Source organism: Sarcophilus harrisii, chromosome 3 (genome assembly GCF_902635505.1).
Source record: "Sarcophilus harrisii chromosome 3, mSarHar1.11, whole genome shotgun sequence".
Taxonomy (NCBI): domain Eukaryota; kingdom Metazoa; phylum Chordata; class Mammalia; order Dasyuromorphia; family Dasyuridae; genus Sarcophilus; species Sarcophilus harrisii.
The window spans coordinates 23265763-23337851 of NC_045428.1; the positions used below are offsets into that span (position 1 = coordinate 23265763).

General features: G+C 33.5%; 1 long non-coding RNA gene across 1 annotated transcript; it reads left to right on the forward strand.

The window, feature by feature from the left end:
- Positions 1 to 17665: 17665 nt before the first annotated feature.
- Positions 17666 to 57088, forward strand: LOC116422197. Its single transcript, XR_004232750.1, has 6 exons — positions 17666 to 18294; positions 22171 to 22389; positions 22920 to 23064; positions 38048 to 38167; positions 46681 to 46780; positions 57021 to 57088. It is a non-coding gene; the product is annotated as an uncharacterized LOC116422197 (long non-coding RNA).
- The last annotated feature ends 15001 nt before the right edge of the window (positions 57089 to 72089 follow it).

Sequence of the window (72089 nt, forward strand, 5' to 3'; positions counted from 1 at the left end):
CTCTTTCCTTCCTTATTTCCACATCCTGAATTCCCTTATAATTAGTAAATTAGTACATAGTTGTTTGCAAGTTGTCTCTCCTATTATAATCTTAGCTCTTGGAGGACAAAAGCTGAATTTATATCTTTCTTTTTATCACTAGGATTTAACACTGTATCTGGCACATAGTATGTGCATAAGAAATGCTTATAAAGTACTTACTATGTGTCAAAATAATTATCATCTCAACTGATCTTCATAACAATCCTGTTGATGAGGTCCTAAGTAACAAGACAGAGACTAGAGAAATAACTATTGATGGAATGCCTCCCTAAGGTAGGTGGAGAAAAACACTGATGAGTATCAGTTTAACCTCATGATCTGATCCTCTCTGGAGGTTGTGGGTAGCCCCACCATGCTATGTCTAGTCAGAAACCTGAGTTATGGAGTTATGTCAAACTCTTCAGGTTAAATTTCCCTTATAAATCTATTCATTGTTCATGCCATCTTTTCTGAACCTCTTTGGTTCCACCCACCATGATATTCTGCCTTGTGGTGTCTTTTCCCTCACTATTTTCCAGTGCTATGTGGCATCTGTCCTCTCACCCCAACATGCTTCAAGGTGTCTCTCTTCTCATCCTCACCCTCCCCCCTGGCCATGCCTCATGGTGTCTTTCTTCTATAGATTTAGTCTGCCACATAAAGGCATACTCCCAATCTCATTGGGGTATTTCCTTTTAGTGGGCTAATTGTGAGTTTCACTAGGAAAGTTGTCTTTCACATCAATAAATGTTAAAACCGCTTTTCTTTACTAACTATATGCCCTCCCAAGTCTATTTCCTATTTCCCACTCCTGGTACTATTTTAGCTTTTCATTTTGTCTATAACCTCTTCTCCTAAATAAGCTTATGTTTTGTCAAAGAGAATGGCCATTGTGAGTTCTTCACATGACTGAACCCTAACATTTGCAGTGCCTACATCAATTGGCGCTTAACCACAAATACTTCATTTGAAATTAGCAATTTTGCTCCTAAATCACATCATTATGAGATACATGTTATTAGTACCCTAATTTTAAAGTTGAGGAAATAGAAACAAGTTACAAGTCCAATGTCAAATTATTGTGTCTGAGGTCAAGTTTGAACTAAGATATTTCAGATTCTAGTTCTAACTCTTACTCAACTGCAATATCAGTTACTTCTGGGGAAAGAAAATATTAATTAACTCTCAACCTCTTTCAGTTTTCGCTTAAGAACAACAGTCCCTAAAGAGAAGATTATGGCTCAAGGTTATAAAGACTGTAGGTAGGCCTTCTGATTCCAAATCCTACCTACTTCTAACCTGAGCAGAATGGCAATTTGTAAAAATGATTTGCATATTTACAACCTCCTCAAGTAAATGTCTCTTGCAGGGAAATGTTTCTCTGATTCATTCATTTTTTTTCCCCTGGGGAATACAAACATAAGCTGAGACAGCTGTGTATGATCTCATTTCCCATAAAGCCTTGGTTGTACACAAATTTCCCTACTTAACACTTTCCTTCCACTTTATTTTAAAAACCAGATTCTTATCAAGGTTTATAACTTAATTCAAATTTCAGAAGATTTTTTTTTAATGCTATGTGTCTAATTTGGTTTGAGCCTTACATATTTTAATTACACCTTGTATGCATTTTCATCTAGAATATCATTAGAAGACGTTAGCTGTACTTGTGAAACAAGTAACTTGCTCAAGAATTTGATTCCTAATATCTAATCTTTTTGTAGTTGTTGTTGTTTTATTTTTTTCTTTGCTGAGGCAATTGAGGTTAAGTGGCTTGCCCAGGGTTACACAGCAAGGAAGTGTTAAGTGTCTGAGTCTAGATTTGAATTCAGGTCCTTGACTTCAGGGATGGTGCTCTATCCACTGCACCATCTAGCTGCCCCTCTAATATGTGGTCTTTAATGAAGGTTTCTGCAGCATATTTTTCAGTTGATTTGAACTTAATCAAAATATATTCAAAAGAACAAAATATATGCACTCTTAACCCTTAGCCCTTCACAAATACCACCAATTTCCTTAGCTATCATAATGTGCTAAGATTCACCTGCATTATAAATGACATTGATGACAAATTGAAATCACAAATACAGAATTTCTGCCAAAAAAAGAGAAAATATCAGCTACTTTTTTATTTGTTTGTTCTTAGTTGACTAACAGAATGTATCTGAGTAATGGAGCACTATGGCAACTAAAGAATTTAAATTTTTTATCAACCCAAGGACAAAGGAAAATTACATGGTAGGTATAAATAGTCTGTAATATGTTACCAATGAAAGGAGATGACATTAAGATTCATATTAGAGAGAGTTATGGATGAGAAAGGAGGTTGTCTGCTTGGCTAGCAGGAATGAGAGATAATAGATGGACAGATCATGTCTTATGTTATGACATCAAGAGAGCTAAGGGGAAGACGGGCAGTTTGCTGGGCTCTTATTAGGAGAAGCTGGTGGCTGGACTGAAGTCAGAAATATTTCATATCAAACCCAACCTTAGACATTCACTAGTTGTGTGACCCTGACAAATCACTTAATTTGTCTCACTCACTTTCTTCAATTATAAAATAGGGCGTGAAATAAAGCATCCAACTCCCAGGATTCTTGTGAGGATCAAAGGAAATGATTTTGTTAAGTGATTAGCATAGTATCTGATACATAGTAGGTGCTTAAATAATTCTTGTTCCTTTCCCCACCATCTTGTATGTAGCATTTTTACCCAACAGCCAAAGAGGATAAAAGGCATGGGGCAGGAAAAATTTGTATATCATACAGAACAGATCCCATTATTAACTCCCATTATTAACATAATTCAACTATGTAAACTTGATATTTGAATGTATTTCTTTAGAAATGACTATAGTGATTATATTAATATTATTAATTACCATAAAGCCACCTATGCTGCTGTATTTTGGAATTTTTTTTTTGGGGGGGGGGGCTGAGGCAATTTGGGTTATGTGACTTGCCCAGGGTCACACAGCTAGGAAGTGTTAAATGTCTGAGACCAGATTTGAACTCAGATCCTCCTGACTTCAGGGCTGATGTTCTATCCACTGCACCATCTAGCTGCCCTGGAATATTTTCTTTATATTTGTTGCAAGCATATAGTTTGTCTCCTGAACTCATGAACCATTTCTTGAATGCTTGTGTTTATTATCCCTAGCTCAGTTCTTTTCTTTTCTTTCTTTTTTTCTTTTTTTTTTTGCTGAGGCAATTGGGGTTAAGTGACTTGCCCAGGGTCATACAGCTAGATAGCTCAGTTCTTGGTAAAATAAATGTTTTGTTTTGTTTTTACTTGACTAGTTGAAAACATGTAATTACATCAAACTCATGATAAATTTTATATGCTTTCTCTTCTATTATATATATATGATGAATATATATATATATATATATATATACATCTAACATATATATTTAAATTATTTTGTTATACTTTCTTTCAAGTTTGAATTTAATAATTAATCCAATTCAATAAAAAAGAATAAAATCAATTGACATAATTTTCTCCAAAAGGCTTAAAAAATATCTCCAGCTTTGAGTAGAGTCAAGATATTAGGGAAGGGAAGTATATATAAACCCAAAACAAAGAAGGACATTCAGATTGGGAAGCAATGTTAAAAAGCCTAAGGGAAACTGGAAAAGTAGTTAAGAGCAGCAGTGTGTACTGATATTTTAGCTATAATAGGCTATTCATGGTTTCTGACCTCAAGTAACTCACTTTTTGGCTTCGAAGTAAATGGAGAAATAAGTACATCATTGAGAATGAATGGCAAGATAGTTTCTACTCAGTTTTGTAGTAATGGAAAACAATGGATGAATTATATGGCCATAGAAATATGCAGTTCTAAAAATAAATAAATAAATCAAACTCATTTGATTTAAACTCTAATTAAAATAGGATGAGGAACAACTTATTAATTGCATTTCTTCTGTAAACGCAATTGTAATAGATCATTTTATCTGTCATGGAGACTCACATGGAAATATCAATAGACATCAGATAAACTTTTGAAGATTGTATCTTAATGTACTCCAAAATGTTGCTGAAGAAAAATCGAGCCTACAACATCAACAATAAATGCTCATCTAGCTTTGATCTGAAGACTTCTTTCAAGGAAAAAATGCATTCCTTTCTTGGATAACTTCTTCTATTCTAGGATTATATAATTATCAGCATTTATTTTCCTGATAGCATTTTACCTCTTTGTAATGCTTATCCATTGTCTGAAGTTCTGTCCTTTGAAAATTCTAAACTTCAGAAACTTCAGAAAATGAGATTTAAATTGATATGTGTTACATTATGGAAAATGGCTTGCAAATGCACTTCAGGAAACTCATAATCGATTTATTCCTCAATTTACAAAGCTAAATTTCTTATACAAGACAGTGATTCTGAATTGGATTGTTGTGACCATCCAAGGGAAGTTAATTGACATAGACTATGAGATAGAGAAGACATGTATTATGGTAATCTCTGTTCAAAATGTCTGAATTATTGTTATGATGTATTTACTATCTACCACAAAGCCTTAAAATTAATTTTTGTACTCTACTAGGGAGTTGCTGCTCTGAAGGAGTCAATTTGTTCTCTCTGTCCATGAAAGTGATTCATAACCAATTCAATACATTTTTTTGGTATAAGAAGAAATCAGTCAGTTGTACAACATGTCATAGATCATAAATGTGATCAGCCTTGGCCCTGTAGATATTTAGATATTATGAAATTGATTTGTTATAGAGAGTAGGAGTGATGTGAGTGAGAGTAGAGAGTCGAGTATAATTCTCAGAAGACAAGAACGATAGAGGTGCCATTGACAGTACAGGGAAATTGGGAAGACAAATGACTTTAGGGGAAAATAGAATGAGTTTCTTATTGGACATGTTTAGTTTGAAGTGCCTGATAGTTGTGATCAATAGTTGGTGATATGAGACTAAATTCAGGAAAGAGAAGAGGGTAAGATACAGAGACAGGAAGTGATGGAAGGACATAGAGATAATAATGGAAATCCCAAGAATAGATGAGATTGCTTAGACAAATGTTAGAGAATTCAAGACTACAGCCCTGAGGTGCTCTCATGCAACATGGGAAGGACATGGATACTTTTATGCCAAAGGAGACTAAGAAGGAATAATTGAACAGATAGGTAAATCAAAGAAGAGTGTCAATGAAATCCTGTACTAGTTACTGAGGGTAGTAACAAATTTTGATAAAAATAGTACTCTTCCCTCATGGAATTTATAATCAAAATGAGAGGATAAGACATATAAAGCTCATTATAAATAATTTTAAAGAAAGAACTCTCTCCATGTTAGTGACTTATGTGGGAAAATATAAAACATTGGGCTTCACTCAATTTGAGAGTGAGAAGGGGACAATTGAAGGTATATTATAGCAAGTAGATGTGAGAGAAAAAAGGAAGATTCTAAAAGGCTCATACAATATCAGCTGTATTATATGAAGAGGAAAATCCAGCTTGCCAAATGAAATGCAAGATGCCAGCTCCTCATTCAGATTAGATAATGGTATAATTGTCTTGTGATTAATTAAAGTTTAAATTTAAAATTAGTTGTTTTTTTGTTTTGTTTTTACTTCAAAGATAACTAGAAAACATCTGGGTTAAAAAAATCAAATTGAACTAAATAATTTCAATTTTACAAAGAGAGGATTTAAATTCTAAAAATCACTGGGTATTCATCCATGACAGCATTAAGCTTGTTATATAATGCTTTAATAAAAAAAAAAAATTCACTTGGAAAACAGAAGAGAGGAAAGGTAGCAAAGAAAGAGGACAGGAGTGAGGGAAAGAGGGAAGGAGGGAAACAGAGAAAGAGAAGGAGGGAGGGAAAGAGAGGTAGGAAGGAAGAGAGATAGGAAGGAATGAAGAGAAAAAGAGTCCCTGCCCTCAAGGTTCTTATATTTGCCTGGAAAGTACAGATAAAAATATTACAAAGTAATGTCATGAAGAGAAAACTGAAAGGAGGATGAAGAAGAAAATGCCTCGGAAAGATTATACTTTTTCATTGCTTCGAAGGAAGTTTTGATTTGTGTGATTTCAATAAGAACTAAGAAGCAAATACAGTTAGGAAATTGGTAACCACATGTGTTGAAGGCATGTGAAATCTTGTTTATGAGAGACAGCTGGAGGACAGAGCAAGACAGTGGAGCATAGACAGCAAAGCCACTGAACTCAAGATTGACTTCTAAACAACCATCAAATTATACCTCAAATTAAATTGTGTTGTGCAGAACAAAAAAGAGATTGGGTAAGATATTTTCCGGCCTAGGCAATTTAGGGTTACAGGAGGAACACTTTATGACATAAGGGTGAAATCTGTTCAGAGAACATTCAAGAGGCAGGTCTTGGAGTCAGTAGCTACTGCAGTATTTCATCAAACAACTCCAATGAGAGTTTGAAATGTGAAATTGATAGGTAATTGGCACAAATTAGGCAAGATCAAGAATTATTCCTGGAAAAAGTATTCAAGTATGTAAATAATATAAGGTCCTAAAATACAATCAATAATTACTGAAAAAACATAATTTACAATCACTAATAAAGAGATAAAAGTACCTTGAAAGGTCACCCATCAGATTAGCAAAAAATATTAAAAGATTAGAAAACTCATTTTCAGAAATGTTAGGGGAACACAATCCTCCTATTTCAATGCAGGTGGATCTGCAAATTGGCTCAATTGCTTTGTCTAGAGCTTTTTAGGAAAATAATGTTGAATTCTGAAAGAAAAATTACTAATAATCTCATACAAAATTTGCTAATTTAGAGTTTTAGTTGACTCAAAAAAAATTTTTTAGAAATACATATCAATGAGGAATCTTACCAAAAAAGACCCAGAAGGTTAAATTTACTCTTAGCATCATAATTTGTGAAAACAGCTAGAAATCAAATATTTGTATCATTAAAAATAATGTACAAACGACAAGAAGATTATACAATAATCAATTCTGTTGGACGTGACTCTTCTAAATAATGAGATGATCCAGGCCATTTCCAATGATCTTGTGATGAAGAAAGCCATCTGCACCCAGAGAGAGGACTGTGGGAACTGAGTGTGGATCACAACATAGCATGTTCACTCTTTTTGTTGTTGTTTGCTTGAATTTTATTTTCTTTCTCATTTTTTCCTTTTTGATTTAATTTTTCTTGTGCAGCAAGATAATTGTTTAAATATGTATGCATATATTGGAATTAATGTATATTTTACCATGTTTATCATATATTGGATTACTTGCCATGGCGAGGGGGGGAGGGTGAAGAGAAGGGGGAGAATTGAAACACAAGGTTTTGCAAGGGTTAATTTTGAAAAATTAGCTGTGCATATGTTTTGAAAATTAAAAAAAACCTTTAATAAAAATATTTTAAATATTTTAAAAGTGATGTGCAATTGTGCTCTGCATGTGAATGAAAAAAAATGTGCTGCAAGGGGAAAATGAATATAGGAAATTCAGAGAAACATGGGAAGATGTGTTTCAGAGATTGCTAAATATTTTTTCTCTAACTCATATGTCCTTCTTTCTCCTCTATCTATAAATCTAGATGAACTATGCCTTCATTACCCTGCAGATCAATCAACTTAGAAATCCTTTCAAGAAGTTCAATAAGGTCACTTTATTTTCCTTTTGCTGCACAAATGTGGCACATTTTTGTGTGATCTTTGGATCTTCTCTGCAGATTACCCAAAAATCTTTCATGTTATGCTGTGTAATCTGCCACAAAATTAAGCAAGTATTCATAATCTTCAGTTTTTCACAAAACTGAGTAAATTTTGTTTTTATATTCAGAACTTATCTCCTGATTTCCACACTGTTTCAGCAAACTCAGCATTCCTATATAATTACTCTTTGTTGTTTCAATAAATAAGGGAATATATCCAAAGTTGAAAGCTTCAGATAAATCTATACAACTCTGTGATTTATAAATCATCAGGAGATCAGAGCAGTAATGTGACCTGCCCAAAGTCACACAAGGGATGATAAGGTCAATGTCTGAATCCACACCCTGATTGTACATCCAGCCCTCTTTGCTCTGGCCTTCTCTTTTAATTTGAATTCATCATAAATAAAATATCCCCACTTTCATGGAGCTTATTAACTAATCAATAGTAAATACACATGCAAATACCTCAGATACAAATCATGTAGATAAAGAATTTTATATTTTCAAAGCATTTTGCTGTAGGAGTGGGAAAATAACTGGCAAAAGACAAAAGAATTTTGGGTAAAAACTCTTTCTGGTCCTCTATCCCCCCTCTTCCATAAAGTTAGGAGTTTGGATTAAATAGTCTCTGAAGGAAATTCTCAATCTAAAGCTATTATATGATAGTTATTTTTTGTGCATTCAAAAAACACAAACAAAACAAACACAATGTCCATGGAATTTCATTATAGAAAGTAAAACAAAACAATGTATTTCACTAGAGAAGGGAATTCCCCAGTCAGCATCAGCTTATTAATTCATTTATGATTTAGACAATTTGAACAACTGCTTTGCTCACTCAGAAAGTGACTTATACATTTTCATACAATCAGCTTGTCAAAGACAAGATTTGAATATATCCCTTCTTGACTTCAAGGCTGGCCCTTGATTTTCTCAGACATAATCTCTTTAATCAATAGAAAGAGAAGGAACTGAAGGGCTACACCAAGTCTATGGGGAGAAAGCCATCATGGAGACTTCACTGAGAAGTTGACATTTGAATTGTCTTCAAAGAGTGATTTAAGGTTTCAATGGGTCATAATGGAGGGAAAGGTGTTTTGACTTAGGAAAAAATGCTAACCATGCTAGATAACAAAGTGAATAGACTGTTGAATTTAGAACCTGGAAAACCTGAATTTGACTCCTGCAAGAGACATTTAATAATTATTTCTTTGGCAAGTCATTTAACTGTTTTTCACTTTCCTCACCTGTGTATTGTGCTAATAATAGCACCATTCTTCCAGGAGGGTTGTGAAGATAAAATTAGATAATATATGTAAAATATTTCACAATTCTAAAAGTACTACATAAATACTAGAGATTTCTAGTTGATCAACTGAAGATGTAGCATTGTCTAATGAACAGAGATAAAGGGTCAAATGAGAACTTAAGAAGGGAATTCTAGAAAGACATCATCCTCTCCTCCTGTCACTCTCTCTCCCATAGATCTTCCTGGGTCTCTGCACTTTAGAGATACCTTAGAATAGATATTCCTCTGCCAAGTGGGCACACACTTTCTGAATCTTTCTTCTGGCCAGTGGTTGCATCTGGTTGAACATTATTTCAAGGGTTATAGCTAAGTTGAGCTTTCCTTGGAGTAGAGAGAGGAACATCTCTAAATCTAAATTGAACTTTATCAGAATCTTTTTTTTTTTAACTAGAGATGTGGCTGAAATTCTCATACTGTATCATTTCACAATGCTATTCTTTTGGTCCATTTTGTAGTTGAACTTGAATTCAGGTACCTCAGGAAATCTTCTTCAACTTATACAGTTTCTCCAATCACACATCTAACCATTTGTTCTACATTGCTTCTCTTCTGTGTTACTTTTAATTTCCTCAGTGAATGCTGTTTTTTTTTCTTGTATGTATCTACTTTGCATCCTATTTCACCATTTAAATATTATCACCCTTATGGCAAAAATTTCCCTTCAGTTTCGTTTGTTATATCTTCAAAGGCATAGGTCTGATGCTCAGCACATTCAAAAAAAAAGTAAATATCACTTAACCATCCATGAATGTATCCTATAACATTCAGTGTGTTCCCAGCTAGATATTCAGAATGAAAATTTCCTTTTTTTCATCTTCTGCCTCTTTCACCATCACTAGACATCATACAGAATTCAGATAATCCCAAGAGGGTTTGTGTGTCAATGATGCAAGTAGCTTCAAATGATTTGGGAATTCCTCAGATTTTTGCTATTTCAATGCTTCCATAATTCCTCCTGAAAATAATCTATTCCCCTTCTGTTATTTCTCTCATAAAAATTCTCTTTTGTTAGTATTAGGAAGAAATAACACTCCCCCAACTTTGACACTTGGATACATATCAAGGTATAATTAAGAAGCATGTCTTTGCTTACTTCTCCCATGATCCCCGGAGTGGGCAGACATCATTCTAACCATGAGTATCATGCTCCTTACACAGATATAGTTCACATCACTGAAATGAAAAGAATGTTTGGTTTTATTATAAAATCTTATTTGATTGGGAGACATTAATTTTCATGATACACAAACAAGTGTTTTAGAAGCTTTCCAAAATTTTTGAAAAGCTTATTTGGCTTAACACATTATATTTTCAGAGTGTATTAGCTTTTAGTTACTCTAGAAATTATTTTAAATATTTTTTTTACATTACATACATATATTTTATTTTGATGTAATATATAATATGCAGTTATGTTACATACAACATTTATATTATGTGATCTTTTAAAATATATTGTATATACGATGTATTATCAATAATGACTTATGAAATATAAAATGTTTTATATAATATATGATAAATTCTATGTAATATAATTATTTATATTATATGCTGTATATATTTTATATTTTGACCCTAAAAATGTGAGTCTAAAAAAAGGATCAAGAGTACTAGTAAAGTATTCAAAACTTTAAAAATAAAGAAATAAATTCAACCAAATATTACTCCCAATAAAATGAACTTGGGAGAATTATTTATTCTTCCTGCAGTGGGTCTTAATTTTTTTTTTTTTGATTCCACTTGTTTGTAAAATTCTCCAAGACTCTCCATGTACTTTTTTTGGCCTAATTTATTTAGACTTTATTTGATCCATTCATATTCCACCCTGCACTAACTCTTCATCTACCCCTTGCTGTAAAGGGTTAAAATTAAAGATCAAGATTCTCAAAGTACATTATTGTTGCCCTTGTCTCAATTTAGTCATGAAAGTTTAAATAGCATCATGAACTTGCAGCCTAATTCACCTTCTCAGAGATCTCCCAGGATAGAAGACAGCATGATACTTTTAACAGAGGTCTACATTCAGAATCAACTGACTTAATCTTGGTTCTGAGGACAGACAATTCAGATGAATTCTCTGGGCTCAAGTTTCTTCAACAGTAAAATGGTGATAAAGGGAATTGATTCAATGACCTAAATTTTAGACTCCTGAATTTGTGGTATTCTACCATCTTCTAACTTTCTTCTTTCCTTCTCATTATGATCATCCTTCCTTTAGAAAGATATGAATTCAAACCCAGACTCTGGCCCTTACTAGCTATGCAAGCCTGGACCCATAAATCCACCTCTTTACCTCATTTTCTCAATTGAAAAATGGGGTTTGTAATATCATCTACTTTGTTCTAAAGATCAAATGAGATATTGTTTGTAAAAGCACTTATCGATGTCTGGGCCTCATAGTAGGTATTTAGTGACTGAGAGAGTTATGAGTTTCCAGTAGTTGGATTCCAGATTTTCTATTATAACCAAATCAGAATTGATGTCCTGAGTACAAGGGACATTCCTCAGGAGTGATCTTTGGGTTTCCAGACAGTAGAAGGTTACATCTAGCAGGGATGCTACATAGGAACATGGCCTTTGGGGGAATCAATAACATTTAAGAATTGAATTGAATATATTGAGACTGTTCCCAAAATATCAAGGTAGGGTAGAAGAGAATATGTTTTAAAGATCCTGGGGGGAATGTCTGGATGGGTTTTTTGTTATATATATGAAAAAAAAAATCCTTGTAAGTATCAAATGATAAATGGTCATATATAATCGGCCATATAGTTTCTGGTTCCCTAACAAACACAGAAAGTCAGCCATCGAAGGGCTTGAGGTTATGGCAATAAAGGTGGAAATATCCTATGAACCACAGATGATATACCAAAATCCTAAGGAATAATGTAGCCTGGTGCACCTGGCAATGTAGGTCCAGGACAAGCATGCAACATAAATCCAAGAGTACTTGAGGTAGAGAGTTCCTGAAAGTAAATTTTCATTAGAGATTCCATGTGGAATAGGAACTTTGGAGAATAAAGTGGATAGTCCATATGGTTTCTGTGTGGCAGCCTTCTTAGAGTACAAAGTCAGGGAAGGATTCTTGTGCTTTCTCAAAGAATGCAGCAACTTCTCTGTAATTTATAATCTTAGCAAGTTGTCTGTGACATTGAGAATTGGCAGGATTTACCCAGGATCATGCAATCATTATTTTTTTTTTCTGAGAAAGAGCACGGACTTGGATCTTTTAGACCCAAGAGTCGGCTCTGTCTTTACTATGCTACCTTAACTCAATATTAAAGAGTGAAAAACAAATGTAGCTCACACCAGTCAAAGCTATATGGAGCTAGGGAATTGTTTGAAGAGCCAACATTTTGTTTCTCTGGAATGGATGAAAAGTTCTATATTTTTCTGGTCTTCAAATCGTCAAATGCACATATAAACACTAATTATCCCACCTCATTTTAATCAAGGAAAAAAATGCTTTTGCTTGTACCAAACTATGGCATATTTTCATTTCAGTTCCCATATCACATGATGATAATAAAATGTTAAAAACTACTCTCACAACATTTTGAAAAATAAAGATCCTATGGATTGTTTGGGAAATATTTTCACAAGACAAGATGGCAGAATTTATAGATTGTCATTTAATTTTTAAAATCTGTCACTACAAGTTTATACATATTACACCCTCAGGTCTGGCAGAAGTCTTGTGAATTTTCTGATTCTCAAAGTTAAAGCTGATATGTCATTGTTCTAATTGTATCCTGTAACTGGCCTTTTGTCAAACTGGGAATTATTTTTGTAAGCCTGAAAAGATAAAACTTCTTACTTAACTAATCAAGAAACATAAAGAAAATAATTTTTTTCTTATGTCTTTTTTTTTGGACAATTTGCCTGGCAAAGTTGTTTATTTTAAACCTGCCACATATGCAAACTCTGAGCCAAAAGAGAATAGCCAATGAATTCTAATGGTTTTATAATAAAGATACTTCATAAATCTGTTTAAAATTCTGGCATTCATGACTCTTCTTTTGGAAAAAAAAAGTAATTTGGCAATTGTTATACATAACCTGAATTTTAGTATGCTGCAAAGGAATCTTCCTTCCCACAGGCTATTCATATTTTCAAAATTTAGTTCATGTAGAAAATAATTATTTCAAATATTTAAATTCACATAACAGGTAGATTGTATATTGGAACTATCTATCTATCTGGGATGTATGATATGCATATTATAGTGAAATAGATAATTTATTTTTAATTCAAGTAGTCAGTCAATTAACATTTATTAGGCACCTATTGTGTATCAGGCACTATGGTAAATTCTGCTTTAATTCGGCTTTAAAGGAAGGCAAAAAAGAGACCTTGAATTCAGGGAATTTAGAATCTAATCAATTTTCTATATCTATCTATCTATCTATCTTGTCTGTATATAATATTATATTCATATTAATGTGTGAATTATATTTATCATACAAATGCATGTTTAAATAAAATTTATATATACACATACACACAAATATATATATATATATTTTTTTTTTTTTTTAAATAGGAGGAGAGTATCCATTGTATAATGTCAAAGGCCATAGGGGTGCAACAAGTGCCAAATAAAGAAGTAATTGCCCAGGTTACTGTCCTTGAATGGAGACTATGAGAGGAATTGTCCTTTCCTCCTCTGCTCTTTCTGTCCAAACAGAGAGAAAAAGGCTCCCTGGGGGCAGAGGGAAACTGAGGTAGTGGGAGTTCCAGGATTGATGATATCTTACAAGATAATGAGGTTCTTGGAAGCACAATTAGGTTTTTAAGAAGGAAAATGTCTTATTAATGGAGCATGATAAAGTAACTTTCCCCAGTCTTCTTTCCTTGCTGCTACTTCTTCTCATAAAATTTCCCTCTCTGCCCTCTCCCTTTCATCCTTAATAATTTAAATGTTTTAAGTCACATTCTACACTGTATATCCCTTTCCCCAGAGATTCCTATGCAACCTTGTGTACAGATTGATAACTAAATTTAACTTTATTACATTCAAGGCCCTCAATATCCCATAGTGTTTTACATGCAGAAACAAAATGGAAATGGGACTTGGAACAAACTCTACAACTGACAGTTCTCTATCTGCTTTGAGGATCTTCTTTTTGTCTGGATGGAAGAATATCTCTCTTCCTCTTTATTTGGAACATTCTTATTGATCTTTTAAGGCCCATTTTTAGTAATAGCTGAAACTTTCTTAGTCAATAGCAAGCTCCCCATTTAGAACTCCTGTAGCATATCTCTAATGTATTTGTCAGATTTTATATTCATTAGAAATTTCTGTTTCTATCTCATCTCCCAGCCAGATGGTGAGATTTATGATATAATTTTTTTGTAATTTGATCTGAACTTGGAATCTTCTCCAGGAGATAACCCCCTGCTTTTGCACAGTACTTTCCGAATTAATGTTTTTTGACTGGATACTTTGTTAAATCTGCCTTTTTTGTTTTAGTTCAGATACTTTTGGCCACTCTGGAATCCCAGTATCCCTTTTATTTGTGAAGAAGATCTATGCACAAGTAGGGAGATTATTTTATTCCCTTGCAGCTGAAAGACTACAGGTTTCTTTCAACATGAAATTTTGTCTGATGATATGATCCAATTATGAAGCCTTCCATCACCTCCCCATCCGTGATTCTTTGAGTATTGTTCACTTAATGACCTTTTGAGAGGAAGGTAAAGCGCACAATCTATCCCAATTTTCTCATTATAAGTATGAGGGAACAGAGGCCCAGAATAGGGAAGTGATCTTTCCCCAGAGTTATCTTTCACACCACTTCCTAGTTCCTAGCAATCTTAGCATCAGCCACTTTGCTGTTTCATGGACTTTTCCTCTCCCTACTCTTCTACACTCTAGTTCTGGAGTCATGATCAAAGAAAGCCAAGTCATTGATCGCACAAGGAGTGTTTCCATTGACTTTTTTTTTTTTTTTTGATGTCCATCACCTTTCCTGAGACTTTCCTTAGCAAAGAGCCCTCCTTTACCACCACTCTCATACACATTGTCTCTCTTGAGAGAGCTCTTTGAAGAGCTCCTTCAAAACCCTATTACTAAACATATTTTTCTTTAAAATTGCAAGTTTTTTTCCCCCCATTTCTAACCCTATAGCCTTTCTACTACTTCACGGTGCTTAATTTTGACTGAAATGACCTAGATGGCAATTGAATGATTTCTTTAAGAAAACGAGCTATCCTGCTTTCATACTAGTATCTCAGCACTTAGATCAGTATTTATTCATTATTAATGTGCTCCATATATATTGTATTTAGGATATACTATAACTTATTTAACATGTATAAGCCTGCCTGCCATTTAGGGGAGGGGGTGGAGGGAGGGAAGGGAAAAATCAGAACAGAAGTGAGTGCAAGGCATAATGTAAAAAATTAACCATGCATATGTACTGTTAATAAAAAAAAAATTATGTGCTCAATAAATACTTATTTTCATTTACTTATTATCTTATTCATCCACTATTATCAAATTATAATAATAATGTGCCATTAAATTAAATTCTTAAGAAAAGGACTGATTTTATAGTTGCAAATGAAGCTGTATATATATCTGTTTTTTCAGCATTTTATTTCCCTTTGCTCCTTTTGCTCTAATCCTGTTAGCACCTTTCCCATTCCTATTTCAACTGATTTTCCATATAAAGAAAGATGAAATTTATTTTCTAATTTATGGTAGTAACCTTGAGCAAGATCGTAATAATTTACAACTTTTTTTATTTTGAAGAATATAAACACTTTGTATGTATGTGTGCATATACATGTATATATAAGTATATATATATATATATATATATACATACATACATACAATAATTCATTCCGATTATAGTCTTGTGTTTTAGTTAGAGGCAGAAGTTTCATTGCAATATTATTGCCGTTTTACTATTTTGCAAAAAGTAGGGTAATTGTCCACATATATGGGACCAGGGAATAATCCTTCCAGGAGAAAAAAAATAAAAAAAAAATTCTATTATCATCCTTCCTTATTATCAATCAATTAAAAACATGTATAAACTGACAGGAACCTAGTTAAGGGCTGGGAATTCCTCCATCCCACTATCAAAAAGAAATAGATCCTATTTTCAAAAAGCTTACATTCTAATAGAGGAGACAACATATCAACATGTACACTTAGAGGTGTACATTAAACCAGCCTTTCCAGAATGGTCACAAGATAACCTTGATGGGGAAAACCTATAAGCTGGAGAAACCAGGAAAGTCTTCATCATCTATGAAGAAAGGGAAGGAAATAAACAGCAAATATCTAAAAGTTCTGCCTGAAACGTGAACTTTGTCATTAGCTAGCAGATGGTGTGCTTCTATTATCCACAAAATAAGCAATAGATATAGTACTTAGAGGAAAAGAGAAAGAGACCTTTCACCATTCTCCTTCTCAGGGAAAAAAGTTCCTCTTGTATTATTAAAAATAAATATCACTTACTGCCATTATTAAAAGAAGGCACATATTGTCTCAAAGGCTTAAAAGATAATAAGCTCTTGCCATTCCAGACTCTGCATCACGAGAGGTAGTTTGATCTTTGTAAAGGCCCAAAGGAATGAGGAGAGCCAAATTCTAATCCCAAAGAAGTCATTAACTAGTGCGAGACTCTAAAGCAAACCCCTTTGTTGCCCAGTACCTCAGTTTCCTCAGGTTTCTTCATTTTTTCTGCTCTTTTTATCTTTTTTTGATTTTCAAGTAACAAAAAAAAAAAAGAAAAGAAAAAATCCTATTCACATCACAGCATTGCAATAAAGAATAAATCATTTGAATTTACATTTCTTAAATGCTGAGGACTCCCAATAGCCTATAAAAATCAATATATATTATTATCATTATTATTATTTTTAATTCTGAATGTCAACTGCCATACTAGGGTCTCTGGACTTCTAGTATCATAATATTCCTTAGATGCCCATGGAACAGAAACTTGTTAGAGTAGTTATATTTTCCCTAGGGGCCCTGCAAAGTTTGAACAAGTGCTGGGATTAGAAGGTGGCAAAAATTTAGGTTTTTCATTGATTCATATAATAATTAATAAGAACTTTGTTTCTCCTTTAGCTCTAAGACTCCATGAGAGATACTCTCTCTGAGAGATTGGGACGATCTAGGGACTGAGAATTCTGTTTCTTAAAGGCAGTGTCATAAGATCTATTTACTTTTTCTTTGTAGATAAGTGTGTTCAGAAATCATAAAGGAATTCAACATTATCCTGGAAATCACTCTCTTTTCAAGTACATTGTGAAGTACTGGACTTTACAGTTTGTGAAGTACTGGACTGGGTTTGAAGGCTCTGCTCTGACCTCATGTTGCCTGTTCATACATAGAACAACATCCCTTATTTTCAAAAGATGCCAGCAGCAACAATGGTAGAGAACCTGCTGTTTAGAGGCACAGGGATATTTTTTTCACTATTCCCTCTCATCACACTCCCTTTTATTTTTGTCTCTGCATCACCAAGCACCAAGCAAAGCATCCCATAAAAAGTAGATAGGAGATTAGATGGTGTATTAAATACAGCAACAAAATTCTTTGTAAACTCAGATACTTTTTTTTTAAAGGCAATTGGTGTTAAGTGACTTGCTCAGGGTCACACATCCTGAAAGTGTCTGAGACCAGATTTGAACTTAGAAAGATTCTTGCTAATTCCAGGTTCAATACTCTAACCACTGTACTACCTACTCATCTCTTTGAAGACGTAAAAAGACAAAACTATGATTATTATTATTTTTTTAATTTTCAGGGAGATCTTAGTCTAATGGGAGATATGACATGGAAACCATTGTGGTTGTTTGTCCTTTATTTTTGGAAGAAAGCTAGTGACATCATGGGGTGTTGTCTTGAGCAGCATGTAAATTGGATTTCTACGAGGTAGAGTTGGACTGTCATCAAACTCAGTTTCTCTTCCGGAGTCACCAAAGTTTAGTGACAAGACAAAAACCAAGATGACTGGAAATGTTAAAAGATGCAGTAGATGACCTTGACATCTTCAAAGTTTGACCAAGCTCTAAGCCTGCTTCAGCCACCTTCATAACCATTGGAACAAAATGTTTCCACCCCAGTATTCTGCTAAAAGAAGTCTTCTCATGCTTGGGAAAGATGCCAGTCCAACTCATTCATGAGATTGAGCCCCTCCATTGCTCTCAGTTACCTGGTTTAGTCCTTCTGCCAAACTTTAACTTGGTGTGGCCACTGTGCATGCTACGGTTTTTCGGAGACTCAGCTGAGAGTTGAATGCCAGGGAACCCCCGAAAGCAGGTAAGAAGCCCTGCAAAGGGCTTGGAAAGAGCTTACACCACATTTGGAAATCTTCCTTGAATCATCCACATCCTCACTCTACATGTATACAGTACAATACATCCAATACAGTGGGGGTTATGTGCATTTGACAAGTGGGCGGAGGTATAAGATCTTTGCTGCTGTTTACCATAGTATTACAAAAAAAAAAAAAATTATATATGAGAGGCAGCATATATAAAGAGCTAGGCTAATAGCCAGAAATAACTGGGTTTAAGCCCCAACTCAGATATATGCTGGAAAGGGGATTCTAGGCAAGTCGCTTCATTTCTCAGTTCTTTAAACCAAATCTCTAAAACTCTAAGTTGCAGAGAATGCACTGATCTGCATTAGTGGAAGGCATTTTGTCACTTGTGATTTCCTTATATCAATGAAATTACAAGAAGTCCATCCTTTATTCGCATGGTGTTTTCATATTTACCAAACATATTCCACATGATACCTAATTTGATTTTCATAAGATTTTGATGAAGAAAAAATACTATCATTTATCCCATACAACAGAGGAGGAAATTGAGGATCAGAGTAGAGATTAAATGAATTTTTTGAGGTCACACAGCTAGTAGCTACCTGAGGGAGCATTAAAATTTAGAATGTAGAACTCTTTAAGTAAAAGGTGTAGGGTCCCATGCTGGGGATGTTATAGAAAATGTTCTTCTTCAGGAATGGATGGGATTCGGCACCAGAGGACTTCTCAAAGTTTTCAGTTTTTTATATTTCCTGGGTACAGAGGATGCTCAATCTATTGGATAATAGAGGCCTGATTATAGTATTTTAAAGGGATCTCTAATGGACAAATTGGTGTTGTGTGATACATGTGAGATGAATGGCTAAATCCTTATGAGTAATTTAGAGATCCTCAAGTCATGATTCTCCTCAACCTACCACAGTGGGACCATGGTTACATTTGAGCTCTTTGGAGCTGTCATTCTGTTGCATTGATGGGATTCTGGGTCTATCTATCTATGTTTTATTTTGACAGGCTCTGGTTTCAACTTCATTTTTGATTTATCACAATGGTATGTTAGTTGTAACAGGAAAAAATAAGATCTTTTCTCCATAGTATGAAAGGAATCAGATGCATTCAATTCACTTTACAGTCAGATTGTCAGTTTTGGGCTAGTTTTTCATCTTCCAATGTTCTAGACCACTGGTCTCCAAATTGTTTTTATTATATTCTCAGTAATGCTAAAACAATTTCTGACTTTTATGTTTCTATTTATCATCTGTCAATTTATTTATATATGAATTATATGCATTTATCACCATACGTTATTGAGAAAGCATATATAAAATATAATATTGTAAAAGGATGAAATAAATATTAAATTGTATCTAAGTAATGGGAAGCAGTGGGAAAAAATATGTAGAAAACTATCCTTCTAGCCAGGGGTACATGGGTTCAAGCCTACCCAACCTCCCATACTTATTGATTCCTCATCCCTGTACAAGTCACTTTACCTCACAGTACTTTCTAAATAATAAGTTGCATAAAAGGTACTGATATTGGTTGATGGAGTTTTCTCACTTAGAGTGTTTAATACTAATGAGATCACAAGATAGTCCCTATCACTAAGTCAGGTCAATGGATTTATTTATTTATTTTGCATAAGGGAAAGATAATCAGATATATTAGGAAAATCCCATTATGGGAGTTGGGTGGAGAATAGATTAGGGATAGGAGAGATGAAGCATGGAAACAAATATGAAATCAGTTGTAATAAAGAAGATGGTAAGGTAGTAGTTGTGTAAAGAGAAAAGATATCAGTTGGCCCAGAAAGCTGGACCTAGAATCAGGAAAAACTGAGATCAAATTTAGCCCTGGAGACTTCTTCACTATAATTCTGGGCAAGTTACTTAACCCCTATATGACTTAGTTTACTCATCTGTAAAATGAACTACTTGAACTTGACAAAGTTTCTTCAAATTCTATCTGTGATTCTATTTGTTGAAGAGTACACTGAGGTTATAAGAATCGTGATGACTTAAATAATAGGGGGAGCTAGATAATAATAGAGACATCTGGAAGATGAGTGGGAATGGGTAAAATGATAATGTAACAATTACTTGCCCTGCAGATCTGTCAATCATGACAACCAAACTGGCCCATTTTCCATGATACAGAATGAAGTTCATACTGTCACTACTTCCAGCTCAAATGAATTTTTCATAGATTGTAGGTTGCAGAAGCTAAAGGTGGTGTTGGTGGAGTTTTTGCAATGCACTTGCATATCAAATACTGTCAATACCTAGAAATCCAGAAGTCAACTTTGACTGGGAAGGGGGAACGATTGAGAGCTTGTATAATACAGATATAAGAAAAAGAGGACAGGTGGAATTATTTGTGAAGCATCTTATAATTATTTTATAGTGAAGGAGAGTCAGACTACACTGCCCCTCTCTGATTGAACACACTTAATTTCAAGACATTTTTCTCTCTACTCCCCACTCCCATGCACCAGTGGAAATCACTGTTCTAGAAAACTCAAATCAGTGATCTATACTATATAGAATTTAATGGGAATGGAGGGAATTGCTCTTCCACTTTAAAAGTTTTTTTAAAAGAAAGAATAGGAGATTTGACAACTCCTAAGCTCACCCCCACATCCCACTCCATGCCCATGAATATGTTGGTGGAAAAAACTATCACTGAGAAATTCTTTCTATGGATGCAGGATTGCAACTTCTTTTCCTCTTAGATTTCAAATGTCTTGTCACAATTCACTGAAGCAGTATGCGTGAGAAACAGGATTTGAACCAAGTCTTCTGCCATAGAATGGCAATTCTCTGCCTGCCATGCCTTCTTGCTTCTGTCTCCACAACATGATGTTGTAAAAAGGTCACTAATGTGTAGCACTCTAGAAACTGTGCTATTAATCTTAAAATTTGGGCCAGCCCCTAAATATTGCTGCTTGTCCAGTCCTTTAGAAAAAATAACCCATTTTATTATATGAAGCATACCTGAAAAGATTTTACCTCAATATGTGTCCTCTGTGGGATGTAGCTCACGCTAATGATGACAACAGGGAATAGAGGAATCAGTCAACCAATCAACAAATACTTCCTAAGAACCTCCAATGTGCCATGCAGTGAGTATAAATTAATGTAATAATTACCTAAGGTCCCCAGTTACACTTGTATTGTCAAATCTAAGCATTTGATTGAATTAAATTCAGACTGTAAATTCTTTGTGTGTTAACAGAAAAGCAGAATCTCAGAAAATTTAAATTATTTTCTATATGCATTAGCTAGTTTAATGGAAAGTATATATTTCTTGGATAAGGATATAAAAAAATAACAGAAGCATTTTCCCCACTCTTGAAGTTTTTGGGGAAGTCCTAGTAAAAGTATTCCAGGTTGTCTAGAATCTATTTTTTAATCTCTCCAGGTTTTCTTTCTCAAACCCATGTTGGCATCTGACAGTAGCATACACAGTATGTGAGATGGAAGGAAGGAACTGGGTATACCTACTTCTAATCCAAGTAGATTGGAATCAACTTGACAAAACACAGCTGTTCCTGTTGGAGGAGATTTTATTAAAAACACAAATTCCCATAACCTACACCTGGAGTCCAATACTTTCAGTCTTACATGACTAGCTAATATGATGTGTAGCTGAATATTTAGGGACAATCAGAATTATTTCAGTAATGTAAATGATAAAAATGTTTCCTGAAAATATTTGAAGCTTTATACTTATGAGTCACTGTATTAAATTCAAAAGGAGAAAGATCCGTTTAATATTTGTGTGCTCTTGAATTCCTCGAATGTAATGTTCTAGAAAATACTTTTCAAATGTTATCTAACGATGGGTTTTATTTTTCTCCTCTTTAACAGCAAAGCATATGGAGGAAGAGAGATATAAGGCATATGCTCAAATTCACACAGTGTGATAGAGAACTTGGTAATGGAATTGCGGCCCCCTGACCCCGAAGTGTTATTAAAGCTACTAGACAATATTTCTCACCCTAAGAAGCCAAACTCTTCTTGGAAGAAATGAAAACTGTTCTATTAGGAAGCCAGAAAACTGGATAAAAAGTGAAATTCAGTCAACTGGTTAGTTGTCTTAAAGTATTTGGATATTTGATATTGAGCAGATCGTATATCCAAAAGAATATGTAAATATGCCATTTTCATCTGCATATCATGCTAAATCTTTTGGTTAGTTTAGCAAAATATTCAGGTATTTCTATAACTGTTTTTCCCCTCTAGGAGAGTAGAATGTAGACTCTGTGAAAGCCAAAGTATCTTTGATTATTTTATCTGTTGTCTCTAAATCCTAGCAAAATGTTGGCCATAGTGGGTGTTTGTTTAATTTAATGAAACAAAACTGAACTTAATGAAATTAAAATCAAATAAAATATTCAAGGCAATTTTACTTAAGTATAGTAATTGCACAGTCTAGGGTCATGATTATTATATCTACTGGTGATACAGAAATGAATGAAAAAGTAGTGGAGAAAAGTAAAGCAACACAACACTCCAATCACTTTTTAAAGGTTTTTCAGTAAATTGAGAGTAAAGAGTGGTCTGATAACCTCAGGATTATCAAAAAAAATGGATTGCATTTCTTTTTTTTTCTTAAGGCTAAGGAGGAGATGGCATAATTGGTATGGGATATATGAAAATCCAGGACAAATATGGAATTTTGAAACTACTAAAGAAAAAAAAATAGGTTTTCAAAAAAGAAGAAAAGCTCAACAAGTTCAGGTTGAAGACTTCAAGTATGAGGTAGGATGATATATTTAGAATGAGTGGATCTTTAAGTGAAAAAAAAAGAAAAAAAATCAATCAACCAGAATTTAATATGGTCTCAATAAGGAATGAATAGAATAGCTCTTTTACAACAGTGAGTCAAGTTTATGTTAAATAAGTTCAACTATCAGCCTGGTTACATGAATACTTCTATCTGCCTTTTGCTGCTTAGGTAGAAGAATGGTAGGGAAAAAAAAAAAGTTCTGGGGACCACGGTCATGTTCAGTGAATGATTAAGACCAGAAGATATCAAAATTTCAGAATATATCCTTTCATTGTTCCTACTTCCCTTCCTTCCTTCCTTCTTTCCCTCCTTCCCTTCTCCAAAGAATACATTGCTTTTCGTTCTCCCTTTAATTATTCACTGCACCTCACTTCTTATTCATTAAACATAGTCCTCAATAACTTCTTTCCTTATTCTTCTTCCTATATAGCAGAAGACAGAAAGAAGTATTCATACAACCAGGTGATGGTTCATTATGATTTCATACTTCCTCTCTCACTCCATATTTATTAAATATTTACAGCATTCTAGGACACATCACACATCATAGAAACAAAAACAAAAATAAAAATATTACATATCTTCAATATTCTATTAAATGCAAAATAAAATAATTTTGAGCTGGAGGTCACTAACAATTTGTGGGATTCAAATATACATTCCATAGGAAGTAGAGCATGAGCTAACATTTGAAAGAATTGATTCTAAAAAATAGAGGTTCTGCTATATCATCATCATCATTATTATTGATCATCATATTCTAAATGATAGGGGGGAAGTTACAATGTTCCAGCCATAAAGACAAGACTTAGAAGAGTGGGAAACCAAGGCGGAGAAGAGACGATGAACTAGACAACACAATGAGAGTTACTCACAGGATCAGGAACATTAAAAAATGATCAGGGGAGTGGGGCAGAGGTAGGGCAGAATGTTATATTGGGAGAGGAGAATTTCAGATCTTAAAAACAAGGTCTACTAGTTTAACTGAAATGAAAGCTATTAAATAAAAATTAAATTTCATTATAACCAAATCAAATGCTGCTGAGGCTGGACTGTGTGCTGTTTTTTATTGGTTATAGAAATAGAATAAAATTCATAGGAGTTGAGCAATTTCAGGAATTTTGGGACTATAGATTTGGGGCTATAAATTAAACACAACAAGAATAACAAAATGAACATAGACGAGAATCAGAGTAGAGAGGGAAGCAGATAGTAACTAACTTGCTGAAATCTTTGAGGAAATAGAAAGTATCCTTTAAGGAAGTTAATCAATATGGAATCAAGGGAGATATAATAGCAGTGTCATACATAAACTCTGATGAAGGAAATCAGGCGGCTAAAAGATCTTGGTAGTACAAGTGATGGAGGGAAAGTGAATTGCATACATATACCTCTTCTTGATCCTTTGCATCAGAGGTCACGGGGAAAGGAGCATGAAATCCTTATGGCAAGGTATATAGTTGAATCCAAGTTTCATTTTTGGGGAATTACAAGAATTAATGAAAAAACATCATTTACTATGGGGAAGACTTGAATGTCCATTGGACAGAAATGGAGAGAAGGGTAGGGATAACTGGGTAGGGATAAATCTAATGAGGATTTCTAAACAAGTAATTGGAGAGAAAAGGAAAAAAAAAACCCAAAGATTTAGACAGGTACTACTGCTTTAGGAGACAAAAAAGGGTAGGAAGGCAATGGAGGAAGTATATAGAAAAGGTTGCTTATTTTGTGATTGAATTTCAGGGACTTGACAGCCTTAGAACAAAGAAGGCACTGACTACCATGATGCCTCTAAAATATTGAAATAATTCATGGAAATTTCCCCTCCTCAGTTACTATATATATATTTTTACCAGTTTCTGGTGATTGTCATAACTATTATTTTACATGTTTCTGCTAAATTTTCTATGTGACAGCATAAAGTGATAGAAAAGCAAGGACTTAAGAATTAGGGGAAAATTTTTGGACCTGTCAGGAGTTTTGTCCCTTTGGGCCCCATAAAACCATTGATCACAGATTTAGATAAGAGAGGAATCCAGAATTCATTTTCTTTATTTGTTAAATGAAGAATTTGAACTAGATCATCCCTAAGACACTCTCAGAGTAGCTTGAGGAAAAGCAAGATGCAATGGCAAAAAAAGATGGGCTTGTAGACAGAGCATGTGATTGAAGATTTGCTTCTTTCTATCTTAGGGAAATCACTTCAAGTCTCTGGACTTTCATGTCCTCATCAGTAAAATGAAAGGATTTGACTGGATAACCTCTAGACTTTTGATTGCCAGCATCAACAGCAACATTAAAGTTTTATCCTATAAGTCTATACTCTAGCCCATCACTAACAATAGTTTATTTATAGTCTTTCTAGTATTTGTGAATCTCAAAACAAACAAAAATTGGACTTTCTATTTGTTAGTTTGCTTGTTTTTGGAAATTGTCCACCACATTTTTTTGGTATGAATTCTTATAACGTGGTGATTATTAATTAATAATGGCAGCAAAACTGACTTTTCTGATAGCATTATTGTGCTCACTATGATAAAATAAGGCAGCTAGGTGGCACAGTGAATAGAGTGCAAGGCCTGGAGTCAAAAATACATTTTCAAGAATTAAAATCTGGCCTCAGACATACATACATACACACACACACACACACACACACACATATATATATATAAAACAACTCTATTTGCCTCAGTTTCTTCATCTGTAAAATGAGTAGGAGAAGGGAATGGCAATTTCAGTATCTCTGCCAAGAAAATCACAAATAGAGTAAAGTTTATCACAACTGAAAAATGACTCAATCATCAATAATAATAATAATAATAAAAGTACACTTCAATTTGCAACCAGAGTTTATCAGTTCACTCCCTGGAGGTATTTAGTATTGTTTTAAAACCATGAGTCTTTGGAATTTTCTTGAGTCATTGAAACTATTAAAGTTCTGTCTTTTATCATTAATGATCACTACAACATTGCTGTTACTGTACAAAACAATATCCCGGTTCTTTTTACTTCATTTTGCATCAGTTTATACATAATCTTGCTATGTTTTTTTCTGAAACTACTCATCATTTCTGATGAAGCACAATGATGCTCCATCAAAATTATATGGCACAATTTGTTCAGGCATTGCCCAATTGATAAACTCATGTATTTCTGATTTTTTTTTTTGCTACTGCTTTTAAATTATTCCCACAGTAGGTAGAATTTAATTGAATTTTTAAAAGATCCAGGGAACCCAGAAATCTATGAAAAGGTCAAGGGTTCTAAGGATGAAAAGTAGAGTGCAGTCAATTAAAATACCCAGACTCAAGGGATATAGTGTTGCCTTTGAGAAAACAAGGAGACAAGTTGGGGGACATTGAATTTATACCCAATCTTCTTATGAAGATTGGAAATGCAGGAAATTAGGCTTTAAAAGCAAAATAAGAATTTTATATTTGATTCTGGTGGTAATGAGTAGCCACTGTATGTATTTTATTGAATAGGGAACTGATGTGGTCAGACCTATACTTCAGGAAGATCATTTTTTAATAGAAGATAAACCAGTATGGGTAGAATCTTGAATGTGTTTGTACGTGTGTTTGTGTGTATGAGAGAGAGAGAGAGAGAGAGAGAGAGAGAGAGAGAGAGAGACAGAGAGAGACAGAGAGACAGAAAGAGACAGAGAGACACACAGACAGAGACACAGAGAGACAGAGACATAGAAACACATAGAGGAAGACAGAGAGGGAGACACAGAGAGACACACTGAGACACAGGGATGGAGAAACAAAGAGGGTTCATTAAGCAAAATAACATAGTAGCAGAAAAAAAGCAAGTACCCAGCATAGAGCATTAAGGAGACACCCTAAGTTGACTGGTTTGATCTGGTTGAAGGTCTAGTAAAAAAAAGACAGAGGGAAAGTGATCAGGCTGGTGATAGGATAATCAAGAAAACAATGTCATGAAAATCTAGAGAGAACATTAAAGATAAAAGGGTGATCTTGACCAATAGAGGAAGACAGAAAGGAGGGACAAAGAGATACAGACACACACACACACACACACACACACACACACACACAGAGAGAGAGAGAGAGAGAGAATAAGAGTGAGAGTGAGAAAGAGAGAAAGAAATAGAGAAAGAGAAGAGAGAGAATGAGAGAGAAAGAGAGAAAGGAAGAAAAAAGAGACAAATAGAGAAAGAGGAGAGGGAGAAGAGAGAGAGAGAGAGAGAGAGAGAGAGAGAGAGAGAGAGAGAGAGAGAGAGAAAGGGAGGGAGGGAGAGAGAGAAAGAGAGAGAGAGAGGAAGAGATAGTGAGATTGGCACTTTATGAAGATCAATTTGACAGCTGTGAGCACAATGGATTAGAATGAGGATAAACTTGATTAAGTGATATCAACCAGAGGACTGATGTAGTGGTTCAGGAACATGGTGATGAAAGCCCCATTGGGTTTTACAGCAGTGTCAAAGGCAAGATGGGAGAATATGTGACAGAGGTTATGAAGGTATAATCAAAAGGACTCAATAACACATGGATATGGGAGGGGGGGCAAAGGAAGGAGAAGAGTAGAAGGTGACTATTACATTGGCAGCTTGGATGAGTAAAATCACATTGTGTCCTCAGAAATAATAGAATGGATTTTGGGGAAAAGATAGTAAATTGAATCTTGACTGTATTAAGCCTTAGATGTCTGTGGTATATACAGTTCTAGATGTCCAAAAGACAATTGGAGGTATAAGATCAGAGGGAAAGTGAATTGTGAAGTTTGGATAAATAAATTTGAGATCATCAACATGGAGATAATATTTATATTCATATGAAATCATAATCTTGTTAAGCAAAATAACAGTAGAAGAAAAAAAAAAAAGAGTGCTCAGGATAGAGAATTATGGGGACACCCTAAGTTGACTGGTTTGATCTGGTTGAAGATCTAGCAAAAAAAAAAAAAAAAAAAAAGACAAGAAAGAAAGTGATCAGACTGGTAAGAGGATAATCAAGAGAACAGTGTCATGAAAACCTAGGGAGAACATTAAAGATAAAAGGGTGATCCTGACCAACAGTTTAGAAAGCTGCAGAGAGGCCAAGAAATTTGAGGATTAGTTGTAAAAGCCACTCAGATTAAGAGAGCATTGGTAATTTTCAAGAGAGAAGATTCTGTTGAAGGACGAGCTCAGAAGCCAGACTGCAGAGGTAGAGAGTGAGAAAATCAGTATAGGAGGCATTGTTTCTACAAAATCTTCTCAAGGAATTTAGATATGATAGGACAGCTATAGGGCAATAGCTAGTAGAGATGGGTAAATCAAGTCAGGATTTCTGAATGGTAGAGACATGGATATGCTTGCAAGCAGCTGAGAAACAGCCAGTTAAACAGAAAGAGATAAAATCTGAATAAGAAAGTGAATATGATAGAGAGGACTGTAATGTTCTGGTAGCTTTCTGATGGTCTCTAGACCAGCCTTTGTTTTAGCCGAGTAATCACCATGAGAATAGTCAGAGATAAAGTCCAAAGTCTTTATTATCTTCTTTACAGTCTGACTCTCTGCCCTTTACAGAGGACTATCTGCTAGATAATACTTTTACATCAAACTCTCTCCTATACAACCATGATCTCTGTATCTTTCTTCATTAGAGTTTAAGTTCCATGTCACCAAGAACTTTCTTAGCCCAAGACTCATGACACCAAATTGAGCACCATTTGCCATATTGGTTCCCATGAATTTTAGTTCAGTGTCAAATCACATTCAAAAGTTCCACAGAGGAGAAAAGACTTGTTTTTGACACAAAAAGGCACTAATCTTGTCAGTTTGAGTCTCTGTGTGGTTTTAAGAACAGCAGAGAACAAAGAGTATGCACTGTAATTTGCATAATTATTTACACTGCTCTTGCTTTGACTCTGGTGACTTTACTTTAATGAGGACTTGAAATGTGTGCATGCGGTCAACTATTTTGCTGCTGGACTCCAATTGTTTGTATTCTTTAGCTGAGTTTCCAAGGAAGTAGAAAATCTTGGCACCTGGATTCCCACTGCCATTTGGTGCCCGCAGATTCTGTGTGTACTGCAAGGCCATTTGTAATTGTAGAGTCATTTATTTTCGCTTCACCTAAGTCACTAATGGCTCATTACTGACCCACCACTGCCCAGCCATTACATTTCTTAATGGCAAAAGACTGAATTTCATTTGCAAAAAATCTGTGCTTTCTACTTAAATGAGCGGATGCACTGATGAGTCAGAAGCAAAATATGCAGAAAACTGTTTCACATGGGACATATCTGCAGCAACATAGAACTTGTTTCCTTAAATGAATATGAAAATGTTGACACCCCCAGAGCACCTGATCAGTGCCTTGGTCATTAAAAGATTGCCACATCAATTGGAATTAGATGATAAGAGTCCAATTTAAGCAGAAGATAATACTAGTGAGAGGAAAGGGGAGAAGGGATGTTGTACTCCTAGCATTAATAGGGTCCTATATTGCAGTAGTTTTTACTGTACACAAATGAGTCTTAGGTTATCAGCTGAGGACCTCTAGGGAGGCCATAAAGTTATTTCAAGGGGGATATATTGATTCACCCAAGCATTGCTTTTTCCATTTTTGTTTAAGTATAACTAAATAGGCAGCATAATTAAGTACAATACATACCTTCCAGAGTCTGAAAATACATAAGATTACTTTATATATATATGAGTGTGTGTGTGTGTGTGTGTGTGTGTATGTGTGTGTATGGATGTAGGTATAAGTGTGTATATATACTTATATAATAATCTTTCAAAGAGAGTAGTCGCAACTTGTGATTTCTATTTTTTTTTAGAATTTTTTCCATTTTCCTTCTATTTTTCTCCATAGGAAAAAAGAATGAAAGAAAAAAAGAAGGAAGGAAAGAAAAAAGGGAGGGAGGTTAGGAGGGAGGGAGGAAGGAAGGAAAGAGACAGAGAGAGAGAACAAAAGAAAAATTAAAGAAAGAGAAAGAATAAAATAGGAAGGAAGAAGGAAGGAAGGAAGGAAGAGAAAGAAAGAAAAATACTATTTAATATGAAAAATCATTGGCAATTTCTTCATAGAATTGCTTCATGTTTTTCAACATGTTAGTGATTAAGTTATATTATTTTTCATGTTAAGTTTTTGCAGACACACCATAAGTAAAGAAAGAATGTATCTGCATGCCCTATCTAGCAAATGAAGATTCATTGGTTTAACTTTGGAAGAAACTTTATTTTCTTATCCATTTTTCTGCCTCATCCAGGAGAAATTTGGGGATATTTTTCCATTTAACTGAAAAATCCTTCTGTCCTTTGTATTCACTTTTAACAAGATTTCAGCATTGATATGAAACAGTACACTGCTATGATACAGTCTCCCAGGAGTTGTTCATTTGTGTCTGCCTCTTTCTGAATCCATTGGGATTTTTTGGCAGAGACTGGAGTGAAGTGCTTTTCTTTCACTTATTCCTTCAATTATTCAATCATAGTATCCAATAATTTGGAAAGAATATCAAGGCAAAGTACTATGGCCTTACTAATCTTCCTATTTCTCCCAGTACTAAGTATTCTTCTACCTATGTTCACTACTATAGTAACTTAATACATGTTTGTTGTATCAAAAAGAATATCAACCAGCTGAGATAAAATATCATTTACTCTGATTATAAGGAGTTTAACAAATATCATATTAAGGGTTAGATCCATCCCACTCCATCCACAAAAAATTGAGAACTAATTTGAATTAATGTAAATATTCTAGCCTATATTAAAATATCCGGTTTAAGTCTTTCAGAAATATATATTCAGAATAAAATAAGTAGAATTGTCAATAACCTCCTAATGACCAATAATGATGGAAATAAATTTATTCCTTAAAAAATTGATTTAATTCTGAATTTTGTATGCAACATTTTGGGAAAAAAACACACATACACACACACATTATAAATTTTAAACTTGCTCATCAAAAGCCAGATAGGAGAATGCAGGTTCTGGGCAAGAAAGAGATATTTGTCGACATAAAAGAAATAGAGACAGGAGGATGTGTGAGAGCCTGCTGAGATAAGGAGATAGTCAAGAAAAAAGGTAGCAGAGAAGAAGAAAAGCTTCAGATGACTGTAAGAAGATTGGAAACATTTTCCAGTATACTAAAACTTATCTCCACTTCACACAATGCCAAGGTTTATCTTTCATCTGATAGGCAATGTCTATGAAAGTGGATCTTCCTGAGATGGTCCCTAGTAAAGAAAAATACAAGTTGGAAACTTAATTTCCAATGATTCAGTTAGACATATTTTCATGGAACTATGATTTGTTCTGCCATGTACTCCCTGCCATTCCCAAAGAAAATAATACTTTTCAGAGAGTACTCAAAATCTTCTTGAAAGAGAAAATATAGTGTAGTCTCATGAAGTGAAAGGCCTCCAAAAACTAGCCCCAAAATTTTATTCTATTTTTTGTATCACAATGTAAAATTGAAGAATGCTATAAGTACTTTAATATTCCCAGATTTTTTTGAGATGATTTTTTGAGATGATTTTGTTTATTTTAAATCAGTATGAGACATGGTTTCTGTCATATTGTACAATCTTGTAAATAAGAAAGGTTGATACTTTATTGGGGTAGAAATGGGATGTGTCATCCTTAAAAAGAACTTTTCATAGATTTTTTAATTTCATCTTTTCAACTACCATTTGTAGTTCGTATGATTATTACCTCACTTTATTGATAAGATATGGAGGCTTCTAGAGGTTATGACTTATGCAAAATCACAAGACTAATAAATATGTGAAACAGAACTGAAGCCCAATTATCCCTGATTGTCAGAGCATCTTTCTATTGCCTAATCCATGCATCCTCTTAAGATGAGCTACATACTAACTGTGCTACTCTGGCCAAGTCACTTAACCCCAATTGCCTCAGGGGAAAAAAGATGAGCTACAAATACTAATAAATAAAGTAAAATAATGCTAATTGCAAAAATGTGTGATATAAATTAAAGAGGTTGGAGAAGTTGGGTAGAATTGATATCAAGGTAAACTCCAGGCAAAAGAACAAGACATGGTGGATTTGAATATACTTATATGTGTATATGTTGCCTCCTTAATTACTAATGCAGCTGCTGCTATTACTACTGCTACTATCATTTATACAATACTTTAAACGTTGCCCAGAATCTTACAAATAGTATTTATTTTGTTCTTCACAACAACCCTGAGAGATAGACGTGATTATTATTCCTATTTACAAATAAAGAAACTAAGTCAGAGTTACATATCTTGTCCAGGGTGTATTTTTACTAGCTGGAGAGGTAACGAATACGTTAGTCAGTTTTGAACTTGACTCTTGCAAATTCCAAGTCCTCTGTTCTACCTATCACCTACTATTTAACTATTCCAAAATATAATGTAAATTACTTGAGGCTAGAGATTATTTCTTTTTATCTTGAGATCCCTGGTACTTAGTACATAATCACTTGGTACATGATTAATAAATAAATGATGATTGTTTTATTGACTTAATTTTAGCTTTGAAAGATTTATTATTAGAATGGAAATAGGACTGAGGAGACTATCCCTAGTGGGAATTATAAAAAAAAAGTTACATAATGCATTATAAAATTTATTGGATTTCGTTTTAGAAAAAATAAAACGAACAAATAAAACAACAATTTGGGTTCAAAGTCCACCACAACTTGATATTACCTACATGAGTCTATCCAAGTCATTTAATCTCTCTGGATTTTAGTTCCTCTGACTATAAAATGGGTATAAATAAATCACTTATCTCACAAATATGGTGTAAAAATCAAATATATGTAAAGAATTTTATAGGTCTAGGTGAATATCAGTTATAATTATATGAACACAAGTTGTAGGGATATTCCATAGAAATAGCTGGTTTGATTTGGAAAATAGTGGGAAATGAGACTTAATCAGTAGGGTTTGATCAGCTTTTAAGGGACTTTGAACATCATTCTAAGATTTGGTCTTATTTCAGGCAGACACATACTAACTGATTGGCATTGGGCAAGTTACTTAAAAGTTAATTTAATAGTAAGCCTTAGTTTTCTAATCTAAAACTATGTGGGTTAATAATAATACCTACATCAGAAAATTGGTATAAGGATCAAATAGTATAATGTATGTAAAATATTTTTTTCAATTTGCAGAAAATCAGGAAATTTAGTATACCTAGTAGCCAATTTTTCTATATTTTCCTATTTAATTTGCTAACTTCCACCAAAGCAATTCTTTTATATATATATATATATATATATATTTTTGGTTTCCTTGTGCCTTTCAAAGAACTCACTGACCAACTCTTCCGAGCTGAGAATTTTGCTTCATATTTCAATGAAAATAAAATGGCCAAGAAGTCCCTTATTTCTACTCCTCATCATTTCATATCATTCAGATCATCTTCTCTATAATATCCTCCTTTATCCTTTTTTCAAATTAAGAGACTATGCTTCCCTTTTCCAAGGAAAAGCCTTCAACACTCAAAATTGATCCCATTAAAACTCACTTTTTTCAGCACTCTAGTCCCTCTTTTATTCTTTCTCACTAATTCTACATGTTTTCCTTTTCTCTGATTGTTCTTTGTTGCTTACAAATATTCCGCCATCATCATCATCGTAGTAGTAGTAGTAGTAGTAGTAGTAGTAGTAGTAGTAGTAGTAGTAATAGTAGTAGTAGTAGTAGTGAAATAAAGTAAAGAAAAACCCCCAAAACTCTCTGATTGTTTCCTCTCCACTAGCTATTATCTTATAACCCCTCACTCACTTCCTTGTTTAGCTCAATTCTTTGAAAAAATAATCTCTAATTGTTGTCCCATCTTCCTTTCATCTAATTTTATTCTTAATTTTGCAATCTGGCTTCCTATATCCTAATTCAACTGAAACTTCTTGACAAAGAAGCAAGTAGCTTTTTGGGAAAAAAAATTCTCAACATATGAGATAATCCTTTATCTAATCTGCTTCTTTCTTCTGACACTGCTACTGCCATCCTGGTACCGACATTCACTATTCCATGCTTAAAGAACTTTCCATACATTATTTAATTTCATCTTTTCAACTAACAACTACTGGTTGTCCTCCCTGACTCAAATCTTTCCTCCTTTCAGTCTATTCTGCACTCAGCTGTCAAACTAATCTACTTAGGCTGTTTGCCTCACTACCTCACCTCTAATCAATAAAATCCACTACTCCATATTACCATCAATATCCCATATAAAATAGGCTTGGTTTTTAAAGCTCTTTTTAAACTGAGCCTTCTCTACCTTTCTGGTCTTTTTTAAATTGTTTCTCTTCATATACTTGGAAATCCAGTTATGTTGTTCTTGCTTATTCTTATACAAAATACTTCATCTCCTGACTTCAAGGTTTATTTCCTGGCTGCTCTTTGTGACTGGAATTTAGTCATCTCTGACTTCTGGTTTCTCTGAATTCCTTCAAGATTCAGCCAAAGCCTATCTTCTGTAAAATGCCATTCTCAGTCTTCCTTAATTATGTCTTTTGAAATCATATTCAATTTAGCCTCAATAAATTCAGTTTGTACAAAAGTGTCTATATCTCCCCATTACATTTTTGAACTTCTGTAGAGTTCAATATTTAAAAATGTTCTTAATACAGACTAGGTTATCAAGCAATACTTATTGACTTAAACTGACATTTTGTTGGGTTTTTGGGGTTTTTTTTGGTCTTTTTATACTCATTTGTAAAAAAAAAATGGAAAAAATAAAAACAAAAAACCTAATTAATTATAAGTGGGTAAAAAGAACAAGGATTCTAGTTACTCACACTTAACAATGAGGAACATAATATATCTATCTACCTATCTATATATTGATCATATATACCATATATATATATATATATATCATCTCTTGAACACTGAATAGTTATGAGCAAGTCAGAATGTACTTGTTAAATGAGAAAATAATTATAACAATTTTAGTATCTGAAATATAAAAAGTTACATTCTGCTAATTTAAAATTTTATAATTTTAAGCACTTTTCTGAATTTTCTTTCCTTGAACTATAAAGTACCTCCTCTTTGCAAGCTCCATGATGAGTGTTATAGGTAATATGACAAAGATATATTTTGGAAGTTAGCTTTTTATGAATAATAAGTGCTAGGAATCATATAATACCTAGGTATTTAAAGTCCTTGCCATAAGGTATCATGTTCCTATCAACAAACCCATGTTTTAAGTGCTGTTACTATTCCCATTTAGAGATAAAGAAACTGAGATTGAGAGATTAAGTTGCTTTGTTATGTATTAATGGGACTTGTATCTTCTCAACTCCAAAATCAACTAATTTTATGTTACATAATAGTGAAAAAAATCAAGCATAAAAACAATACAAAGGCAAATGATAAATACTATCTAAAGGAGCTAAAGGGAATATGCTGACTAAATGGAAGAAGATGGGTTGCTGTTTTTACTTCCTTTCCTTTCCCCAAACCCTCAAAGCTTTAACTTATCTTGGCATATTGTCCCCTTGGAGACCACAAAGTTCTTCATAATGGACAGATATTTAATTTCTTCTTGGTCTTAGATAAATTGTTCAGTCTCTCAAGAACTTGTTTCCTCATCTGTAATATGAAGAGATTGAACTAGATGACCTTCAAATACCTTCTAGCTCAGATAGTCCTAGCATTGTGTGTGTGTGTGTGAGAGGGGGGGGGGGAGGGAGAAAGGGAGGGAATGTGTGTCTGGTGTGTGTGAGAGAGAGAAAGAAAGAGAGAGACACAGAGAGAGACAGACAGAGAGAGAGAAAGAGAAAGAGAGACAGACAGACACAGACACAGAGTGAGAGAGAGAGAGAGAGAGAGAGAGAGAGAGAGAGAAAGAGAGAGAGGGGGGGGGCAGGTTCTATCTTTCTAAGGGATCTCATCATAGGGAAACTTCTGACACTGATTAGCAACTTACATGTGTCTTTTAGTTTGGGGGTGTGAAGTTAAGTCAATAAACCCTATAGCACCCAGTCCATATCAGGTATATTCCTGGCTCCCAGACCCCTGGTCTAGCTACTGGAGTGCAAATTTGGGCAGAGAAGCACATTTTCAAATGGGGAAGCTGAGTGTGATTTCCAGGATATTAATATTCCCAACTGAAAACATAAAGTGGGTGTCTGCCAATATCAGCCTGGGGCTTTGAAGAGAGGTCAGGTCTAGAGATTTAAATTTGAAAGGCAAAACTCGGAGGAACAGCCAAGAAAAGGAGACCAAAAGAGACTGGAGGTGGGATGGGGAGTAGGCAGAAAAGGGAAGAGTGTCCAATAAGCAGACAGAAGACTTGGCAACAAGAGTCAGCAACAATGATGGGGAAAATAAGAAACAACTTATTGCTGATGGGGGAAAAAAATTGGAAAATTATTGTAAAAACTTTGTGATTCAGGACACCCCTTTTTCCAGAATAATTAGAGTTGAAAGAGTAAAGATAGTTTTGATTGTTTTATTTATTGAAAACCTGAAGGACAAAAATCTCTCTTGCTTTCTTCTCTTTTCTCTAACTCTTCCTTTTCTCCTCTTCCTCTCCCCTTTCCCTTCTCCTCTCTCTTTTCTCCTCTCTTTTCTCCATTATTGTTCTCTCCTTTCCCTTGCCTCTTTTCCCCTCTCCTTTCTTCCCTTCTCCTCTATTTAACTTCCCTCTTCTCTATGTATCTTTTTCCTAGTGTCCCTTTCTTGTCTTTCTATTCCTGTCTTTGTGTCTTTGTGTGTTTCCTGCTTTGTCTCTCTGTGTCTTTGCATGTCTCTGCCTCACTGTGTCTTTGTGTCTCCCTGTGTAGCTGTCTTTGTGTCTGTTTCTGTATCTCTATCTCTGTCTGTCTGTCTCCCCTTCTCTCCCCCTGCTTTCCCTGTCAGTGTCTCTCTCTCCCTCTCCCTCTGTCTCTGTTCCTTCCCCCTCCCCCCTCACACTTACTCACACACACGTACTCACAGATACTCTATCATTCACGATATTTTATTTCAAGGAATAATTTCTGTCATCAGTAACTTTCTTAATGATGCCCACTGAATCCTCCTACTGAAAGGAGTGGAGTCAGACATATGACAAAAAGAGGAAATCATGGCAATTTTTCTGCTTGATATCAAATGGCTCTTCTTATTGGCTGTATGTATCTTTGAAAATTCAGCAACCTTTCCCTGTCCAGATGTTTTCTTCCTTTCAGGGGCCATTGTTATATGCTACAGAATTTTTGACTGTAGAAGCTTATGATAAAAGGTGCAATTTAGATGTGAATGAATCAGTATTAAAAACAATAAATAGAGAATATTGCCTTAAGTGGAATAGGTGGTTGTGCAAGGACAAAAACAGAAAAAAAAATCTACCGAAATGAGGCAATTTGCTAATACTGAAGGGTGGTACGGTGGGTAATGCCATCAGATTTGCTATCAGAAAGACATGATAAAGGGCAAAATTTTCTCTGGACCTCATTTCCTTACCTGAAAAAAAAATTGGGGTAAAAACAATTGTAGGATAATAGCTAAATTTCCTACCTCATAGGGTTCTTGTGAGACTCAAATGAGATAATGTCTGGAAAAATGATATGAAAATGTCGATTAGTAAGTTATAGGTAATGTGTTCATTTTTAATCTATTTAAAGAAATATTTATTGAGTGCTTCTTAAGTGCTCTGAAGATGAATTTGAGAAAGGATAAACATAATGTTCTAAGGTAGAATTTTTAAAAAATCAATTGTACAGAAATAGGGAAGAGGAATGTGTGGTTAAACAGAAAATGATCTGAAGGCTCCAGTGGAAAGCCAGCTCAATATTAGCTAATAGTAAGATGTGGCATTCAAATAAATGAACAAACAAAGGAATGAACAAACAAAATAAGATGAGCTATTTTTCTCCAGACCTATGATTTCACTGGCATAGTAAATGTGAGGTGAGAAACATGTCTATCTAAAAAAGATCTGTAACTATTCTTCAAATTATGTTCTCAAGAATCACTGTTATTTGCTTCAATTCCCAGAGCCAGTATGTGTCTGAAGAGCAATGTGAACCTTTGACTTCCTGAGGCAACTCTCTAGCCCTCACATCTCAGGACCCATTTGGATTGAAGGAGATTCTATTCCTATTCTATTCTGACCTGGTAAGAATAAGGTATTCAGTTTTCTGCTCCAAATTTTAAGAATGGAACTGATAAGTTTATTTCCCAAAGTAGAACCATGAGAGTGAGAATTGTGGGCAAGAGAGAGTTTCATGAACAAAAGATAATGTGGACATGATAAAAGATAAAAAAGGACTGGTGGTCTTTAAGATGGGAAAAAGGAGATTTAGAAATTTCAACCCAATTGCCTTTAAACACATGTGGAAAGGGAGCATACATATCATTTTTTATCCTAAGAAGAACAAGAAGAAGCAAGTGATGGAGGTGGGAGATAAGAATTTGATTGTGAATTTGAATAGATTGGTAGATTATAAATAATAGCTTATAAAATTCGGGTATTTTTTATCTAAAACTATACAGTATATATGTATGGTTATATACAAATACATATGCACATATATACACAAATAAAAACCTTATGGCAACTAGGTAGTAGAAGGCATAGAGTGCCATGCTTAGAGCCAAGAGGACTTGAATACAAATCTGACCTCAGACATTTACCACTTGAATGACTCTAGGTGACTCACTTAAACGTGTTTGTCTCAGTTTTTTCAACTGTAAAATGAGCTTTAGGAGTTAATGGCAAAATTCTCTAGTATCTCTGTCAAAAAACCCTCAAAAGATTCATAAAGAATTGGACATGAAACGACTGAACAACAATAACAGCATACAGCCCTTAAACTAAATATCTACAAATATATGTACATGTGTATGTATGTATTTGCATATTTGCACGTTTAAAATTTACACTATCTTTTATTGTGTCCTTGATTAAGCCATTTATCCTCACTAAAAATCAGTTTCCTTGTCTGTCAAATATTGGTAAATCCCTCCATTACCTAACTTTCAGTGTTATTGTGAGGTAAGTCTTCCCCAGAAGCTCAAAGCACAAACACAATTTATTATTGCAATTATTATCTGCATTATCATAACTGTTATTATAGTCCAGAGATAGATTTGACTATCATATCTCAGACTTAACAATAATAACTATTTTTTAAAATATTGAGATCCATTTGATTTGTGGCAGTTGAGAAGAACCTCAGAATAGAGAGAAATCTTTATTTGCATTTTGAAATATAGGAAGGTGTGTCCCGAATGGACAGAATTTAGCCTGAAATACTTAGAGGGATTCATTTTACTCATATGGATCACCAGTTTGGATGACTAAGGCCCTATTGAGGGATCGTGTTTCACATCAGATTATTCATTTGATTTTTCTCCACGACTAAAATAAGAGTTCGTGGTCAGCTACTTCCTTTTGTTTTTCTAGAAATCACAAAATCATAGAATATTAGGCTTTTTGAGCCAGCTATTATGACTTGCCACCTGGTGGTTATCTCTTCTTGAACATTCCTGAGATCTAGCCATCTGGCTTTTTTTTTTTTTTTTTTTTTTTTTTTTTTGGATACTTGGAGTGACAAGAAGAACTCACTACCTCACAAGGCAAATATTCACCTTTCGAATGGCTTTTTGTTGGAAAATTCTTTGTCATATTGAGTGGAAATCTGCCTCCTGGTAAATGCCACCTGTCAGACTTTGTTCTGCCATCTGGAGCTTCCAAGAATATCCATTCCACATGATGGCTATTATGTCTCTCTCTTCCCTCTCCCTCCTACTCACAATGCTTATGATTTGAGCATAAATTTTTCTAATTCCCTAAATCATTCCCGATGGCATGTATTCCACACAACTAAACAATCTTTGTAGATAGTCATTAAGAATAATAAAATAATAGGTGACTGACTAATCAATGAATGATGGATTATGGAACTGTAGATCTAGAAGTGGAAGATATCTCAGAGGGCATTTTTATTTTAGCTTCATTCACCTTTAACATGGCAACTAAAGAAACAATTTTAATGATAAGGAAATTATATTTAAAATAGAAACTAGAATAACATGATATATGTGTACACACATATAGATACATGCACTTATATAAACATGCAATTAGTGGGGGTCAGAATTTCATAACTGAAGTCAAAAAGTCTCACCTCCCCAAGTTCCAATCTGGCCTCCAACACTTACTATGTGACTCTGGGCAAGATACTTAATATTGTTTGCTTCAATTTCCTGATCTGTAAAATGATCTGAGAAGGAAATGGCAAACCACTGCAGTATCTTTGCCAAGAAGACCTCAAATGAAGTCACAGAGTCAGGCACAACTTAAATAACTGACGGACACACATATACATATGTGCATTCATATATGAAATATAACCAACTAAAATTTAAAATATACTAACCAGAATGGAGATTTAAATTGTACTATCTCACACTTTTTCCATTAAATTTTGAAGTAATTCTATAGAAGGACACAGACTAAGCCTATGGACTTAGTGATTTAGTGAACTCTCTCCCAATGCCCAGAATTCTCTTTGTTTACTTATAGTAAAATTGTTTAGAAGACTGAGAGATGAAATTATTGATAATAGTCACATAACTAGCATGCATCATACATGGGATTTGAATTCAAGTCCTTTTGGCTTCAAGGTCAGTTCTCTATCCACTATACCACACCAGCTCTGTGAAATATAAAGCATCTATTAACAATGTACTCAGTTCTCCCATTTATGCATTATATAATCAATCTTTTCCATTATGTATTAAAAAGAAAAACACATAATAAATTAAATAGTCATAAAGACAATTCTCTGTCACTGCAGAAGTTTGACAAAGCTACGCAGGAATGGGGATCATTTTGTATTTTTCTTTTCATTGACATAGTCATAGGATTACTTACCAAATGATCAATTTATTGACAAAGAATAATTCTGTTCATTGATAAGGTTATATTTGGTAAAGACAAAGGTGTGGTGCTCCAAATCTTCCTAGTAGGGTAGAATCTATCTGAATCTTTTCTCTACTAACATATTCTTTGAGAAATTAAACCACCTTTGTGACACACCGAGACATCCAAAAAGAATTGTGTTCTCCAGAATTGAAGAAGTTGGGTAGGGACAGATGAATTGCAATCTACATTATTCTCAGGATATGACCATATTGCTAAGATCACCATTTCATCAACAGATTTCCGGAAATGTAATTTAAGTGTCTTTCTATGACATGGTCATAGGAAATAATATGGCTGCTTCTTTCTCTGCTATATTCATTCACAAGGGTTAGAGGCATTGCTGCAGTATATAAGTCACATAAAGAAAACATGGCAATCTTTCTGCACCTTTTGGTATTCTAGAATTTCTTCAGAACTGTAAAGTATGATTCCTAGTTCATAAAGGCAAATAGTATTTGCTTTCCAAGAAGCTTATTAGTTCCGTGAATTTTGACCAATCAGATCCATGTTCTTTGATTGAAGGGAAAATCTCTAAGAGAAGAGGAAGAAGAACTTGACTCATATGTGGCTTCACAACTAATTCTCTTCTACATCTCAAGAGCATGTATAAAGACTAACAAATATCATTTCTTACAATAATGGTTACCACATAGAAACTAAAGACACCATCAGTAAATAAATCAGACTTTGCTTTGTTCCCTAGTCTGTCTTTATTCTGTTCATTGACATGCCTATAAACTCATAAATTATTTTCTAATGCTAATAGTGGTTTTCTGTAAAAAGATTAATCATCTATGATTCTGAGTCTGTGGACTGAAATAAATGGAATGAATTGAATATCACATAATAATGTTGAATAAGAATTACCTTTTTCAGTCCATAACCTTTTCCAAACAGCTTAATAGTTGACATTCGATTCTGCAGTGTAAAAATTGTAAGGATCTTCAGTTTCCTTATGTTCCCTAAAAGAATCAAAATCACTAAATGATTTAATATACAAATTCACCTAATTATTTTTAATTTCTCAATTTAATCTATACTTATACAGAGTATAATTGATTTTTGGTGGGCTTCAAAAGTTTTTGTTCAAATTATGTATTCACTTGAAATTAAATTAGTTTGCCATCTTTCATAAAACAAATCTTTCACACGGACCTCAAAATTTCTTGGAGAATTCAAACAACAAACTGTATTGGAAATAGACCATTATCACAGACAAAACAATTTTCTACAGTTGCTTGAATATAACACTTATCTATTAAAAATATCAAGAACAATATTTTAATAAATGTTGCCATAGCAAATACTCATAATTTCTATAGTGAATGGAATCAAAATGTTATAATACAGAGAAGAAGCACAGACTGTGGGAGCAAAGCCATGTTGCAACAAGATGAATTATATATGCCTATAATCCTATGTGCTACTGGAATTGTACCGAGTATGTTTGTAGCGAAAGAAGATGACTACTTTCCAATAGATTTTATTCTACTAATAAACAAGTTATTTTATCTGTCTGAGCTAAAAGATAACAGCAGAATAATAAATTATACCAAGACTTTCTTTCTTATTAAAAAGTCATAAAAATAATGATTCCCCCTAAAATAATAAAATACAATAATATCTACTGGCACTTTAAGCTATGCAAAATATTTTACATGTTATTTTATTTAATCCCCACTTCAGCTGGATGGAGGAGTTGTGACCATTTTATAGATGAAAACAGTAGAATTCAGAAAATTTCAGTAACTTGTCTTGGGGTGTATAAATAGCCAATTTTGAGGCAGAATTTGAACCTAGGCTTTCAATCAAAATAGTTTTGTCCACCTACACAGAGAGAGGGACTTGAATATCAAAATATGTAATAAATGAAAAAAAAATCAAACCTAATGGTGGTCTATGTAGAAAAGTCTATAGGACATAGTATTTTCCCCCATGTTCATGAGTTTCCTTTATTCTTCTAACTGTAGGTATGTGATAGACTACTGTTTTCAGCTCTCTTCTGCTTCTATATTGTTTCACTTAAGCATATGATCAGCAACCATAAATTTAATTATGATCTCTATGTTTATAATTTTCACATGTAATTATTCTGCTCTTACTTCTTTTCCAACATCCAAACTCGCATCTCTAGATGTCTTTTAGCAATTTCAAACTGAATGTTTAGTAATCACTCCAAACCCATGTCCCAAATGGAATTCATTTTCTTTCCCTTAATTCTCTATTTTTTCCCTTCTACTTTTACTATTACTGTAGAGGGCAACACCATTCTCTCAGGCCTTCAGGCTATCAGTCTAATAATATCCTAAAGTATGTTGTAACCTTACAGCTCATATCCCCAGGATTTATTACCCCTGTAATCAATCCATTAACAATACCTGTAGATTCCATGTTTGCAATATCTCTCCAATACACCCTCTTCCCTTCTCTAACATTACACCACTAATTTGGATGGATTATTTTAATAGTCTGCAGAGCGATCTGCCTGCCTCAAGTTTATGTTCACTTCAATTCTTCCTCTATTTATACAGTAAAGAATTTTCCTAAAATGCTGGTCTAGTATTGTCACTGCCCTACTTAACAAGTTCCAGCAGCTCCCTATTGCCTTCAGGATCAAATACAAAATGGTCTGTTTGTCACTCAAAGCTTTTTAAAAGCTGACCTTCTCCAACCTTTCCAGTCATTTTACATTTTTTTCCCCTACAATATATTTTTGATTTGATGACCTGGATTTTTGGTTGTTTCACAAACAAGATGCTCTATCCCTTAGCTCAGGTGTTTTTTTCTTTTAACTGAAATATTTTCCCTTTTCATCTCCATCTACTGGCTTTTCAGATTTCCCAACTAAAATTCCAATTTCTACAGGATTCCTTCTCAAAACTCTGATGACTTCAGTGCCTTACCTCTCTTAATTATTTCCTGTTTATATGCAGTGTAGCCTGCTTTGCATATTTTTTTTGAAAGTCATCTTATTAGGTTGTGAACTTTTTGAGGACAAAAGTTGTCTGTAGTGGTTTTGGTTTTGGATTTTGGCACCTCGAGCACTTAGGAATAGTACCTGGTAAACAGTAGGTACTTAATAAAAGTTTATTGACTATTAGTATTTTGATTTATCCGTACTCTCACTACAGTAGGCATTATACCCTGCAAAACAGGTCACAGATCATCCATGCCTTGATATCCTGAATCATTCTTTTCCCATGTTTTTTTTTTTTTTTTAATAAATGTTTTAAAAAGAAATTCCTTTATGTTCCTGTTTTTCCTCCTATTTGGGGAATTTTTTTGTTTCTGCCCTTTGTTATTCTAAATAGTTGATCCTACCAGTGAAGGTTTTTGTCCATGGAGCATGTGCAGGGATCCCAAAGTGATGGCTGGTAACCCTGTTTCTTTAATTTTGGAATGACTTATAGAAGAAAACCACTAAGTTTATAGAAAACTATTATCATTCATTTCAAGCCCTCACAAAATTCCAGGTCATCAAATATCTACAAGTTTCCCTTTCATATTTCTATCATGATTGAGGTGTCATTGATCAGACCCACCACATTCCCAATTATAGTTCAATAATATCTCCATTCAACCATCCTTACTCAATCTTTTAATATTCTATAACTATTATTCACACATATAGAATACTCAGCTGTTGCTATTTCTCCTTCTGTTTTCTTGACTGGCCCACATTCATTCCCAGATATATGTTCTTGATAATGTTCCCTACACATCTTAAAGAGAGGACAACATTGTTAATGAACTACAACCTGGTGACTCCTATTATTATTCTCTTAATTACCCTTTGGGCCATTTCTAATTCCCACACTTTCCTCTGACACCATGTTGTTCCCTGATTTATGGCACCTACAGATGATCATCTTTGTGCTGAGTGAATCAAACTCAGATAACATTTCAGAGCTTTTTCAGTGAATTCCATGCTCATTCTAAATCTGGCAGAAAACACCTCATTATAGTCACCCTCTGCTGTTATGATTTTTTTTTAGAAGGGCCACCTTTAGGATGTATGAAGTTCTGGGAATTTTTTTTTTTTAATGCAACTCCTGTCTATATAATCTATTTGATGAGAAAAGTTTTACAAAATTAATGAGGCCATTTTGATAGCTACTTAGAATAATTAACTTACAGCATTAATTTTTTCAAAGGAAGTATGATTTAAAATAATGAACTGAAATATTTTTATATAGTTTGTATATTTAATGAAAATAATTATATTAATTTTCTAAAAGCATTATTATATTGGAGTTTTCCATAAAGGGAACACTATGAAATATAAAGTTATTATCAGCACTCTATTTTCTGATTTTTTACTGCCAATGCACCAAGTAATTATAATTACAAATATAATATAAAATGAGAGAAAACTTATCTTTAAGATTATCCATGTCATTTAAACAATTATCACTATTTGAGTTTAATACAAGAAGTCCCTTTTTACATGAAATGCACCAATCAGTGTTCTTATCTAATTAATATTGAAAATGTCACAATAAGCCAATGTGATAGTATTAATATTGAGAATAATAAATGATATGAATATATTGATAGGTTCCAAAGAATCTTCTGACAAGATACAATCCCCATGATGGTTAAAAAAAACTATAAAACAATGTAATAAATACCATGAGAAGTACTATCAACATAATATCAGGAATCAGTACACTATCTAATGAAGGCAAACTAGAGTTCTTTCCAAATAGCTTGGCAGTAAAGTAAGGATATATTTTATCACCATTACTATTTGTTGTACTAGTAGAAATCTTAGCGATAGTAATATCAAGAAAAATATAATAAAATCAAGTAAAGATGAAACAAAAATATTGCTTAATACAGAAAATATAATGGTTTCCTTAGAGGGCACTAGATAATTGAAAAAAAAATAAGTAAAACAATTTCATTAGAGTTGAAGGTTAAAAAGTAGATTCAATTCAATGATGAAAATTTTTGCATATTGTCACAAAAATAGGAGAAGAGGTAATTTCTATTTAAATAACTACAAAATTTATAAAACAGCTGGGAACATGCCTACCCAGACACAAATAAGAAATCTATGAATATAACTATAAAGCACTCCAGGCAAGTAAAAAACTAAATACTTGGATAAATAGTTATCATATATGGGGTAGATCAAATCAACATAAGCAAAATGTCAAGATAATGTAAATTAGCTTACTTGTTCTTTGCTATATAATTCAAACTGCCAAAGGGTTACATTACATAGTCACAAAAATGAATTTCATCTTGCAGAACAAAAGGTAAACAATCTCAAGGGGAATAATAGGTGGGAATGTGGGAAGGAAATATATCCAATAGTACTAAGTCTTTAATAACAACACAAAGCGGTACTCATTAAAATGTTGCATTACTTGTTAATTAGTGGAAGTGATCAATTTGTGGAACAAATTAGATCAAAATATACAGATCCAAACATAGACGGTGACTTTTGTTGTTGTTGTTGTTTGTTTGTTTGTTTTTGTTTTTGTTTGATTGGGTTTTTTTTGTAAACTCAAGAATCTTTGGTTTTTGGATTTTTAAGACACTCTCTCACCCTATTCTCCTCAATATTATTCTTTTCAAAGTAATCTTTTTTTCTTATTGTTTATTCAATTTTGTGGCTTAATACCTTTTGTAAGTTTGCCCTTCTGCAAATGCGAGGATCCAAATGACATAATTTCTTATATTCTTCAAGAAAAGAAACTCCATACAGAACCTCCTTCCAGTGATGCAAGTCCACAATAAGATTACTTGGGTCAACTGAGAAGTCAGATGACTTGCCTATTGTTACACAGGTATTGTATTGAAATTAGGGCTTGGACTTAAGTCTTTCTGATTCCAAGGCTAACTAAACCTCTATCTAACATATCACACCATCTCTTATTTTTAAAGGTAACCTGAAGAATTTATATTAGTGTATTAAAAACTCTGGTTGATCAGTTGAATCTGATTCTTCATGATTGCATTTGGAATTTATTCTTGGCCAACATACCGAAATGATTTGCTATTTCCTTTTCCAGTTCATTTTACAGATGAGGAAACTGTGATAAACAGAGTTAAGTGACTAGCCTAGGGTCACACAGTTATTACACAGCTGAGTCTTTCTGATTGTAGGCCTAGCTCTCTCTTCACTGTTCTACTTAGCTGCCCTATTAAAAATCTAAAGGTTAATGGGTAATATAAGCAGCATGAAAACAAAAATTGCATTATTTGTCAATTTAAAAATGGAAATTTCCATAATGTCATTTGCTGATTACTTAGATTTAACCTCCTAAATGTTCTTTATGTGGAAAATCAAATTTGAGGAAAGTCAAATTGAATTCTTCCCCTTTAAAATGGTCTGTAGGAAGCCAGAAAATTCCTGCTTGGTAGGTTCTTATTGAGATACTGATTGTGATAATCACAATATAGGAAGCTGAATATGGAACATATTTCTGGAGGCAATAAGGGTGCTTTTGCTCACTCAATTTGTTTAAATAGAGGCATTCTTTAAGGCTATGTGGTACCTAGACTTTGACTACAAGGTCTGGGAATAGTTGATAAGACTAAAAGAAAAAGAAAATGTCTATGATACAGTGAGTAGGCATATAGCATGAAAATAGGAAAATAGTCTTTAATTATAGGATATATGAAGAGAGAATGTTTCTTATCCTTGATAAGTTATTCTTCTTTTTTATTAGTAAAGAAAGAAAAGCAGTATACTATTTGACACAGAATACCAAGGTTTTAAGTGCTTACTAGTCTAAATAGACAAATAAAAATGTCAGTAGGCAAATAATCATAGTGCATAATATTTGTAATGGAAGAACACAAAAGAGAAAAAAAGCTTTTTCTTTTTGGGGGAGAAATAGCAAACTACTCTAGTGTCTTTGCCAAGAAAACCCCAAATGGGATCATGAAGAGTCAGAAATGAGTGAAATGAAAGAACACAAATATAAACAAAAATATATTCTTACACACACACATATATATATATATATAATCATAATTGTATATAGTTATTTGTACTATTTATATTAGTCATATCAGAAGATTACTGTGAGATATTTTATATTTATGAAAGAGTTTCATTATATAACCTATTCACATCTGAGTTATTGGATAGGCAAGATGTTCAATAAATAATCAGAAGGTAAGAAATATAATAGAGTACATGTGCACATGCATGGGCTCACACACATGTATGTGCACACATCTTCCTGGGATTTCATTGGATTTATGATTGATTCAATATGAGTTTTGCTTCCAGCAATGTAAATGAAGATCTTTAATACTTGCTCATTCTTCTCAATTCTTGTACAAATCCTTTTATGCATCATCTTCAATGTATATAAAGTTCAAACTTATAAGCAGTGTGATGTGGTGGGAGCCCTGGAGTCAGAAGACCAGGTTCAAATATTGATTCTGATGTTTGTAATCTGTGTGATCTTGGCAAGTCACATAATTTCCACTATGTCATCTATTAAAAAAGACTATTGAAATTGACGGCCTTTGAAATCCATCTTAACTTCAGATCTGTGCTTTATGATTCTGTGCTAGACAGTTTTTGACTTATATTGGCATTACATGGATGACAATGGAGGAAATACTGCCATTGTTAAGTTTCATTGAATGATAATCAACAATAGTGGTTTGTATTTACATAGTATTTTATAGTTTGCAAAATATTTTACAAATATATTATTTCACCTACCAACTCTGTGAGATGAGTGATATTTTTATTACCATTTTACAGATGAAAGAACTGAGTCAGAAAAAGGTAAAGTCATTTGTAAAGGGTAATATAAAGATTAAATATTTTAGCTTGAATGTGAAGTCTTACCTTCCTGTGTCCAAGACCAGCTTCTACCCAAAGTACTACTAGCAGGCTTACAATTTTTGCTCCTTCAATTCTCCTAACATTGTTTAAATCGCTTAAACTTCGTGTCCTTAATTTTTGTTTGCTAATGTATTATATCCAATATATTATACGAAGTATTATATTGCTTGCTACAATACTTCCTAAGATTTGTCCATTTTAAAATCAATTCAGACAAATAATTTTTATTCACAGATAATTTTATTATTCCCATTATACTTTTCAAAATTTCATGAATAGTAACAGATTCTTGAGATGTGATTTTTATTAAAATCCCTACTCATCTTTTGCCATTATATGGAAGTCTCTCATGATCATCAAGGATATAGAAAAAGTTCCCTTCAGATAGATGAGTTTCAAGTATATTTATATCAATGTCTTATTTATATACCATCTAGTAACCAATCTGAATAAATTTAAGACTACTTACAGCTCATTTGTCTACAATGGGATCATTTTATAAAGCCACACTAGATATCAAAGACTATTTACTTTTTACAAAATCTAGAAACACCATGATATGTAATCAGTAGTGAATGCACCCCTCACACACAAAAACAAAACAAAACAAAAAAAACCTTAAAGTACCAGCAAGACATTTGAAAGATTGAAATTCACATGAAAAGATTATAAAAACAAAAACAAAATTCCAATTCTGTAAGTATGGGCAGAAATTTGTAAGAAAGTAGGAAACACAAAATTAGATCCTGTCATCTAGGATACTTGTTAGGCACTTCATGTTAAGAACTTTAAGCCTTAGTTATTTACATTTTTTTTCATGTAAATTGAAGGGATTCTACTACATGGCTGGAAGGAGGACTTAGCCCAAGAGTTTATTGTTGTTGTTGCCAGGATTCTTTTAGGGTTTACCACATCAAGGCAGGCTCCCATGGCTGAAATGGAAATTCATAAGGAAGAATTAAGGACAACAAAAGTATATGTAAAGGATAGTCTGCTGCCTGCTTCCCACCTCTCTTCTTCCCCACCCCCACCAAAAAAACAAACAAACAAACAAAAAAACAACCTGTAGACAAAACCAGATAAACAGAGACAAAAAGACAGAGACAGAGACAGAGAAAAATCCAGAGGCAGAGACACAGAGAGAGACATAGAGAGAGACAAGCACTAAAACTTCCAATGTGGAACTGGCAAACTGTATAGAAGGGAGACAAATTAGGATAACTCTATTAAGCCTCTGACTTGATGGTTTCGAAGTCATGGCTGAAAGAGTGAACTATTGACCACCTTAGGAAGACAATTTTGTGAGTGTGGTTGTAGTCACTTCTATCTGGAACTCTTATATCAGGGTTTATATTCATGTTTATCCATTCCTTCATTGATTCACAATAATAATCAGATAGTCATCATTATTGGTTCTTTAGAATTGTCTTTTCTCTTTCTGCCAATTAAAGAATCCTATCTCTAGCACCCTGGCATTTGACAATTGTGTGCCTCAGGGTTTTGAACAGTAAGATTTTTCTAAATGATATTATGTGAATGATTTCTATTTGAACAGCATTGCTAGTCCTTCTCAGCTCTTGAGCATTTCATCCTTTATGCCCATGCACACCGTGTTATGGCTACTTTCCTGCTTCTTTTCTTCTGAATGCCCATTATTCTTAGCTTCCATCATCTTGTTCTATTTTTGAAGTCATTCAATTTGATTTGCATTGGAACAATCTGTCTGTTAGCCTGTAAAATTCAGTGCTTGCAGTTCTAGTCTCTTTGTCATTGTGGATTCTTTCTTTCACAGCTTCTATTCTGTGTCCTCTTAATCTTCTCACCTCATTGTTTCCTTCAATGATGTTTCTCATTTCTACACATTGCTTACCAACTCTTGAATTCTTCTGTTAACTCTTCCAGCCACTTTTCCTCCTGGTGAAACTTATGTCCTCATTCATGTCTTTCAAAGTAGTTACTATTCATTCCACTTGTCCTTCTACTTGTCTTGAAGTTTTTGTCATTATTTTATTTTAGGTTCTTAATTCTCTACAATCTCAATATTTTATAGTTTCATCTTCTTCTATTTCTTGACATAAGAACTCCACGACAAAAAAACTGCTCCCTTTGAATTCCCCTACATGCCTTTTTATTATTTTTTTCAGAATCTGTGTTCACTCAGTTACCTAAAATTTCTTTCCCTCTGCTTATCTGTGTGATCCTGACTTTAGAGGCAATTGCTATGAAGAGAATGCCATATCTAGATCTGACTCCTAATCCTCTTCAGACATTTACTGTGTGAGTCTCAACAAATAACAACTTCTGTGTCTTCAAATATAAAACAGGTATAATGATGGTATTTACCACCTGAGGTTTTTATGAAGATAAAACGAGATAATATTTGTAAAATTGTTGTGTACAGTTCCCATGACATAGTTGTGACTGATCCAATTTTGAATGATGTCATGAAGTGATATCTTGACTTGCATATGAATTGGATTTAAGTGAGACAGACAAAATTATTAGTTTACTTCTCTTAGTATTATGAAAGTGGCAGGAAAAAAAAAGTCAGGATAACTGGTGATGGCCCAGGATGTCATGACTGACCTTGGCATTTGTTATGTTTGACCAAGAGCTAAGCACTCCACAGTCCCTGCTTTACCTGCCTTCATGGCTGTTGGAACAAATGGTTTTCATCCATCCCTTCCACCAGGAAATTCTTCATCTGCTGGGGGTACCCACCCTCCTACTTGACTAATAGATTTGAAACTTCTTGGTTACTCTTTACCTGGTTTTTATTCCATGTACCAGAATGTTTATTGGGGTCTTGCTACTGCACATGCACTCCACTTCTTAGAGTCACAATTTAGAGTTGGGTGAAAGCTGGTCACCAAAGGTTGATGGGAAATCCTCATCTTGGCAAGCTTAGCAAATCCTAACACCAGAGGTACTAATTTTCCTTGAAAACCAGTGTAATATAAACACTTCTTCCCTTCCCTTCCTCCTTCCTCCAAAGTCCATATCCTGTACAAATAACAGAAAGCCTTCTACCATCCCCACAGTAATCTCCTTTTCTTTGAATTTGAAAAACCCTGTTTGGCACTTATATACTATCTTATATTCTTAGAATATACACATAAGATATTACTGTCTCTCCAAAAAAGATTTTCATTTGCTTGATGCCATTGATAATGTCCCCAGTGCCTATTAGCCTCTTACATACTCAATAAGTACTCTCTAAATAAGTCTTAAATTATATGAGGATGTGTCGATGCTCCTAAATATAGACAATTATAGTTCAGCCAACAGCATGATATGTTTTGAAGTTCTGAGAATTTAAAGAAAAGCAGAAACTAGTCCCTTATCTCAAGTGCTTAAAGTTGAATAAAGTATTCTGGGAATCTTAGCCTTATTCCTCAATGATGTAGTTCTTCTTTGTCAGGGAATCATTGCTCAGGAAGAAAGCCTGCTGTTGACCCTTTTGTGTGCAGCTTACCATGCTTATTTGGTTCACATGCAGCAGTAGAAGTGTTTTTGATCTAGCATTTAAAGAATATTTTGGTATCCCATGGCTGCTTCTCTTACAATGATAAGTTAGTAAGTGATTATAATAAACACAATCCTTTATGCATTTCTTTTGATTTTTCTCAATCAACAAAGAAAATAAATGTACAAACAAAATGGTTTTATCAGATAAAACTCCACTAACTACCTTCCCCTCCCCATCTCACAGTCTCTATGAAATATATAATCAAGAACCTCTTTCAAGTACTAAAAATACTTTATGTCCTAAAAATGTTTTTTTTTTTTGGGGGGGGGGAGGAACAGAAAACATGGAGTCCCCAACTCTCCAGACATTCACCTTACATGCACTTTGGTCTGATTGTTTGTGCTATAGTAGGAATAATATAAAAATCAGTGTGATTTGGTATCCTCAGATGAGACAGAAATTTCCTTATTTTCTAAAACAGCCTACTCAAGTAGTATCCAAATACAATGAGATATTCTTTAGAGAAATATCATGCTGTTGGCTGAAACCACACTGCATATACATCTACAAACTTCATGGTGAGTAGGAAATTAGTGAAGTTTTACATGATATTTTTAGAAGACTTCTAGTGACAGATCAAATTCCCAAGGTCTATAAAGTAGCTGTCATAACACACTTATTCCAAAAAGCATTAGGTGATGACAAGTGCAGGGACAGAAAATTGGTTAGCTTAACATAAATTGTGGGAGAAATGCGATGAGAAAACTAAGCAGAGAGAAGAAATGCTTACACAAGCATGAGACAACCAATCATGATTGAGAAGAAGAAAAAAAATAGGAGACTGCTTCAGTGACTTATTTAGGAGTTATCTAGAGATATTATTATCCATCATGTACTAGGGAAATGTACTGACACTTATATTTACATAAGTTTCCCGAAAATCATTTGCTTAGGTTTTCAAAAATGGCAAAGGTACTAGAGAGGATCAAAGCTCAAAATCAAAGAGGGAAATGAAGGTGTCCATGAAAAATATTCAAGTCAAGAAAACTATATGGGGATTACTTTTATAGTTTGTTGGCAGAATTGAAAAGAGAAAATGTATTTTGGAAGACTTACTTAATAGGCTCTGTGCATTTATTATTAGAGTCTTCATGTCTCTTAATAGAATTTATGTCAATTTCTTAATCTGTTCCCTGTAAATAGAATAGTAAGAGCTTAACAAATGCTTGCTATCTTACCTTATATATTCCTGAAAGAGGCAAATGGCAGAAAATTTGTATATATGTGTATATATGTATACATATGAGTATGTGTGTATGTATTTATATATACCACAGTATTAATCTAATAATTTCTTTTCTTCTAAAGTCTAGGAAACAAGTATTTCTCAAGTGATTGGGGAATTTCTGAACAAACAGTGATGTATGAAGGAAGTGTTATTGTAACATTGAAACCTACAATTCTATAAGTTGAAAAAATAAAAACACCAAGATCAAGTTGGGAATAATTTGCAATTTTCACCACCAATTTTGACCTTAAAAAAGAAATGAGAAAATATATTTTTCCCCTTTTTGAGAGCTAGGATACTATAAGGGCAGATGCATGTGTGTGTGTGTGTGTGTGTAAAGCAGACACAGACATACAGGCAGAGAGAAAGAGACAGAGATAGAGACCCACTGAGACAGAGAGACAGAGAGAGACAGAGTAAGGTATATATTTTGGTCACATAGGTAATATGATCTTTATGACATTATATAAATGATTGATTTTTTTTAGTAAGTGAAACAGAAATTGGAATCATACATTGAGTTATTGATATAATGAACTGAAAATCTAGGTGACACAGTGAATACAATTCTGGGCCTGTAATGTGGGAAACTCATCTTCCTGAGGTCAAATCTGGACTTGGACAGTTTCTAGTTATGTGATACTAAGCAAGTCACTTAATTCTCTTGGGCATAGTTTTTTTTCTATCCATAAAATGAGCTGGAAAAGATAACTACAGTATCTTTATCAAAGAATCTCCAAATGAAATCATAAAGATTCAAACACAACTGAAAAATGACTAAACTGCCACATAATGGATGCTAAGGAGACCAAATTCTCTACCAATGCATGGGTCAATACCTTGTCTTAAACTTGAGTCTTTGAGAGTTGCTTAAAATATTGAGAATTTAAATATGTTGACCAGTATCACAGAGCCAATATGTATTAAAGATAAGCCTGACAGCCAGGTTTTCCTGCTTCTGAAAGTAACTCTTTATCTACTATGATAAAAATTATTTACTTAAAAAAGGACAAATATTTTAGTTCTTTTAATATTTTTATCATTTTTACTTATATTAATTTTTATCACTTTTGCTTATTATATTTTTAATTGAATCTATCCTTCTTATTTACATATTCAGAGAGCTATCTTATCTAATAAATAATGGGCGAAAAGGGTAAAAAGGAAAAATTTAGTAATACTAAGTAACACATCATCCAAGTATGACTATATATGCACAGTTCCACATCTATAATCCGGTCACCACCATTGTTAAAGAATTAAGAAGCATTTTTCATCTCTTTTTCAGGGTCTAATTAGTCATTTTAATTATATATCCTCCAGATTATTTTAAGTAAAATATATTAGCCTCCTTCTTAAAACCACATTTTTTTGGATTACAACTTCATTAAAAAATTCCTTGCAGCCATTAAAGGTATGTTTCATATATTCTGAGGTAACTTCCTCCCATCTCTCTTCCTTGACAACACATTTCAGTGATAATTTAAGAGAAAATCTTTTCCAAAAGGTTTTGTGTTAAATTTTTACCTTTTATTGTTAATATGGCAGTTGACATGGAGTTACTTAATATTTGGAGTAGAGAAACTAGTGATGATTGATAAGACAGATAATAAAATAAATTAATAAGTATTACTGGATGTTATGAGAAAAGCTAATTAAAATATCCAATTTTAAATATATATATATATATATATATATATATATATATATATTTCTTGGAATTATCATAGATTATACCTCCATGTGATATATAATGTAAGAATAAACTGACATCAAGATATTCAGAAACAAATGCCCAATTTAGTTGGGGACAAGTAAATAACTTGAAATATTAGAGGTTAAATTGGAGACATGGACTTTAAGACTGATCCTCTCTCTGTTCAGTTGAGTTCTAACTGTAACCTGTGATACCAACTCTTCTTATAAAGAATTTAAACATTAGGGAAAACCCATTTCATAGCTGGATCATTTTGTTTGGACCACGTATTTGCCTTTAATATATGCTGTTAGAATATTGGGATGTTTTCTCAATGCCAATTTTCCAAACTAGCATCTTTAGGTATAATTTTTTTTTTCATTCTCTCAGTCTTGATCACAAACAGTTTTTTACTTTTTCTTTTGTATTTTAGTTCAGTGAAGGAAAACAGTCATCATTAGAGATGCTTACCTATGCAAGCATCTTTACTCTTTTAGTTCTCGCAAAGGCTGCTCTCTGATTTGAGAACCCGAATCTATAGACATTAACTATAGAGCCAAGTAGAGCACATATTCCATTTCACTCCTCTTTATCAGGCCATGTGTGCTACATAGAGATCCATAACATGAGAATACTATTCCCTTTTAATCATGGTAGAGATGGTGATATCAACCCCAAACCTTAAATGACAGTAGTGCATAGGGAAGTGAATGGGAATCAAGACGACTTGGATGTTTACTAGTTATGTGATCCCAAGTAAATGCCTATAAAGAGTGATCTTCTTTGTGCTTTCTATGTATAATGAACATGTTGGGTGTGATGCTGTCTAAAATTCTTCTGATTTCTGGATCTATGATCCTAAAGGAACTCCATTAGATTAGCAATAAGCTATATTCCAGTTCTATATCTAATCATCCAACATGTAGCACAGTACCTAGAACATAGTGCACATTTAATAAATGTGTATTGTTTGAGTAATCAAACTATTTTAATAGCTATCTTGAAGTGTTACATTTCCAGGGATAAGTGAATTCTTCTAAATGTATTTTTTTCTGATTTTGGCACTAAGAGGTATAGTCAGAATGCACAATGGTATATCTACTAACCATTGTCAGTGCCCATCACTCAAGTAGAGACCTAGTTATCACATCTGATAGAATCATAAAAGAGTTTGAAAGAATCTTAAACATTTATTCTAACCCCTTCATTTTACAATTGAGATTTCTTCTGGAAATTAGCAAAATTAAGAGCCAGATAATTGTATTTGCTCATGATTACCAAGGGAATAAGTAAGAAAGTTGGATTTTTATCTAGGCGTTTGAGTCAATTTCCAGTGTATTACAACAATACTGTCATCAAAATACACTTAAGAGGTAACACAGAGGACAGAACTTTGACGCTGGAATTAGGAAGATCTGAGATCAGATCTGGTCTCAGACACTTACAAGAAGTATGGCACTGAGCAAGTCATTTAATCTCTGTTTATTTCTGTTTCCTCAACTATAAAATGGGGATAGTGATTGTACCTAACTTTCAGAGTTGTTGTGAGATAACACTGGTAAAAATATTTAGCATAATTCTTGGCATATAGTGGATATTATATAAATGCTTATTTCCCAATATTTTCCCATTAAGAAATGTACACAGATATGAGGAGAAAAGTCATTCAAAGTAGTTAAAAGAAGAATTTCCTTGAATTTCATAATATCTGGGTTTGAGTCATGGTTCTTACATATGTTTACAAATGTTGTCTCCTCCCGTAGAATGTGACCATCTTACGTGCAAGGATTGTTTCATTTTGTCTTTGTGAACCAGTACTACCTCTAACATGGTAAGCATCTAATAAAATCTTATTGATTGATAAGTTGATTGACTAACATATACTAGTTGTGTGTCCCTGTGTCAAGTTATTTAACCTCAAATTTCCCAAGGCAATCCTCTGAGCCTTTCATTGAGTTACTGATATCTACTGGCTTAGGGAGCTTTTTCACTAGTTTAGAGAAATCACCAACATTGTTTGTGATTTGTCTTTCTCCTTAATTGCAAACATTGTGACAACAAACTTGAAACTATAATATTGTTGGTTGATATGAAAAGATTGAGAGTCTGGGACACTCCAGAGCAGTTCCATGATTTAGTAAGCAGCTAAATAAAACAATGCATCTAGAGTCAGGAAAAAAATTGAATTCAAGTAAACTTTTAGACACTTACTGTCTGTGTGACTCTGAGAAAGGCACTATTATCTCATTCCATTTTCTTGCCTATAAAAAGGAGGAAATTATATCATCTATATGATAGGGTTGTTGTGGGAATCAAATGAGATATTTTAAATTGCTTAGCATAGTGCTAAATGCTTAATAAATGCTTATATCTTTCCTATTTTTTCCAATATGAAATTACATGTTTTGATCCCATTATCAAGAAAGGAAGAATGAAAGAAAAATAAAAGAGATTGAAGGAAGAAGAAAGGAAGGAAGGAAAGGAAATGAGGACAAAAGAAAGGAAGGTTAAAATTGAGGGAGAAAAGAAGGGAAGGAAGAAAATGAGGGAGACAGAGAGAGAGAGCAGGGAGAGGGAGTGAAAGAGGACGGGAAGGAAGCAAAGGGGGGAAGGAAGCAAGGAGGGAAGGGAGTGAGGGAGAGGGGGAAAAAAGAAGAAAAGAAAGAAGGAAAGAGTACAAGTCACCTATCGATCAAATTTACTTTGTCTTGAGTTTTATGTCCTCCATGATAACCAATTCATCTGATTTGCTCCACCCTTGATCTATTTATTTGCTGCTTTAAAGACTGTGTCTCAGTGGAAACACAAGGACAATGATTAAATGTTTCATCATAAGCATGTAGTTAGTGTGCATGTGTTTGAATATGAGCTTAAGTGCATATATTTTCAACATCCAGGAAACACTCACTATATGGAACATAGCTATGTATGTTTGAGTAATGGAAAAATGCCCAAGGTGCAGACTATAGACACTGATTTGGGGTCTGTTTTTATTGGATCAATGTGTGTTCCTACCTATAAGATGCAAGAGGGTCCAGCAGGGGAAGAATAAGAAACTATGTGCTAAAGTAAATCAGTGAAAATACAGACAGCTAAGCAGGAATTATTGACTAATAATTGTAATGTTTTAGGAGATATCTGCTTTGTTGGTTTCATTACTTATATTAATGAGGTCTTTAGTGCATTTTATCTTTTAAAAATTATGTGCGAGTGTGTGAATTCAGATATGTGTGTGTCTAGACAAGAGCAGCCTCTGTGCACAACTGTAGCTTGATGCCAGTCTATTTTTAGTGCCTCTTGGATAAGCTGGGAAATTAATAATGCCACATATAGGAAGTAAAGAGCTTTGTCACTTTGGATTTGCTGCTCGAGCAACTTTCCTTCCAAAAGTCGATAAATTACAGGGCGGCATTTAATGAGTTGATCCATTTGCATTGCCATTAACCCTTGGGTACCCTTTCACAGTGCCTGAAGAAATTTCAGTTTGTTTTTGAAGGACTTGGTTCACTGGATTTAGATTACTTTTGTCCTTTTTGGGATGCTAAGAAATAAATTACTGGGCCAGCTGTGTGATGAGTGCATAATGAATGGTGATGTTGGGGGAGAAGAGTCATGGACAATGTGGAGGGGTCAATTCAAGATAAGTTTACTTGTTGCCCTTGTCAGCATTAAATGGATGTACCTCCATTAGTGGTGTCCAAGATCACCACTTTATTTTAGCAGTTGACTTTTGATTGGTATTCTTTGACCATCTTAGCTTCTTTTCAACCTTTAGGACCTTTAGCATGTATGAGCATATGAATTGACTTGATAATGATAGGAGCCAATCCATCTGCAACATGCAGAACTATGAAATCTCAATATCTTTCCAATATACCCAACATTTCTACATTAGTTATTTGGTGTCAGTCTTGAGTAGTGGATCTGAAATTAAAGAATCTACCTTCTATTTTCATGCTTTATAGCTCTGTGACCCTGGCAAATTCACTTAATCTTTCTGTGTCAGTTTGCTCATCATTAAAATGGGGGGATATTTGATGGCTTCTAGGAACCCTGTGATGTTGAGAGCTCTGTAACTATGAATTTATAAGTAGATAAAGCTAGAGTGTTTGCAAGTAGAAAAAAAATAAAGTCAAAGAAATGAATGGTCCCTCCACAGGCATATTCAGCTTGGAAGTTATGAAATTAAGAATAGACTTATCTCAATGGATGCATGCTCTTAGTCATGTGGGCTCTCCGTACATTAGTGCAGATTACAATTCACAGGTATCTCATTCTTTGCAATTATTTCCCTGTCCTCCCCTACAATGTCCAGAAAAAAAATCACTGCAGTATATGCTAACATCCTACTTCTATTTTTTTTTTAATTCTTCATTATAAGTGCACTACTTTTCTTATCCTTCTTGGATTTCTTGTTCTCAATATGTGACTAAACTGCCTTCTTCTTTGGACTTACATTTTTTGGAAAACATCCAATATGCTTCTTCTACCCCACTGGAAATACATACAAGAAACACCTGGAAGATCTTATCATTTTTATATGCAATATCCATTCCAATCAATAGCTCAACTTAAGCCTAGTGGGCAATATAATGGCTCATAAAGTTCCTGTGAATCACCCCTCTTCAGCTTTAGGAAAATTATTTTAAAGAAAATGTTATTAATTCAATAACAATTGTCCAAATTAACCAATTAAGGAAATTCCCAACATGGAGGCAGGAATTATACTCTCTTTGCCTGTAGATAGAGAGAGAAAAAATAATTAAATATGGTTAACTTCTCTCCTCTTTTGTGATTGAAGTAAAATTCAGTTTACTGGAAACATTTGCATAATAAAACAATAGATTAAATTATAATGTTCAGAAATTGAATAAGTGGCCTAAGCTTTCTCAGGACTTCCCTCTGCTAAGATTTTCTGCTCCAAATTGCCTGTAGAGCAAATAACTCTCTTTGATATCTCCAACTTTTTTCATACCTTCTCATGAGTATGCTAAATTACCAGACTTACTAAAACCTTTAAAATAAGGAACTCTTGATAATTTCAACTTGATCCATGGTGTGTAAAGGCCATATTAGCACTCTGGATACTTAGAATCAGCTGGAGTCAGGATCAGCAAAAGTCCTTGATCTTTATTCTTTGGACAAGAATAGAATGGCGATATGAAGTGAGAGCAAAGCACCCCAGGAATCCACCAGGAGTGACTCTGGTTTTCTCACTCCACCCACCAAATCCTCCACCCAATCTCCTATACAACAGATCAAGCCTGCAGCATAGTAGGCAATGCCATTCTTTCTCCAAGAACATACTGATAGAGTATTGTCCAATTGGTAATTAGCCTTAAGTGCTTAGATCTCAGTGCATCTGCTCAGTTTCAGCCCATTACAACGGTGTGAGGGCCAACTTCTCCCTGTATATCTGAACAAGATTCTTCTAGAGTGAAGAATTGTTCCCACTTGATTTGAGACCTCTGATTGGACATTATTGATTGGGCATTCTATCACTTGATGTAAGGTGGATTGAGTAAGTTCTTCTTCCATTTGTATTCCATTCACAATACACTCAGTGATAATGATGATTTTTTAAAATAATATTTTATTTTTCCAAATACATGCAAAGATACATTTCAAAATTCCCCTTTACAAAACCTTGAGTTCCAACTTTTTTTTTCTCCTACCCCCAGCAAGCGATCCAATGGAGGTTAAACGTGTAATTCTTCTAAACATATTTCTTTTGTTTATGACAATTTTAAACCAAACAAATGAAGTAAATCAAGGGAGGGAAGACACTAGTTATTGAAGGAAGATCTGGAAAGATGTCACAATCGAAGATGTTGAAGTTAAATAAGAAGGCATCTGAGGTGGGAGAAAGGAGGTACTGCATTGCAGCCAAGAATGATGACCAGGACATAGATATAGGAAATGGTATGTTGTAAAAAACAGAGAAGACACTTGTTTAGACTGCAGAGTTTGAAAAGGCAGTAGATAAGGAATGATTTGATTTATGAAACTACTTTCATTGATGCATATAATCTATTCATATCTATTAGAGGGGAGACTTGAACTTTGTTCTTTCTTTTTTATTATAAGGCTAGTACTCTGTCTACTATACAACTACTACTCTACTAATAGCATCTTAGTATATTTAGCTTCCAGAATATAATAGGAGCTTTACAATTCAGAAGAGGACTATTATATAAAATTGAAATTTTGAAAGGTTTGAAGAGTTCACTTTTTATTTGCACTCCTATTAAAAAAAAACTTTTAACCTTCTTATAAAAACTTATATTTTCAAACATTTTATATAACACTGAAACTTTAGGAAAGCCTAGTTGTGCTTGAAACATCTACAAAAAAGAAAACCTCTATTTGTGGTTAAAGAGCTACAAATCTGAGAATAATTTCCTTGCTTCAAAATAGTTCTAATATATTTCTTCTAGGACTTCTTTCCATTTAAGATAAGAAGTTTTGCCAAGGACCTTTAGGACTGAATTATAATCCAAAGGATTGTTATATAAGCAAGTTGATGACCAATTAAAAGGCTGAAATCAATCATTTGATTAAGTAAAATTTATATGTGTCAAGAAGATATAAAGATGAAACAATGTGTTCATGCCCTTAAGGAGTTTACAATTTGATGAGTGAAATGATGTGTACATAAATAGGTAAAAGACGAATTTTTATCTAAGTAGACTGGTGAAGGTTTACTGAAGATGGAGTCTAAAAGAAGGAAGGTGACTGCTATTTTCATGGGAACTGCAAAGATCTGGAGAAAGACCTAAAAGTCAAAAAAACAGAAGTGGGGAACAGAGGTATGACTCTGGTTCTATACATATCATACTCAAAACTTCGAAGTAAAGATAAAGAAGTAAGGTACAGAAAGATCATCTTAGAAGGACAAAAAGTAACAGAAGATAATCAAATTTATGGTACTGAAACTCAAGGCATAAGTGCCTTCTTTGCGGATGAAACTTCCCAAGTGGAGAAATTGTGCAACATGGATGGTTACAGGAACCACTCACAGAGGAAGCATAACTTTGCACAATGTGAATTTAGTTAAGTGAGTAGAAGTTTTCCAAATGCAAAGTTGTTATTTTTCTTTTCTTTTATTATTTTTTTCACCTAAAATAAAGTTTTGAGTTTGTGGATTTGTTAAGTACAACCAGACACTTTGAAGGTTCAGGTAAAAGAGAATTTATTTTGGTTAATTTACCTTTTTTTTTTAATTTATGGGAAAAAAACAACAATTTCCATAATGTAGTGTAACAAAAAAAGATGATTGCATATAACAATGCAAATCTACTATGTACAATTTGCTATTCCTTTTAATATATAATAAAATTATAATATAAATTTATTTAGTTTTTTCTTTCTTTTTACTTCTGTTCTTCCTTTCTTAGAGTTGATTTCCTTTAGAAACCAATATATATATATATATATATATATATATATATATATATATATATATATATATATGTTGTCTGTCCTTGATTCTTTTTTGTAAGTTATTTTTAATAATAGCCTTTTATTTTCAAAATAATATATGGAGATAGTTTTCCACATTCACCCTCGCAAAATCTTGTCTTGCAAATTGTTTTCTCCTTCTTTTCCCCCCATTTCCTCCCTTAAACAGCAATACATCTTAAATATGTTTAATTCTTCTATACGTTTTCCCAAAATTATCATGCTGTATAAGAAAAATCAGATCAAAAAAGAAAACAAATAAGAAAGAAAACAAAAAGGAAGCAAACAATAACAAAAAAAAAAGTAAAAAATACTATGTTGTGATCCACACTCAATTCCCACAATCCTCTCTTGGGTACAAATAGCTCTCTCTATGACAAATCTTTTGGAATTTACCTGAATCAGTTCGCTGTGAAAAAGAGCCAGGTCCATCAGAACTGATGAGTGCATAATCTTGGTGTTGTTACTCCTTTCACTTAGCATTGGTTCATGTAAGTCTCTTCAGGTCTTTCTGAAATCACCCTTCTGATCATTTCTTATAGAACAATAATATTCCATAATATTGATATACCATAATTTATTAAGCCATTCTTCAATTGATGGGCTCGTTTCTTGATGCTACAAAAAGGGTGGCCACTAACATTTTTTGTGCATGTGGGTCCTTTTTTCCTTTTTTTATGATTTCTTTGGAATACAGGCCCAGTAAAATCGGTTCTTGATTCTTGAAGAGGACCATGATGTCAGAGAGGGAATGCCATGACATGCAAGTGAATTGGATTTGAATGAGAGTGGGCCATGCAGAGTCACCAACTTCACTTTCTCCTCTGGAGCCACCTGGAGCCAGATAAAGATCAAGACAAGTCGAGGTGGCCCTAGATAAATTTAGGCATACACACACACACACACACACACACACACATACACACACACACACATGCACAACCCTGAAGCATTTCCCCTCTCACATTTATTTTTTTTTTAATTAGGTAAAAAAAAAAGCCATTCTCTGCCTCATTTCTTTCTTACTTAGTGTTAATCATGAATTGGGTATTGCCTCAGTTAAAGTGAGTCCTGTTAAAGATCTCAGCTTAACACGGTCAAGATCTCCTAATCCATCCAGGGCTAACTCCAGTTGTCCTGTATGTAAAATTATTTAATATATACTTGTATTAATCAATTCTTTCTCTTGATGAAGATAGTATCTTTCTTCACATGTCCTTTGAATTAATTTGGGTATTTGTTCAAAGTTGTTCTTAAAACAATATAAATGTTACTATATATAGTGTTCTTTTGGTTCTACTCATTTGGATTTTTATTATTTCATGCAACTCTTTACATGTTTTTCTAAGATCATTGAGCTCATTATTTCTTATAGCACAGTTGTATTCATCACAATCATCTAACACAACTTGGCAAACTATTCTCCAACTGATGGATAGCACAACAATTTCCAGTTCTTTACCAACACAAATAAAGCTGTTAGAAACATTGTAAAACATACCTACAGAGACATGTACACATGTATACATATATACATATACATACACATATATACACATACATGAAAATTTTCTTTCTTTTCAAGTTTCTCCAGAAATTTATTATAGCTAGTTCATTTGAAATTCTATTCACTACCTTGAATTCTTTTTAAAATTTATTTTGTGGTGAGATTTCATCTAGTTCAGAGAGAGGAAGATTAAAAGTCAAGGGAAAAATGTTTATAAATATATTTATAAATATAAATATATTTATAATATTAAATGAGCTTTGTGAATAAGTATACAACCTTTTTAGGACATGTGACCCATATCTATTTTCCTTAAAATTGGTGCCCATTATACATTCTAATATATTCTGAATTAAAAATATGTTTAGAGACAGCCTGGTAGAGTACTTAGAGATCTGTTCTCAGAGTTTGAATGATGGGAGTAGAAGGGTGAAATCTGCCCTCTCACATACATAAACATATGATCTACATCAGTTGTGGGAGATCAGACACCAGGGTTCCCTCTCCAGAGTGAATCTAAGATATAGAAATCCCAATAAACTAAAGAAACATTTCAATTTGTTCTTCAAGATATCATTGTATTGAACTTTCATTATATTTAAAATGAATTTGGCAACCATCTCTTTTTAAAATTCATGGTGTCTAACAATTAAGTTAATATCATAACATTATTAATTCTAATAAATATTTGCTAAGATATATAAACCAATGATCTTCATGCAAAAAATATAGGCTTCCAATTATAATATGACTCAGAATAATCATACTAATTCATGCTTATAAAGAGATAAAATTTTTAAATGCTTTTTCTCCCAACACTTATGTGAGCATCTCCTACATTTTATCTTTTCATCTGAATTATTTCATTTTTGAATAAAAGTGTTTTTGTATTTTAATTTATTTTATTTTCCTCAATAATGTGTTAAAACAACTTTTTAAACATTTTAATATAAAGTTTTGAGTTCCAAATTCTATCTCTCTATCCCTCCAAGATTCTAGATGTTGAATGATTAGATTATGTACTAGAGCTAGTAATTGTAAGAACCGGGACGTAAACAAGGATCTCCACACTCCAACTCCAATGATCTTCCCAATCTACCTAAAATATGTTTTGATACAAAATGATATGATATGATATGACATGGTATGGTACTAAATGAGACAATATAGTACAATTAAAATGAAATATAATAATATAACATAAAACACAACACATGACATGATTATTTGCTATTCTATATATATATGTACATATATAACACATTGTTATAACCATAAGAACATATCATATGATAGTATTTCAATCACAAAGCATGACATTAAGATCATATGTAATATGTCCATGCATATACATTTATTTCAATGTACAAATTGTGCATGCATGTATATGTGTAAAGTCAGAGAAAAATTTTCATAGCAAAACTATGACTTGCTTTAAATTCAGGTAGATCTATATTCACATCTTGCCTCCTACTCTTACTGGTACCCTGACCATAGATAAATCAAAGTTTCTCAATATTTTAGACAACTTTGTTTAAGATTCTTAATTTTGGAGAAATTGCTTAACTGCATTGGCAGGAATTTTCACAATGCGATTCCCCCACTGCAATAATATGTGTGGACAAAAAAAAATAGACTTTAAAAGTACATGTGAAGCTTCATTTTTCCACACTGCCCTCCCCCAAAAATCATGTGTCCAGAAATCTGAGGTAAATGTTCTTAGCTTTAATTTTCTTAACTACATCTTATTGGATTGATTATAAGGGAATTAAATCAGTAACTGAATTTTTGCCTAGAGGTCACTGCAAAGGATGGGCCTCATATAAAATTGTGCAGCATAAAATACAACTAAATCTCTCCATGGATGTTAGGAAATATAAATATAATTACTTCCTATTTAATTCTAAGACTCTTGAACAGACCAGTGTGGGCAAGGAATATATATTATACATCTTTTCATGAATATATATATATATATATATATATATATATATATGTGTGTGTATGTATTATTTTACATAGTATATGTATTATATAATTATATGTTATTTATGGTGTTTATGGTGATGTGTGTATATGTGTATTACCATAAACAATAGAAATCAGAGATGGAGAGGAAAAAGGCCAATTAGGTGACTAGGTTTATTCTCAATTATCAGCATAAATATGTGTTTCTTACAAGTGAATTTCCTGAGAGTCATTCATCACTTATATAACAGAATTATTTCCTTTGAGAAAAAGTATGGATTCCCTCATGTATATGTATGTTTAATACATATTACAAGAATACTTGCTCCTTCAAATTATTATGATAGTTAGGCCCATTCCACGCCCCCCTTAAATTTGGATTAATTTCAATTTGTTATGCAGATTATATATTTTTGTTCTATCCAATTTTATGTTTATTAAACATAATACAATATTTACAAGGATATATATGAAGGAGACCTCATTTCACTCAACAGATTTCCTTTTACTTTTAATTCTGATTTTCTCTTGAGTCTTTCCTCAGACTCCTCAAATCTGAATTTAAAATGATTGAGATTTGTTGAACTGTGGCTTCAACAAATCTTATCTTTTTTCTTTTTTGTTTATTTTTTCACATTACATATGTATATTAACTTTTTAAATGCATATTTATTTATGAATAAGGTTGGGAGAGAAAAATCAGAACAAAAGGGAAAAATCAGGGAGAGGAAAAAAAAACAGAAAAAAAAGTGAACATAGCATGTGTTGATTTACATTCAATCTCCATAGTTCCTTTGCTGGATGCAAATGATATTTTCAATCCAAAGTTTATTGGGATTGTGTTGAATCACTGAATCACTGAGAACTGTCTTTTATAGTTGATTATCACACAATCTTGCTGTCACTGTGTACAATTTATTCTTGGTTTGGTTTGTTTTACTCAGCATCAGTTCATATAAATCTTTCTAGGCCTTTTTAAAATCAGCTTATTCATATAAATTTATAGAATAATAATTATCTCATCTTTATGTACCACAGTTTATTCAGCCATTCACCCAAAATAATGGGACATTTTTGCACATGAGAGTTCTTCCCCTCCTTTAGGATTTCCTTGGAGTATAGACTCAATAGTGGCACTGCTGGATCAAAGAGTTTTTTTCCCCCTCAATTGTATAGCTTTTTGAGCATAGTTCCAAATAGCTCTCCAAAATGGTTGGATCAATTCACAATTCCACCAACAATGCATCAGTGTCATAGTTTTCCCACATCCTCTCTGACATTTACCTTTTCCTGTCATTTTAGTTAATCTGCGAGGTGTGAAGTGGTAGTTCAGAATTGTTTTAATTACATTTCTCTAATCAATAGTGATTTAAAACATTTTTTCATATGACTATGCATAGCTTTAATTTCATCATCTGAAAATTATCTATCTGTTTTGACCATTTATCAATTAGGAAAGTCTTCAGTTAACCTAAAGTAATAAATGCTGATGAGTTTGGTCTCCTTTCTCTAGTTCCCTTTGAGAGTAAATGCCTTTTTTTTTTTTCCTGAGGCAATTGGGATTAAGTGATTTTTCCCAGGGGCACACAGCTAGGAAGGGTTAAGTGTCTGAGTCCAGATTTGAACTCAGATCCTCCTGACTTCAGGGCTGGTACTCTATCAGCTACACCATCTAGCTGTAAATGCCAATTTAACAATGAATTTTACACTTGTTTCTTAGGGATTCTCACTTTCCAGACCTATCTATTTTTTTTTTTTCTGCTCCTAATCATTTATCTCAGTTATGAAGTAACTATATTTTCTTGATCTGGAATCAGGAACATCTGAGTTCAAATCTGACCTCTGAAACTTCCTGACTGTGAAATTCTAAGTGCCTTTAATCTCTCTTCTGCCTCAGTTTCTTTGTCTGAAAATATGGAATAATAATAGCATCTAATTCAAAGGAGCAAAGGAAATTATGTAATGGAGCTTGCAAACATTGAAGTTCTATATAAATGCTAGTGATATGCAAAATTTTATGTATTTAGGACTCTAGTAAATATCAAGTCCAGAGTAACGTAACCTAAGACAATATAAAACATTAGAATAGAATATGCTAAGGTAGGCTAATATAGGATAGGATAACATAAGATTTATATGATATAGTACAACATAAAATAAAAAGATTAAAATACTATTCAACACAACACAATGCAATATACAATAATTTATACTGAATGTAATAAAAGCTTAATATACTTGATGTGATATATAATATGATATAAATATAACCTAATCAAATATAACTAATATAGTTTAATATCATGATATTATATGTGATGTATTATGTATTTAAGTGCTTTGCTTTGTAATATAATGTATATTATATATTACATATTGCATATGTATAACCTATTTTCTTATATTAATTATATTTTAATCATATTTTATTCTATTCTAATCTATAGAAATCGACTTTTAGAGAAGGAACATGGAATAGTGGAATTATTTAATTTCAGAGTCAAAGTAACAAATTTCAAAACCAGACTCTGACATATAGTAGATGTATGATCCAGTATCTTATACTTTGACTATCCTAACAAACTTTCTAAGATCAGGGACTATTACATGCACCTGTGTGTATTTGCATGTCTCTGTGTGTGTTCATGTATGTGTGTGTATGAAAGAGAGAGAAAAAAAGAGACTGACTTCATTGGAAGTCTGATAACCTTGACATTCATATTGTTTTTAAATGCATATAATAAAACATGTAAGATTATGAAAAAAATCATATTGAAATACCACGATCAAGTCAGTTAGTCAATAAATATTCATTTAAGTTCCTCTATGCCAGACAATGTGCTAAACTCTGGGGATACAAAGGCAGAAGACAGTCCTTGGTTTCAAGGAGCTCATAATCTAATGGAGGAGACAAAAAGTGACGACTGTCTTCACACAAATTGTATACAGAATAGACAGGAAATAATCAACAGAGGAGAGGCATGAGAATTAAGAGGGATTTGGAAAGGCTTCTTTTAGATGAGATTTTGGTTAAGACTTAAAGGACTATTTAGAGAACTACTTACAAACGAAGTTCACAGGCTCTCAGTGAAGAATACTGCTCTAAAAGATCTTAAAGAAGGGAAAGGGACCTATATGTGCAAAAATGTTTGTGGCAGCCCTCTTTGTAGTGGCCAGAAACTGGAAACTGAGTAGATGCCCATCAGTTGGAGAATGGCTGAATAAATTGTGGTATATGAATATTATAGAATATTATTGTTGTGTAAGAAATGACCAACAGGATGATTTCAGAAAGGCCTGGAGAGACTTACACAAACAGATGCTGAGTGAAATGAGCAGGGCCAGGAGATCATTATATACTTCAACAACAATACTATATGATGACCAATTCTGATGGACCTGGCCATCCTCAGCAATGAGATGAACCAAATCAGTTCTAATGGAGCAGTAATGAACTGAACCAATTACATAGAATTCCCAATCCCTATATTTTTGCCTGCATGCATTTTGGATTTCCTTCACAGGCTAATTGTACAATATTTCAGAGTCCGATTCTTTTTGTATAGCAAAATAAGGTCATATATATTTATTTTGTATTTAATTTATACTTTAATATATTTAACAGGTATTGGTCATCCTGCTGTCTATGGAAGGGGGTGGGGGAAAGGAGGGGAAAAATTGGAACAAAAGGTTTGGCCATTGTGAATGTTATAAAATTGCCCATGCATATAACTTGTAAATAAAAAGCTATTTAAAAAAATCTTCTCTAAATCTTTAATTTTATTATTATGCAAAGTTTCCTACCTTAGTATAGCACAAAGTTTTCCCCAAATCATCATACTATGACTTTTCTCCCATGAAATCTTGTGAGTCTATTTTCTCTCCACTCATGCCTATTACAGCCATGATACATATTGGTGGAAAGTGGATGGTATGGGTAAAATCTTCATTATTTCAAAGCATATCTCATAACTATTTTTTTCTTTTTGGAAAAAAATAGAAATAAATTTATGAAATAGGAATTTGGCAGTTAGGATGGAAAGAATGGAACCATAGGTGAGAGATACCATGTAGGAAAAAATGGTGAGATTTTTCATCTAAGATACATGAAGTAGATCATATGAGGATGAATCCTTTAAAAAAAACATTTATCTATCTATCTGATCATGAAAAAATCCGTAAAACCATTCTATGTTATGTTGCTATACATAGGACCAAACCATTTAACAATTTTTTGTGATCACCTCCAATGTGTTATTGGAGTTATACTTTAGGAGATTGATTATAATATAAGTTGACCTAGGATATAAAACATTCTTCATATGACAAAATGAAATTCATTTGAATGGAATTATAAAGTGATTATAGATAGGAAGATAGATGGAAAGGCAGAAAGAAAAAAAGACAAAAAAGACGAGTGAAACACACTAGAATATAAGTGATTACACATTATGATTAAGGTTTTTAATAAAAATATTTGATGTGGTATCATGAGTAAATATTATGATTTCTGTCCTCAAGGAGGTTATATTTATATATAAATTATATTTATATTATATCCATTTAATTTGTTAAATAACTGATGGATAAAAGTCAAAGAAGTTTTCAGTAAGTCAGAGAGAATGCATGCTGTGTTAGCTTAATTGATTTAGTAAAATAGAATTTTCCATATTATTGTCTAGTTATGTTGTGTTTAATCTTGATAAGACATAGATTTGTGTTCTTAATCCACATTGAAGTATAGGAGTCTGTTCCATGCTAAATGTTAATTTCCATCCTTGTCAAAATTCAGTCCACTTTACTCCAGTCTATGATGTCTGCCAGCAAGCAGGTGCCAAGCACTTTGCCATGCCTAGTGAAGCCAAGAGTTTAGATGACTCTTGAATGTTTAAAAAGCTTGAGAAAAACTACAATATACATCGTGTGCTTATTTCTGATTTTCTAGAGTATCCAAGCCATTAGTATAATAAAAATGAAGGTTAATTGTTATTCCCATGGCTCATTCCCATGATATGAAACATCATCTATGAAAATACAACCAGAATCAGGGAAAGTATTGACTGTAAGTGATTCGATGGGCTATAAGAGTTAATTTCTTTGGGGGGAAACAGTGATTGGGAGATAACTGGTCTCTGCCTACACACTTTTAGCACCATGGCAGAGATGAGACTTATAAATACTTTATAAATTAAAAGAAATTAACTGCCTTGCTGTGAAACTCAAAGTACCACCTACACCATTTTCAGTTTTCTATTAATAGTGAGAGAGAAGCATTAGCTGCCAAAGCCCTGGAATAAATTAGTGGGGAATTGGAGCTTACAGAGATGAGTGATTTCCTCCTGTTATGTGCAGGACATGTGGTGGGAAATGCCATATTTGGTGCCAATTCATTGTAGGTTCCAAAATCATGTAGAATAATGATGATCTAAGATTCCTGACTTTTGGCCTTATTAAGGTTTAATAAGAACAGACAGTGTATGTATGTTTGTTGGAGAGAGAAAGAAGAATGAACAGAAGACAAAGTCACATAAGTAGAGGCTGTGTTTTCTTTGAGTGGTAGTTTCTATTCCATTCTGTTAATATTTAAGTTCCCCAAATTTGTCAAAATATATGGGATATATATAATCAGTGGTGTATGTACTTACACATATACAATGTACATATATATATATATATACATATATATATACACAGACACACATATATATACATATTTATACATCTATACAGATTTTCAAAGATGAGACAAGTAATATAATGCCAAATTTTAAAGTCCTATAAATGTCTCATTATTATCATTGGTCAAGACAGTTTAATTTTTCCCTGACATGAAAAAATTTGGCGTAAATTACCTGAAGACTTGCTGGTGACATCTTCCCAGTTGGCTTTGTCTAGT